Here is a 72,089-nt window from a genome sequence, read left to right on the forward strand (position 1 = left end):
CAGAGAGGACGACCACGTTTGGTGGACGTGGCCTGTGGAAGGGTTCGGGGTGTGGCCTGGATGATTCCTGTGATGATTCTTTCTCAGTAACAAGTCACAATGGGGGGCATACTTTTACTTCTTGCCTCCTGCAGTTTGACTTGCATTTGCTGAAATAACCTCTGAAATGTACTCTGGCAGTTTTTCAGCCTGGTCCCTGAATTAGATCTCTGATGAAATCTTATCTTTACCCTCTGGCTTCTTTCATTACTCTGCATCTATAAATGACCACTTGGCTTCCCCCATGAACCTCTCCTCTCTTCCAAGTCTTTCCCTCAGTGGTTCCACCTACTCTCACGGACTTGACCATCTCCTATATCATTATATCCAGCCTAATCTCTTTCTTGAGTTGTTACTCCTTATCAGACATATCAACTTGGGCATGAAACCATTACTTCAAACAACCTTTGCCGAATAGGAGACTAGACATCACTGTCTCTCTAAGCCAGTACTTTCTCCTGAAACATGGATGAGTAGACTGTTGGATGGATGGTTGGATGGATGGGTAGATGGATAGTTAGATGGATGGATGGATGGATGGATGGATGGATGGACAAACAACAGAATGATGGATGGATGATGGATAGATAGAGATATCATGCCTTCATCTTCTTTTCCACATATTACATTTAGCACTTAGGCTTGCTGGGGGTTTCTCTTCCTATGACTCCACAGGAAAGTGCTCTCCCTAGGCCAACAATGTTCTCCATGTTGCTAAATCCACTGTTCACTTCTCTGGAATTATTTTATTTAAACTTTCAGGAGCATTTGACACAGTTGACCATATATTTCCATTTTTATTTCCTAATTTTTCTACTACTTTATTGGCTACTTCTTCTAAGTCTATTTTGCTGGCTCTGCCTTATCTTCTCAAACGCCAAATGTCAGGAAGATAGATTCTTGATCCCCTTTTCTTCATCCTCATTCAGATGTACGGCTCTGAAAAGCATCATTCTGCAAGGAAATTGTTGTTTTTTGTAGTTAAGACTTCTCTCATGAGCTCCAGACTCCCGAATCTGCTGCATACTTGAAATCTTTGCTGGGTTAAGATACTGTGTAAGTTTAGTTTGGGCAAAAGAGAAACATTCAAGCAAATAAGTAAGTAAATAAACAGAAAAGCAGCACTCCTCTAGTGCTCTCTCCCCCAGTGAACAGCCCCACCATTGCTCTAGTGTTAAACTCCAGACTTACAACTATTCTTAATTCCTCACTTCCCTTTATTCTCCATGTCTGGTTGATTACCATTTCCTGTTGATTCTACCAAATCTTCCCACGTGGTCATGGAGGGTGATGGTTGTGAATAGTGGGATCAAATACACAAAAGAGGATGAAACGGCACACAGCACAGGATAAATCCACATCTCTGTTCTACTGACTTGTTTGTCCGGGACATTTTCTTCTCCTCTTGTCTGCCCATAATTCTTAGGCTTTTGCTGATGGATGTTTAAAGCCCATGGCAAACGTATGGAGTTTCCTGAGGCTCGTGGTCCCACCCCAGCTTCTTCCTACTATATAACCTGCCATTATCAGGCAGGTGTGGCTCAGAGAGGTTATAAGCTTTAGAATTAGTTTTCCTGAAGAAGTCAGGAAAATCAGCTGCTTGACCCAATCCTTTGAGCCTTCTGTTAATTGTCTTTGCTTGCATTCTATCTATGTTTGCTAAGCCAACCCCAAATCTTTTTTTGGAAGCAGACATGGTACAGATGTCTGTACCATGTAATAAGAAGATATTTGAGGCCATATAAGTACAACCATGTCACTGTAAACTCTTTTTATTAGGCTTTAATTGTAATTTTTTTCTACCTAAAACAATGTTCTACCTAAAGTAACGTTCCACACAAAATGTCCTCCTGAAAATTTGCAAGTACTTTCCAGTGACCATCATAGCCCAAGATGTACTTTCAAAAAGAAATGAAAAGTGAGGAGAGATTCTTTAGCAATTTTACATAGATGTGTTTTGCAATGAGCAGTGGCCTGCCCTTCATCATGCATCTTTCAGGGAAGTGGTTTTGTTAAAGTCATCTCAGAAAAAAAAACACAAAACAAAAAAACCCCAAAACTCTTGCTTTAAATAATTACCAGCATTTTTGTGGTAGAAAATGGAAACTCGAAATATTTTAATGACTGTCTTTGGGTAATATTATCATTTTCTTTGTGCTATGAATTTATATCAAACATCCAGGATAGCTTGTGCTATTATGGGAAACATGAATTATTTATATTTAGCTTAAAATGGAGACTCCTCTCCCCAGACCATAGTCACCATTTACGATACACATTTTTTTCTGTACAAAGCTCATTTTAATAGGGGGATTATAAGGCTATAAACACTGGTTTTCTTTAATTACTATCCTATATTTTGAATGAGTTCCTATTAAGAAGAAAACCTCTTTTCTGTCTGTTAAAATATTTACAACCATTGATTAAACTGAGACCACTAAGTGGGGGGAAATAATAATAGTTTGAATTTTAGTCTCAAGAAAAAAGAACAAAAGATGCACCTACTGTGGCTAGTTGTGGTCCAGGTGGGTTTTAGAATTCCATTTCCTTTCAGCTTTCCTAATTCCAGTTTTTTATTTTTGTTTAAGTGAACATTAGGCAGCCGATCATGCTGAGATGTTTAGTTTGGATGGTGGATTTCGAGCCTTCTGTATGGGGATGATGTCCTTTTCTAATCTAGTTAACGGCAGGGAGAGAACCTGGGGAAGTGCTCTGGCTGCAGGGGTCCTGGGTTGAGTGCATCTCTGCCACGCAAGCCTTGTGGTCAGCACCAGAGAACAACAGGAGGGGGGCCAGGAACTGGTGGACGTACACATGGAGGTAAGTTTAATGTTTCAAGGAAATTCTGCCTAGGAAACCAGAAGCAGCTAAATTAATCCTCAAGAACCACAGCAGTTAGAAACTGTTCTTGCCTGGTTGCAGAGTTGGTTTACTTCTCCCTCAGCTTCCAAGGTTTAGAAAAGAGTCAACGGCTGGCAGAAGCCTCTTGTCAACTTGTCCATGAACTGACCAGTGATGGACAGGAAGGTGCTAGGCAGGGAGCAGTGGTGACTGAAAAACAGCTACTGCAACATGTTGTTGTCTTTATGTCCCAGAACCTGGAGTTGGGAGGAACTGATGTTGCAAGAGGTGGACGGTCAGCAGGCTGGAGGTCCACCTGGATAGGAACTTGGGGTGGGCCTCCTGCCTTGGACCACCAGCCTCTCTTCTAGTGCCACCAGCTGACCTCCTTCAGATGATTTAGAAAAGGAAATATCTGTTCTTTTTCTTTATATATTTACCTTAATGATCTGTTCTAGCTGTCTGAGATTCTGATATTAATACATTTGCTCCTCTTGACAATGGCTTTCGAGTTAGTATTTTTAGGGACAAAATCTCTCTAATACAAATAAAAACTAACCAGGTTTCTATCAAAGCACTCCCTGATGTTGGAAGTCTAATGCGTTGCTAGGGAACCTCTGTCCCGTCTCTGGGATCTGGCCATGAAGCAAATCCGAAAGAGCCTCTAATTCATGGGGGATGAACCACAGAGCCTGCTTTCCCTTTTTCTTTCCTTTTTAAAAATTTTTTCTTTTTTGACCCAGAGGAAGAAGAATCACTTTCTATATACCTCAGTTATACATTTTTTTTTTTTCTGAATCAGTATTTCTTTAAGTTTTACTTATGGGATTTTAGTGAGGTTGGTTGGTGAGAACAGTTTAAGGGTTACTTACAAACACTGTAAAAATGTGTAGAATTTAGTTCATAGCCATCGATAAGAATGCTCTGATATAGACACAGCCACAGGACATGAGCAGATCATTCAAAAGCAAGGAAATACAACTAGTCAGCCAACATGCAGAAACTGTTCAGAGTTGTTGACTTAGGGTTCTCCAGAGAAACAGAACCAAGGTGTGTGTGGGTGTGTGTATGTGTGTGTTTGTGTGTGTGTGTTTGCATATTTATATTAGATAAACAGGTATATAGACAGATAGATGATTGATAGATTTATTATAAGGAATCAGTTCATGTGATTATGGAGGCTGGCAAATCCTACGATCTACAGGGTGAGTCTAAGCTGCTGACCCAGGAGGGCTGATGGTGTAGTTCCTGTTCAAAGGCCCTCAGGCTCCAGACCCAAGAAGAGTTGAGGTTTCAGTTCAAGTCTGAAGGCAGGAAGCAGCCAATGTCCCAGTTCAAAGGCTGTCAGGCAGGAGGAATTCCCTCTCACTCAGAGGAGGGTCAGCTTTTTGTTCTGTTCAACTGATCAGATGAGGCCCACCCACATTAGGAAGGGCAATCTGCTTGGCTCTGTCTACTGATTCACACATTAAAATTATCCAAAAACACCTTCACAGAAACACCTGGAATCATGCCTGACCTAATATCCAGGCACCCTGTGGCCCAGTCAAGTTGACACATCAAATTAACCATAATGATTGCTCAAAAGACTCATATTAAAAAGTAATGGTAGGGCTTCCCTGGTGGCGCAGTGGTTGAGAGTCCGCCTGCCGATGCAGGGGACACGGGTTCGTGCCCCGGTCCGGGAGGATCCCACATGCCGCGGAGCGGCTGGGCCCGTGAGCCATGGCCGCTGGGCTTGTGCGTCTGGAGCCTGTGCTCCACAACGGGAGAGGCCACAACAGTGAGAGGCCCGCGCACAGCAAAAAAAAAAAAAAAAAAAAAAAGTAATGGTAGCTTTTTTAACCTTTAAACTGTACAATTTGAAAATGAGTGCTCAGATATATTGCTGGTGGGAGCCTTATTTACTTGAGAAAACAAATTGGTAAGGATCTTAAATCTTCATAGCCTTTGATTCAGTATTCTTATGTTGGGGAATCTTTCTAAGATAATACTCTCAACCCATGTAGAAAAATTAGATGTATACCAAAATCTTTATCATGCTGTATTTATAATAGTAATGAAAATAAAGGGAATGATCTAAATTGTCAACTATATAAAAATGAATGATTACAGCTTGACACATCTAGACAATAAAATAGCAAAGTTCCATTAAAACATGAAGTCTCAAACAATGTGAAATGTGCTCATGTAGGTAAAAAAGCACAGTATTTTAATTGCTATGTAGAATATGTATAAAAAAGACTAAAAAGAAATATGCCCCAAATATTAGCAAGCAGTTATTTGGTGCTAGTAAACCTATAGATGTCCACTCTTTTGTCTTTCATACGTTTTTATTAAAAACAAAGAACTTAATTTGATGAGTCAGCTCAGTTCAACTTCTTGTTTCTTGTTTTACTACTTAAGTAATATACACAGTGTAAATCATCCTTTAAATTTAGAGAATGCTACATTGATGGGATTTTAAAAATCCTTTACAGAATTTAGTTTAACTGGACCAAAACTGTTATTTTCTGATTATTTCATTTGGCAATGTTTTTGGACCATTTTTGTAAATGAGGTACTGTACTAGGGAACTTGTACACCAAAGATGAAACAGTTCTATAGATCTTTGCTTTGTATTGGGCCTTTACACATAAACGTATGCCAGAATATAACGCTTTTATTAGGAGCACAGGGTAACAAACACACATTATTCAAAATGTTTACTTGTCCAAATAAGGAATATAACAATAGATTTTGCAAACTAAAAAAATTATGTTGCAAATGTTAAATCAATTTTTTCTTGTTCTTAGCTTAGCTTTAATATTCTCCTGGCCATAATCTTATTAAAATAGCAATACTTGGTAACACAAGTTACTTCTTTCTAACTCTTGCGGACTATCCTCCAGAGGAGATAGAGCAATGAATCTGTAATGAATGAAAAGGCTCTGACAAGGCAAAAGTCCATCTACTTGGGAGAGAAAAAAGAATTAGAAAAGCTAGTCCTGGAATCAAAGTTATTCTCCTTCACAAATATATACTGAATTTAGTTCTATGATTTTTTAGACCCAGTTCTCCACACTGCTGCCTTTGACAAATACTGGATCAATGCTGGGCCCCCATCTGGGTGGTGTCCATCTGTGGTCACGGCTGCCATGATACAGACCCACTGTTGGGGTGTTTCCATCTTCTCTCCACTTAAAGCATCATCCACAAAGTGACAAGATCAGCCTGTGGAGGCAAGTGAGATATGAGAAGACTAGAACATAGAATAATAACAGTAATGATAACAGTTACTCCACATAACTCATTCTGAGCCCAAGATTAACACATGAACCCCAAGCCTGGACCACATTCATGTTGGAAGCTGTTATCTTAAGCAGCTCTACCCACTTCCTTTTCTGTCTTCTTTTAGACACAGCTGCCCTTTCTTTTCTTTTTTTCCCCTAGTCATGCAGTATTTATTCACATTTCAAGCTTGATACCTACTGACTTGTGGTCACATAATAAGCCTCAGTAAGTTAATAAAGTCAAAGTCACTTCCTTATTCTGAGTTTCACATGACGCGCATTTCCACGAGAACGTCTTCAATGCCTCAGAATCCATCTCTGTGCGTGTGTGTGTGTGTGTGTGTGTGTGTGTGTGTGTGTGTGTTGTGGGTATGGGGTTTCACTTTGGGGAGATGAGGGATTTCTGGAGATGAATGGTGGTGATGGTTCCACAACATGTGAATGTATTTAACACTATTGAAATGAACACTTAAAAATCGTTAAAATGGTAAATTTTACGATGCATATTTTACCAAAACAAAAATGTAAAAAAAAAAGTAGTGTATTTTAACTTTCAATAACCTTTTGAAACCTAGAAATCTGTAGCACATACATATATATTTCTATAAATTTGTATATATGTCTTCAGCAGTTTTTTTACAAAACGGCATTCATGCTTTCATTCTGCCTTGAACAACCGTCTGTGCTTTATTATAAGCTCCAGCAGATGGAACATTGTAAAGGGTACAGGTGAGACTGTCCCTACCTCTCGCTAAGGATATTTTTAGACACGATTTCTTTTTAGACACGGAGGCTGCCTGAGTTCCAGAGATTCCTGTGACCCATTCTGGGCTCTCAGAGATCCTGGGCAGAAACCATGGAAGTCTGAACGTCCATGGCAGCCTCTTCAAGCTCAAAAGTTATATTAAACACTCCTGCAAACACTGACTGCTCCATGATATAGCATGTTGATTACAGGATAAAACTAATGTTTTCATTTAACAATTGAATTAAAGCCAAGCTCCCTAAATATACACCAACTTTCTGCCTTTGGTTTCATATGTCTTGAGCATGTTCCAAGAACCTCTGAGGCCAGTGTGTCTCAGTTCATGAAGGGGTGTCCTACATGGATTTTGAGGGTCTAGATTCTAGAACATCCTCTTTCATTTGTGGGAAACAGTAACATCAGTGACAAAAATCTCCTTGGGGCAGGTCTCCTGCTGCAGCTATCTTCATATGAATACCTTTAAGGGAATTTTAAAACTGTGACAGAAAAGAGGAGCAAAACAGTGATTATGCCTTCTAAAATCGGATTTGTATTTCCAGACCTTTGTTACTATGGCAACAAAAGCAGCATCCTTGCAGCACATCAAGAAATGTATTTCATTCATAGAGTACTGTTAGTGGAGATTAAATGAATTTGAACATGTAAAACACTTAGCACGGGGCCCAGCACAAAGAAAATATATAAGAAATGCTAATACTATTAACATGAAAATCTTGTTAATTCACCCAGGATTTACGGAACACTTCTATATGCTGTGGGTGTTTTAGACAATGTGGAAATAAAGGACCAAACTATAAAATATATACATTGGAACTTGCTATCTTTGGTTAGATATCAGATTCATAGTGTGAAAAGTAGGACAGTGAAAAAAGATAGGATAACATAAAATAAGGAAATTGCCATATGGTGACAGATATTTTAATGACCATATAGTTACTATATCCTGAGGACTTACTGTGTTTCTGACGCTGTGTTGAGCGTGCATATGTTACCTTGTTCACCCTCTGGGAAGCTCCTTCATCCAGCGGGAGACCGAGGGTTGGAGAGACTTGGCTGCACCACTAACAAGAAGGTAAACATCCTGGCCTGTGTTTCCCACTACCTGCACTCCCTCACTTTCATTCTGGTACTGGGCGAGCACTGGACAGGTACTCTTCTCACCACGGCTCAAAGCCTTTGACTGACAATGCTGTGATATTATGATCCATAGTAAGAAATATACATTTGGTCCTCCTCCCATTTCTGGCACAGAGCCCCTAAAACCTTTGGAATTTCCTAAGTGATGGGAGGAGCAAAGGTGTCTTTTGTTCCTCAGGTGATTTTTGGGAAGCTGGTCACCAGGGGTACCAACCACGTGACTAGAGGGCTGGAACTTTCAGGTCAACCCCTGACCTTCATCTAGGGAGGGGAGAGGGGCTGGAGATTGAGTTCACTCCTCTATGGCCAGTGATTTAATCAATCACGCCTGTGTAATGATGCCTCCATGAAACCCCAAGAGGAGGGGGTTTGGAGAGCTTCCAGGATGGTGAACACGTGGAGATTTGGGGAGAATGGTGCACCTGGAGAGCGCGGAAGCTCCAACTCTTTCCCCACACCTTGCCCTAAGCATCTCTTCCCTCTACCTGCTCCTGAGTTATATTCTTTTATGATAAACGGTTAATCTAGCACATAAACTGTCTCCCTGAGTTCTGTGAGTCACTCTCGCAAATTAATCTAAACAAGGAGAGGGTCCTGGGAACTTCCGATCTATGGCCGGTGGGTCAGAAGCACAGGTGACAACCTGGATTTGGGGTTGGCACCTGAAGTGCAGGGGAGATGGAGCCCTTGACCTGTGGGATCTGATGCTGTCTCCAGCAGATGGGGTCAGAATGGAGTTGAATCGTAGGACACTGAAATGGTGTTGGAGATTAAAACTCACACACACACACACACACACACACACACACACTCACACACACTCGGACACTGGCGTCCGAATGGCAGATGTAGACACTTTTCCAGGACTTGTTCATTTGGGATATACCTCGTGCATTAGCAGTCGTCTGCCTTGAGCGCCAATCTGCTGAGCAGGGTTTTCTGTATCCTGGCAGCCCCCCTGCTTGAGCGGGAGGCGCTGGTGCTGAGGTCACGTGAGTCCACTGAAGTAAGTCATGCTCGGTCTCCCTGTGTTCCACACTCATAATGTTAAGTCCATGTAAGTGTGTAATTGATGTTCTTCTCCTGCTACTGAAATTAATATGAACCAGGTGCCCAGACTTAGACTATTCGCGTTTCCCCTCACTGGATCTTTTTTTCAATGTATTCACTTGAGAATTTTAGTAGAATAGGTAGATTGCTTTAACACCCCCTTCAACATTTAAATTCCTATTTAACAATATTTACCTTCTGGTAGCTGCAGAGAAAGCTACAGAATAATTAAAATTCAAGGTTCACATGGACATTTTAAGTCTTCACCCCTTTACCCTTGCTCTATGCATCACAGTTCTTCTGACAAAAAAGGGTTCTCATGGCAACTGTGATCAGAATTTCATTGTGGTTTGTTTGTGTATATGATTATGCCAGAGTTTCTTAAGGATGCCCTGGTTTCATGATTTCCCTCCTTGGATAAGAATCAATTTTCAATTTCCATCTAAAAATATTAAAGTCAGCTTCAAATTCTATTTTATCCATTTGTTGGATGACAACTTTTCTGAGTCTCTGTTGGCAGAAATGAGTAGACAATAGTACCTGATTTTCAAGCTCTAGTGAGTATTAGAAGATGTAAGGTATAAACTTCCTATCTCAGTGTCTGACATCATAAGTGGTCTGCCTTATAAATAATAACTCTGCCACATGTGACTGTGGTTACAACGTCACCCCACTGATAAGAGCACGTTAACCCCAGCCTCTTTCACCTACACGGCAGAGATGGCTTATTCGCTGAGACGCATTTCTTGAGTGTGCGCGTGTATTCTAAGCACTTTTTATCGACTATCTCATTTAATCCCCAGCATAAACAACGACAGCCCTGGGATAGGTACTATTATCTCCCTTCTTACATGAAGGTCCCGCAGTTAGTAGGAATCCAGGAGCAGACATGAAGATAAGGGCAGTCCTGCTCCAGGGTATATGGTTTCAATCATTTTCTTGGTGCTGCCTCTGAGAGAATTGTATGTTTATTTTTACGTAACTGTTCCTGTTTTATTTGATCCCAATGTATAGGTCTCTCGTGATACATTTAAATTCTAACTCAACTCATCTATTTGTGTACCTAATATCTCTACTTTCCTTAAATCATTAGCAAAATCGAATCCACATGCCGTTCAACTTTTATAGTAATTGCTAATTAAAGGTTGTAATAAAACTTATTATGATAAAATGACCAACCTTTTATTTCCCACATTTGACATATCAGGTGATTATATAATAATTCTTTAAAAATAAAAATTCACTGATATTCTCTAGAATCTGTTCAATTCCACAAGATAAACTTAAAAAATGAATGCAGTGAAATCATCAGAAAATGAAATCCCAGTCTCAGCTCCAGGCCCTGTTTACAGTCCGTGCCCAGGACTCTTCTCCTGGGGTCCCCCCTACCCTCCCCTACCCCAGGGGGCTGTAGGGCAGGGAGCTGAGTTCTTTGAAATTCTCTTTCCTGAGGCCAGACATGGAAGCCCAACACCTGCCCTCTGGGTGGGGCTACTCAAGGCTGACTTATACCCCTGAGTCCTTGGGGGCAGGTTGTAGGGTGTCCTCTGCCCACTCCTCCCCCTGTCCCTCCCATCCCCCCTCCCTCGCCTCCTCCCTTCTGCTGTAGGTCTTCAATGACTTGTTATTTGGTATGTACCAAATGCATTCAGTATTGTCAGGTTCTGGTCATTCTAATAAGTGCATGATATAAATTTTAATATAATCCAAATGACCGTCAATTTCCCAGACTGTGATGTCATTCTTATTTGACATCCTAGTAAGATTGCCCTTGACTCCATCTCAGAAACTGTGAGAAATTCATCGTCTTCACTAACTAAAATTAAATTCGGGCATCTGTGTGTTTTAAAGTACCGTTGCCCTCCCTGGTGGGTGCTGGCTTTTTCTCTTGCTGTCTCTCTCTCTCTCTCTTTCTTCCACCTCTTCTCTCCTCTAACCTTCAGAACCCCCCGCACACAGGCCAGCAAAGAAACCACCCACAGACAGCCTACCACCCAGCTTCTCTTTCATCACCCTCTGTTAGGCAGCAATCAGTCTCTATTCCCCGGAGGACTGGGCTTTGCCCAGGGCGTCCTGTGAGGGAGTGGGTAAATCCACAGGTTACCAGAATGGGGCAGGAGTGCTCAGCCAGGGGTCATGGGGACACCCTGGAGACCAAGTCACAGTGGGATGCCCTCACTGAGAATGTGCCCGCAGGCCCTGGCGGAAGCTGTGACCCCAGTCTTCCCGCTGCCAGGACGAAGCCCCCAAGGCCTCCCTCCCCTCCGTCCTCGTTCCCCTGCAGGTGGGTGTTTTCATGGTTTGAACCCTGCCTGCGGGTCTCCTGCGCTTGCAGTCCTGCAGTGGATCAGTCTGACCCCAGAGAGAGAAAAAGGTGAGCACGTTTCTGGAAATAAGAGGCCAGTCACAGGGGTGATGGACTAGAAGGACAGGGCTGAGCCTCCAAGGCCCCAGCCGGCCTCTCAGGTGGTCCCCGTCCTTGCTTCCTCTCTAGGTTGTCAGGGGGACCCCTGTTCCTGAGACCCCTGGCTGTGCTGGCTTCACACCTCTTGTCTCTTTCTCTCATGAGGGGCCTTCCCAGGGCTCCCTTTCAGGCCCTGTGTGTCACGTGGCCTTTCGTAAGCTGTTGTGTCCCCACAAAATTCAAATGTTGGATCCTAACCCCCAATGTGATGGTGTCAGGAGGTGAGGTTTTGTGAGCTCACGAGGGTGGAGCCCCCATGGTGGGATCAGTGTCCTTATAGAAAAGACCCCAGAGAGCCCCCTGACCCTTCCTCCAGGTGAGGACATAGCGAGAGGACCCTGTCTATGAAGCAGGAAGAGGGTTCTCACCAGACACTGCATCTGCTGGGGACTTGATCTTGGACTTTGAGACTCTAGAGCTGTGAGGAATATATGTCTGTTGTTCAACTGCCCTGTCTGTGGTATTTTGTTATAACAGTCCAGATGGGCTAAGGCAGGCCCCCCCGGCAGTAAAGGTGCTGGTCATGATGTGCGTCTTTACCTGCCCTGTGCATTTGCCAGAGGAAGACATGAAATCCCAGCCAATGGCTCTCAAGCTGCCCCCTTAGCACTAGGAATTGTTCAAACTACCTCTGTGTTTATGCTATTGAGGGGACAGTGGAATAAAGAATCCTCAAACGTCATTCAACGCTGCAAGGTGACTTTGATGGGTGCTGAAAAGGCATCGCACAATAAACTAACAGCTGTGAACCCCCAGCTTGGAGCTGGACCCAGAGTTGCTGGGAAGCCGCGTGCCCCTGCTGGGAATTCATCCTGCTCTGAGCCTCCTCGATGCTCACACGCCCCTCACCTCTAGCAAAGCTGCCCTCGAGCTCGCTTGCCTCCCAAGTTTATTCTGCCCCTTTTCCAAGGGATGGAGGAGTAATCATGAATTTCAGCTTATAAAATCTCCCCTTCCCTGTTGGCTGTAGGAGCTAGAAAAGTAAGAGAACATGCAGAGTAAAATGAAGGAAAATAAACAATTTTTTTATCTCTACTTCTTAGTTATTTTTAGGAAGTATTGGAAGATAATACCTCTGCGGATAATCAAGAGCCAATTTATAATCATAACACCTGCTTAAGCAAATTAAAATAAGTGCATAAGGGGGCTTCCCTGGTGGCGCAGTGGTTGAGAGTCCGCCTGCTGATGCAGGGGACATGGGTTCATGCCCTGGTCCGGGAAGATCCCACATGCCGTGGAGCGACTGGGCCCGTGAGCCTTGGCCGCTGGGCCTCCGCGTCCGGAGCCTGTGCTCCGCAACGGGAAAGGCCACAACAGTGAGAGGCCCGCGTACCGCAAAAAAAAAAGTGCATAAGTTATGGCAATCAGGAAAAAAAAAGTCTCTAGGGAACAATCATTGATGGATGCTTTTAAAAGAAACATCAATATGACAGAAGTATTTCTGAATCCTGGTGGGTGTCCATCATCACAGTGTTTGATGGTCAGATGAGTTTGTCTTTGGAACTATAGTGGAGGAAAGGCTTTCCCTCCACCCTCTTAGGTTCTGTGGCTGGGCCTGAAAATTAAACCGAAAAAAGACAGATTGATAGGAGAAGAACATTCACGTTTTATTCAATGTTAATTTTCTGTGTGTACAAGGGGGCCTTCATATATAAGAAATAAAAACCCAGAGAAGCAGATAGGCCTGACAAATTATATACCATTTTAACAAAGAATGAGAAATTTTGGAGACTGAAGAGACAAAGGAAAAAGAAGTTTGGGCTGGGGGTGGTAAATTGTGGGACAGTAACTAGGAGATGTAGGGTGGGGGGCGGGTGGTGGTGACGAATGGAAGATTAGGGCTATTTTAGTAAGTTGTTTGTACAGGTCCATTCCGGCATCGGTAAGAATGTCCTGCTCCTCCTGGCCCAGGGAGGGCCCCCTTCTCATGGGAATTTGATGACTTGCTTTTAGGTAGAACATGGGAGGTCAGAGAGCCCTTCTTGCATCTGCAAATACCCTCAGTCCAAAATAATCAGTGTGCCAATCCCACATATTTTGGGATGGAATCCCTTCACCCCTGAATTATCACCCCATAGTTATAAATCAGTAGGGAGCATCGACCTGATCAGGGTAGTGCAGTTTTCAGACCATGGCTCATTGCCAATCAGGGGTGTCCAGCTCAGCTTCCTGGCTCTGCCTCCATAAAAAGCCTCTGTAAAAACCCAGAAGAATGGAGTTTTAAGAGCTTTGAGACTGGTGAACATGTGGAGATTTGGGAAGAGTGGGGGCTGGAGAGAGTGTGGAAGCTCGCACCCTTTCCCAGCACCTTGCCCTGTGCACCTCTTCTATCTGGTTGTTCCTGAGTTGTAACTTTTTAGAATAAACTGGTGATCTAGGGAGTGAACTGTTTCCCCGAGTTCTGTGATCCTTCTAGTACATTATCTAACCTGAGGAGGGGGTTATGGGAACCCCCGATCTCTAGATGGTAAGGTCGGTCAGAAGCGCAGGTGACGTGTGACTGATGTCAGCAGTGGCAGGAGAGAGAGGGCAGCCTTGTGGGCCTGAGCCTGTAACCCATGGGGTCAGACGTTACCTCCAGGTAGATAGAGTCAGAGATGAGTTAGTTGAGGACCCCCAGCTGGTGTTACAGAATTGCTTCACCTATAATACTCACCCTGGTGTCAGAAGTGATGGGTGTTGTGGAAGACACCCCACAGAGGAATGTGCTTCTTCCCTTACATCAGCCACTCCCCTGATTCCCAAAACAAATACCTCTAACGAAGCATGACCCAGATGCCATAACACAAGTGCCAAAAAGGACCCAGGTGTGTGTGTTATACCCTCGAAAATAGAAATTTTGCTTTTCCAGAGCTGCCATTCAGAACATTTCCTTGTTTCTTTTATTCCCGGTTATACATTCTCTTTGGTCTTGAGGCCCTGCAATAGTTCGCTGTGACTACTACCAGTGCATTTGCATCAAAATTTTATTACAAACAAAGTGGAATATCCCCTGCCATTTGCTTCAATAGAATCTGATCAATCTTTTATTCTAAAATCAAACATTTACAGTTTTTGTGGCATTTTCACCACCCATTCAACTCTATTACACTGAAAAAGTCTTTTCTGAGCTCCCAGTTGGGGTGGGACATTGTTCTTGGCATCCGTGTCATCAGCCTTCAAGCAGCCTACAGTCCTAGGAATCACTAACACCTGCTGAGAGTGGCTGGGTACCGGGTGAAGTGATGTATGTGTATCAACCCATTTAACGCTCAGAACAATTCTAAGATGTGTATTAACAGAGAATGAAGGAGTAAATTCACAGTCCTGGGTACAGGTGAGCATTGTCTCTTGTCTGGTTGTCCATCTTAGCATTTTCCCCACCGCCAGCCCCCACTCTGTTCTTGTGGGGCATCTATGGACACAGAGTTGAGTCTCAGACTCAGGGGGAAAGATGCGCAGTGTCCTCCCTGCCCTCCTTGGACTACGGCTGTTGGTAAGAGCAGATGTGTACACGCATTTGAAGATATGCATGCAGTTCCCTGCCACAGTCAAGGCTAAGTCCTTCATGAGGAAGTCAGGAGCAAGGACACGAGTGTCATCACAGCTCAGAGGAGCGTGGACCAGTGGTGGAGAGGAGGGACCTCGGGACTAGGCCCTTGGGGGAAGGTGGGTGCAAAACTGCCCTGGAAAGGAAGGGAAGATGCAGGAACTCTGAGGTCAGGCCTGTTTCAAACCACCACTGAGCCTGTGGACACATTCAGAATCTCGTCGCTGTTGCACTCTCATCTCCTTCAACGTCCCCCAAGGACATCACCCAGCCCCCATCCATGAATTTGGGGATTACAGGACAACATACTTATGAGAAAAAAATTATTTTAAACTCTCTTTCTTATTTTATTGATCCTAATTTCATAGCAATGAATTAAATCATGGCAATGGCTGGTCATCTTAAATCAAAAGCACAAGGAAAGTTCAGTTATTTACAAAGCACAAGGAGGTTGGAGGGGACACCTTGGAACACAAACGGTAAATTTGCTTAGTTATTGATGAAGGTCATTGCACCTTAAACCAATGAATGCCATTCCATTGGGAAAAAGTAAAAGTATTTAGAGTATCATGTGATACCCTTAGGAAAACTGGAAAGAACTGTCAAGCCTGTGAAGTAAAGTGGTTGTGATGTGAGTGTGTGTTTTCTTTCCAGAGAGCTTAACACTGAAAGCGAGGCTGTTAGGATGGACACGGTGAGATTGGCGTGGGGATTTCAAAGGCTTTGCAGAGGATGAGGGGCGGTGATTGTGAAGGCGTGTGACAGAACGGCTTCCTGGAGTCTGCAGAGTGGTTTGCACAGAGCAGTCTGAGAAATCAGAGAATTATGGAATTTTAGGAGTGGCAAAGAGCAGAAACCCTCCCAAGATAAGATCCGAGGCTAGTGGGGCGTGCCAACTGAGAACTCGGTTTCCTTGTTCATTGCTGGATCCTGAACCCAAAAGGCAGGGAGCTTGAAGGATGCCTTCGCCTCAGCGGCATGCTTGGCGGGTTCCTCTGGGGACAGAACAAATGAGTACAGGGTGAAGATGTCGCATGAAGGATGTGAGTTAGCAATAAAAATACATTTCGAGGAACTAAGTGAGTCATTAGGGAGCTGTATCCCCTCATCTATACTGGCGTCCCCCCATTTTCTGAAACCTTCTGGTACTTTCTGTATGTATCGCTCTTTTGAGCATTTAATCATATATTAGATTTTGTCTGTCACATAAATGTTTTAGTGTCTTTCTTCTACCACCATATAAAATCGGTCTGTGTCCTGGGAGATTCGTTTAATTTTTTGGACGTAATCATCCATTCCTTCCTTGCTAAACCTCTGTAAAGTAAGCAGAGCAGGTATTTTGATTCCAACTTTCAGATAAAAGTATACATATTGAATGGAAGCAGGTGGGAAGCAAACAGAGAGGGGGTTCCCAGCAGGTCCTGCCCATCCGAATCCAACACTGAATCCAGATGAACTTGCAGTAAACACTCACAAGGAAATAAATGGGTCAATAAAGTAAGGTTCTTCCTTAAGACAGATTTTATGAATGAAGGTAGTTTTTGGTTAACTTTATTGGTCTTTAATATTTCATTTGTCATGTAAGAACCAAAATTTCTAAAATCATGTATATTTTCTCAAGGATATCTACCACTTCTTTCCCAGTTTTTAGCTCTCTTTAAAGTTCAGAAGATGGTAGTTAAATACATACACAGACACACACACACATAACATAGAGAATAAAAATAAGAACTTCATCCGGCCCTATGAAATTAGAACTGGAAACATTTTGTCGAGTTGATATCATTGCCAATAAATTATAGCTCCCAGTGGAATTTTTAAAAATCGCTTATCCAGCACAATTCTAAATGTCTTAGTAAATGTGCTTGTCCCTCTTCCCAGGGGAGATTATTATTTAAGGTAATGGAGCACACTCCTCATGACATTCTTGGGCAGAGGATATGAATGTGCCTTTTAAATGTAACTGTTGTACTTTCAGACACTTACTCCTCCAGACCCATCCTTCAGTTGTTTCTTCCCTCATAGGTATTTGTGTCCCTGTCATTTTTACTTCTTTACCTCTCTTTTCCCATAATCACCTTTGATGTTCCCTTCTTCATTCTCGACTCTTGTCTCACGCAGCTTTGGTACCAAAGATCGATGTACTGATGTTTGCGGTCGCCCCATGCCGAGGGCTCGGCTGCAGAAGCAGAAGCCGTGGCTCCATCCTTAGGGGGATTCGGTCCAGGGGGGAGAAGCACAGCTCAGGAGGCTTCCACGCTGCAGTGCTAGTTACTGATCAGATTGCTGTGGTGGCTCAGAGGAGGGCCTCTCATTCAGGGAGGGGTGATGGATCTGGGGGGTAAACTTCAGGGAAGTTCTCTGTCTCAATGAATAAGGTACATGGGCCCACCTAGAAGGTCTGTGGGGTGGGATGGGAGGCGGAAGCCCAAGATTCATCCCAAAGGAGGGGAAGAGCGATCCTGCTGTGTACCCAGAACAAGGCACTTGAGTATGGGCATGAAAGGTGACATCTACCTGTGTCAGGTGTGCAGCTGGTGCCCCTCAGCTTCAAGCTGTCTACTGCTCAGTGATGTGGGCTTGGGCTCTGTGAACCCCATCCTGCTTGGCTAGCTGGCTGCACCGTGAGGTCTGCCTGCAGGGGGTGTGGAAGGGGACGGGTTGAAAGGGGCTCCTTCATCCTTTGCCTCCTGGGGGTTTCTGTCAGCTTCTTCCCAGATTGCCACCCAGCGCTGCTTCTTCCCCTGGGCAGGGGCAGTTCCTTTCTGCAGGAACAGCGGGACTCAGTTTGCTGCTTTGCCAACACTTGCAGGATAGGCTGCACTGGGCTTTCCCAGATCACGTGCCCCGTGTTGAGAGGCAGAGATATTGACTAATATCCAACCGAACTGAGAAGGTATTTAGAGACCAAAACACAAAGTGGGCAATTCCATAAAGTGCGATCATGAAGCTTATTGTGGGAAACTTACACACAGGCAGGAAGGACCTGAGGATGGATGATCCAGAGACTTTCACAGCTGCCCTAGGCACCAGGCATGGCTGAGAAGTGGACTTCAAGGGGCCAAAGCTAAAAATACAATCTGACTTCCAAGTGAGAAGCACCTCTGCACGGATGGGAAGGGGGTTTCCCTCCCCACATGGGTCTCATGACCACCAACCATCTGCATCAGCAAAGACGCTTTTCCAGGTTTCATATCAGATGAAGGCCAGGGTGAAGGCTGATAGGAATTATCTGGCTTGGGCACATTCCTTGTGAGCGGACCAAAGTTCAGTCATGCAGAGAGGGGAGGGGGTAGGACTAGGGACCTGAGATGAAGCTGACAGAATGGAGTCAATGTGGTCCAGCCTCACACCCTGACTTCAGACTATCCCACAAAACTACAGTCATTACAACAGCATGGTACTGGCACAAAAACAGACACAGAGATCAATGGAACAGGATAGAAAGCCTGGAAATAAACCCACACACTTGTGGTCAATTAATCTATGACAAAGGAGGCAAGACAGCCTCTTCAATAAGTGGTACTGGGAAAACTGGACAGCTACATGCAAAAGAATGAAATTAGAACATTCTCTAACACCATACACAAATAGAAACTCAAAATGAATTAAAGACATAAATGTAAGCCTGGAAACCATGAAACTCCTAGAAGAAAACATAGGTGGAACACTCTAACATAAATTGCAGCAATTTTTTTTTGTATCTGTCTCCTCAGGCAAAGGAAACAAAAGCTAAAATAAACAAACGGAACCTAATTAAATTTAAAAGTATTTGCACAGCAAAGGAAACCATTGACAAAATGAAAAGACAACCTACTGAATGGGAGAAAATATTTTCAAATGATACAACTGATAAGGGGTTAATATCCAAAATATATAAACAGCTCATACAACTCAACATCAAAAAAGCAAACAACCTAAACAAAAAACAAGCAGAAGACCTGAATAGATATTTTTCTAAAGAAGACCCACAGATGGCCAACAGGCACATGAAAAGATGCTCAACATCGCTAATCATCAGAGAAATGCAAATCAAACCACAATGAGATATCACCTTACACCTGTCAGAATGGACCACAAAATCAAAAGGACCACAAATAACAAATGTTGGTGAGGATGTGGAGAAAAGGGGACCCTCCCACACTGTTGGTGGGAATGTAAATTGGTGCAGCCACTATGGAGAGCAGTGGAAAATAGTACTGACGTTCCTTTAAAAAAAACAAAAATAGAGTTGCCATATGATCCAGCAATTCCACTCTGGGGTATATATTCAAAGAAAAGAAAAATACTAATTTGAAAAGATACATGTACCCCAATGTTCACAGCAGCATTATTGACAACAGCAAAGATCTGGAAGCAACCTAAGGGTCCCTCAATAGATGAATGGATAAAGACGATGTATATATATATAATGGAATACTACTCAGCCATGAAAAAATGAAATCCTGCCATTTGGAACAACATGGATGGACATGAGGTATACTATGCTTAGTGAAATAATTTCAGACAGAGAAAGACAAACACTGTATGTTATTGCTTATATATGGAATCTAAAAAATAAAATAAAGGAATGAATATAACAAAACAGAAATAGACACACAGATATAGAGAACACACCAGTGGTTACCAGTGGGGAGAGGGAAGAGGGGAGGGGTGAACATAGGGGTAGGGGATTAAGAGGTACAAACTACCAGATATAAATAAGCTACAAGGATATAGTGTGCAACACAGGGAATATAGCCAATATTTTATAATGACTCTAAAGGGAGTATAAACTACAAAGCTATCGAATCACTATGTGGTACCCCTGAAACTAATATCGTATTGTAAATCAGTGATACTCCCATAAAAAAAGAAACTATTACAACAAAAACAACAACAGAAAGAAACATCAGGCCTTCCCTGGTGGCACAGTGGTTGAGAGTCCGCCTGCCGATGCAGGGGACACGGGTTCGTGCCCCGGTCCGGGAAGATCCCACATGCCGCGGAGCGGCTGGGCCCGTGAGCCATGGCCGCTGAGCCTGCGCGTCCGGAGCCTGTGCTCCGCAACGGGAGAGGCCACAACAGTGAGGACCGCGTACTGCAAAAAAAAAAAAAAGGAAACCAGCACCAGCCACCTGGGGTCTTTTTTTCAGGATCAGGGTCTTGTCCCCACTGGGAGCCCCCGTCGAATCTCAGGGACGCTAGCAGTGTTTCAACAGTGCCGCCCACCCCTCAGGGCCCCTCCACCAAGCGTTGGAGATTTAATAATTCCCTCTGCCTTTCCCTGAAGCCGAGGCAGTGGCGGCTGCCGCTGTACTTGCTACCTCCGTGAGCCTGTGGTGGATTCTTTCCTTTCCAGTGACTTACTTAACATCCTGATGCCTGGTAGACAGTCATTTACATTCATTTTTCTGTGTTCAGTTAACTGCGGTGTATCTGCCTCTTTTTGATACACACATATACAAATACGTTATCGATGGTAATATTCTGAAAATTTCCCCATGCATTACTTACCGTTGTCTGTTTTTTAACCAGACAGTGGTTTTTTAATGGTTTTTTAACCATTTAACCACTCTCCATGTGGCAATCCTGAGTAGATTAGTTGCAGTCAGTGGCTACACTGACTTATTTCTGAGTGGACTTTAGGGGATTGGTGTATACTCTCCAGGTTTGGCTAAATTAGGAATGATTATTCTTACGCTTTCACAGAACACTCCTTTAAATCTAAATTATGTGTGCAAGGAATTGTTTTGGTGACTAATTTGTAACTAGCCAAGAATATAGGTCATGAAGAAAAAAAGAGGATTAATTGATAGATTTTTAATGTTTCTAGTTTCCAGTTTTGAGCCCATGCATTACCTGAAGTAGAGTGTTATTTTGTTTCATGATTGTTTTCCTCATCAGAAGTTATTTGTCAGCACTTTGCTTCAACATGAGAGAGAGTGGTGGTGTGGGTAATTCATAGTGTGTAGAAAATGACTGCTTATTAATTTGCTAAAATAACGTGTCCCACTTAACTCAATTTCACTTAATCCATTATTTCACTTACATCCACTTAAATCCATTCTTTCCATTATTCTATTCCATTTCATTTATTTCCATAAATCCATTCCCTTTCCATTATTTCAAACAGACTATTTATTATATGAGAATTAAAAAAAAAATACATTGTCTTGAATTCCAAATTTATGCCTCATTTAATATTATAATCTGAAATGAGTTAGATGTTACTGATTTCACCATCCTGCTAAATGAAATAACAATTAATATATGAGTAGGGATTGCTAAAATATCTTAGATTATGAAAAGTAGATAAAAATTAGCCTCTAAAAACTTAATATAGTAACAATATAGACTCTAAGTTGAATAGATTAAATGAAAAATAAATGTGGTCTATTATACTCAGCACCTCCTGCTGTATTCTATGATGAGTGCTCATAAAAAGAAAATATTGCAATTTCTTCTTCTGGAATTTTTTTCTCCAATCACTTTCTCAGTTACATTCTAAAAGTTGAGGAGAAAAAAAAAGTTAAGAAGGAAAAGGACAAAGGAATTTGATAAAGTGTAAATACTTGTGTAAGAATTCCAAAATCAGAAGTTGTCTTTATTGTTTGGAATAATCAGCTCAATTCTTCACTCTTCTCTGTATCTAAACCCTGTGGTGTGTGACCCTGAAGTTCCTACAACAAAAGCTCCCTCTTCACATTGAACTGGATTAAGTAACTTGCTTTGTTCAGTGGGCTCTCACTTGATAGATAACAAGCAGGGACTTGAAATGTGAGTACACAGTGGGGCTTGCTCTCTTGAACCTCTGTCATCACCATAAGGACATGCTCTGACCATCCTGTGTGTCCAGCAAACATGAGAGAATTGCAGTGAGGACCCAAATCATACACCCACAGGCTGCAGGAGAGCCACTCAGATCTGTAGAGACTAAATGAGTTTTGGGGTCATTTTTACACATTATTGTGCCAATACATACATACAAACACGATATATCACAAGCAAACTCATAGTTAGGCATATGTAGATTAGGAAAAAGAGTGTGGGATTGAGGTGCGGAAGAGCAGACTCAGGAAGAATGAAGGTATTGGTGACAGTCCAATATTATCCAACAACTTTATTGATTGAAGACTGGAATTCAGTCTAATTCTTTCTCCAAAAAGAGAGGTAAATAACAGCAGGCATCTAATCTATCTTTCTCTTTCTTCTCTCTCTTTCTCTCCTTCAGATGACCTTACCCACAAGGACTTCTGTGTTTTATGAAAAGATATTACAAAGGCATATTATGTGGAATAAAAACATGCCATACATTTATTCATTGGGAGAATGAGTTGATTTATTCAAACACAACATATGCTTCATTTTATACTCAACCAAAAAGAAAACGGCTTTCTCCCCAAACCCCTCTCATGATGACCAAAACACAGAGGAAAGTGTGGACCTTGCCACCTGATTGGGGCCTCTCTGACTCAGATTACCTTTTCCAAATGAGAACTGACCAAATATTAGGAATGTTCTTTCATTAAGTTCTATGTTTAGGAAACCTATTATATACATATTTCAATCCTCATTGTTTTGGAGTAGCCAAAACAGTAACACTTGCTTTGCTTTCAGGTTGCTTATGGTCCTAGTAGGTCAGGATTATGAAAAAAAAAGCCTAATTTTATGAAAAAAAGGTACACGACAACACCAGGATGAATATGCTATAACTTCAAATAGTTTTGTGTGTTTCTTACAAAAATGAAATAAACAAACAACAACAACAACACCTGACACTTGGACAACATCATAAGACAGTGAACGAGAAAATCTCTTGATTTTCCTTTGTAAAGATTTGTTTCTCTGCTAAGGTGTAACAACAACACAAAATGCACACTTCCATTAGTGGCACCTGCAAACCTCTTCATTTTGCTCAAGCTGCTTGCTCCCCCTGCCTTGTTCCCTGTTGTCTCATCACCCCGATATTTCCAAGATGTTAACTCAATTCCTTCTGTTCCCAGAGTCAAGCATAATCTTGAGCGTTGCTGACTGTTCATCTCGATTTCAGATTTTCTGTTTTCCTGTCTGCTCACCCTCCCCACTTCCTTGCCTCCTGTCTTATGGGAAAGAAGGCTTCTCTTTTCCACCTATACTCTCTCTAGGAATTTTCCTTCACCTTCAGAATCTTTATCCATCAACTATCTCCCCTTTCCTACTTTATTTTTTCTCCGTATGTCTCCTCTCTCCTAAAAAAGGAAAATAAACCTTCTTTTCACCTTACTAATAATTCAATATAACAAACTTTCTTCAGAGTCATACTCCCTAACAGGATTGGTTATTCTTTTCTTACTGTGTCCCTTAATATCTAATGTTTTCCCCCGTGGTGCTGCTAACATCACTTATCAAAGCTCACCTTCCCTTCACCAAAGCCAGTGAATCCCATTGTCTTTGAACTTCTGCAGTATTTGACATTATTAGACATAATTTGATTCCCGCATCCTTCTGGGTATCATTCCTTCCTAAGGCTTCTATCAAAATACACTTTTTTCTGGTTTTCCTCCCTTTTTATGACTTCCTAAGCTTTTCTTTCTCTACACCGTTAATATAAGGTTTTGTGAAATTCTGCTTTAACTGCCCTTTGCTCTCTCTCTTTCAACTCTTTGCCTTGACCTTGGGATAGCTTTCAGGCAAAAAAGCTATCTGCAGTAGAAATTTCCAGCTTTGGAGTCCTTGAGCTCACACTGCATACACTTCCAATGGTCTTTTTTGCATCAACTCTGGCCTGACCTTGTACCCAAACCAAACTTTTCCTCCAGAACCTTCTCCTCATGCCCCTGACTTTCCCGTGGAAGATACAGACTTAATCATTTTATTCATCTTTGAATTTGTCCTTCACAGTCAGTTGTCATGTTGGACTGAGTCTAACTTCCCATCGATCGTCAAGCTAACTGCTATTCCTCTCTGCCCTGGGAAACTTCATAACCTTGGGATTCCAGTCTGTATTATTTTTTCAGCAGTTTTGAAAGAGAAATGTCCACTCCTATGTTATAAGCTACTCCAATGAGTGCACAGACTCTTAATTTTTTCTTATCAATGCAGTGTTCATCACAGTAAGCATATGGTAGATACTCAAATAATATTTGCTAAATTAAATGGAATTGAACCTCCTTTGATTTTTTTAGTCATTCCTCCTTTGTAATTGGAGTCTCATATTAAAAGATAGCAAAATTCTTGGCTTTTATCTGATTTCACAGTTTTAATTTTCTCTCTAAATCTTAATTAAGTGATGTATAATGTCTTGTAATCAGTTAGGAAATTAGCAAAAGTTGGCAACTTACCACTAAATGTGGCATTTTGATTTAGATGGTAAAAATTTAAAAAAACCCCAGCCCTATCATTATTGAAGTGAAACCATGTGTTCTAGATGTAATCATTTGTGTATTAAAATGCTGCTGGTGGAGGAGGCATTTTCTTTTCTTTTTTAAAATAAGTTTATTTATTTATTTATTTTTAGCTGCATTGGGTCTTCGTTGCTGCGCGTGGGCTTTCTCTAGTTGTGGCGAGCAGGGGCTACTTTTCGTTGTGGTGCACGGGCTTCTCATTGCGGTGGCTTCTCTTGTTGCGGAGCACGGGCTCTAGGCATGTGGGCTTCAGTAGCCGTGGCACGTAGGCTCAGTAGTTGTGGTGCACGGGTTTAGTTGCTCCGCGGCATGTGGGATCTTCCCGGACCAGGGATCAAACCCATGTCCCCTGACTTGGCAGGTGCATTCTTAACCACTGCGCCACCAGGGAAGCCCAAGGAGGCATTTTCACTTAACTTTTCCTATTTTAGTTTTCTCTGATTCTGAGAAAATACCCTCAGGGCTGAACTTTCTCATGCCTGTTCTCAGTGCAGTTTGTTCACTGTTGAGGTAATTAGATGTGAATAAGTAATGTGTTTTAATAATTATGGCATCTAAAAACATTGTTGGTCTATTTTGTTTTATTGTTGGATAATGTAAAAAGATTTACAGAAATGTAGGCATGGCCTAGTTTCATGCCAATGCATTTACAGTGATGCAGGCTATGGCTTAAGCTGCTCTGGAGGGAAGTGGGTCCACCTCTGTGGATGCTGTCAGCTTGGATCTGGGCTGCAAGCTCCTTTCCTCTGACCAAGTGAAGCTAAGCGTTGTGAATGCAGCTGACCATCTCTGGCTCCTGAGGAGCTGGCCAACTGCCCAGGGAGTGAGCCTGGGAGATAATGTTTTATAAACATAAGGTATTAGTGGGGAGAACCCCAGAGTTCCCATGTCCTAGTCACATGAGCCTAGTCAGACCAGGCTCAGCAGCATTTTTTGGACTCATGTTGTTGGCCCAAACAGAGATTTTGTTTTTGTTTTTGTTTTTGAATTTTTATTTTATATTGAAGCATAGTTGATTAACAATGTTGGGTTAGCATCAGGTGTACAGCAGAGTGATTCAGTTATACATATAAATGTATCTATTCTTTTTCAAATTCTTTTCCCATTTAGGTTATTACAGAATATTGAGCAGCATTCCCTGTGCTATATAGTAGGTCCTTGTTGGTTATCTATTTTAAATAGAGCAGTGTGTATATCATATAATCTTGCTTATACACAGAATCTAAAGAAACCAAAAATGATACAAATGAACTTGTTAACAAAACAGAAACAGACTCACAGATTTAGAGAACGAACTTATGGTTACCACTATTCAGCCCTTTTGTGTCGAGCTGTCTCTTTGACAATCACAACCAACCGTCTCACTGAGCCCACCCAATCACCCTGCGTGGTGCCCACCCAAGTAGCCCACCGGGTCTGCAGGGCTCCTGCCGGCATGGAGGTTGTGACCCTGGTTTACGTCAGACCCAGGAACCACTTGGGAGTCACCACAATGTCTCAAGTAGTCTTCTTTATCAGAAAGAATGGGTTTATTTTCAGGGTGAGAAAAATATTTTTTGAATGGAGTAATAACCAAGTATGGCTAACCTGGAAGGAGTGACTGCTTACTCTGACCTGAGAATCAAGGAAGCTTTTTTATGCTACAATATATGCCTACTACCACGTAGCCTTGGTTTCATATTCCTTATATCACAAAAACTTCAAACAAACACTGTATGTCATCCCTGGGATATAAAGATGAATTAAGTGGAGTTTCTGCCTTTAATTTTATCAGATTCACAGGCAAAGAAGAAAGTACATGAAAATGCAAAAAAATGCTTTGGCACTTTCCCCAGTTTTATTATTTGATTTATTCACTCTAAATATCCACTTGAATTTACTCTTAGTACCAAGATCATCTTCTATATGACCAGTATTATCTATAGTGGATTTTTTTTCAATTATTTTGGACCATTTGCTTTTAAAGAGCTCTTACAAATACAGAATAAAATGCTCTTAAAAATCATGTAACATTGATGTTTTTCTGACATTCAATAGCAAACATTTATTCTAAAGACTGAATTAGGGACTTTCCTGGTGGCGCAGTGCGTTAAGAATCTGCCTGCCAATGCAGAGGACATGGGTTCGATCCCTGTTTCCAGAAGATCCCACGTGCCGCGGGGCACCTAAGCCCGTGCGCCACAACTACTGAAGCCCGCGTGCCTACAGCCCGTGCTCTGCAACAAGTGAAGCCACCGCAATGAGAAGCCCATGTGCCTCAACAAAGAGTAACCCCTGCTCGCCAGAACTAGAGAAAGCTCATGCACAGCAACGAAGACCCAATGCAGCCAAAAATAGATTAAAAAAAAAATTAAAAACAAATAAGAAAATAAACACTAATTCTTTAAAAAAATGCTGAATTAGAACATGAGGCCAATTTAGTGTTTCTCTAAGCAGTTTTTGAGTAGAACACTGGTGCTATGGTCTTTTTTCTTAAAAACAAAAAACAGCTTTATTGAGGTATAATTAATATACAAAACCTGCACATATTTAATGCATATCATTTGATGAGTTTGAACGTGTGCATAGACTTACAAAGCCATAGCCTGCATGATCCCACTTACATGTGGAGCCTAAAATAGACACATAGAAGCTGAGAGTAGATGGTGGTTGCCAGGGGTTGGGGGGGATGGGAAATGAGGATAAATTTGTTCAGTGGGTATAAAGTCTCAGATGTGCAAGATGAGAACATTCTAGAGAACTGCTGGATAACAACACTGTATTGTGCATTTAAAAATTTAAGAGATCTCATGTTGTTATTTTGTTTCCTCATCGGCAAAACGGGAATAGTTCTTCCTGTCTTACCAAGTTGTAGTAAAGGTTAAAAATCATGTGAGTATCATGATTCACATAGAGTAGGCGCCCAGGAAAAAATTCAGTTCTGCCCTCGTGATTATTACTGTCAATATCATCATTGAAAAGCAGGGAAGGGAACTTGATGGGATGGGACACTAAGAAATGAATGTGGATCTCCTCAAACTCTTTTGGGATCTAGACAAAAAGTGAGTAAAAGCACACACCTATATAAACAAATACATTTTAAAAATACATGGATACCGGTGGTGGGGGGACAGGGGGGTCTGAGGGAGGGATGGATTGCAAGTTTGGGATTAGCAGATGCACACTGTTATATATAGAATGGATAAACCAAAAGGTCCTATTGTATAGCACCGGGAGCTATATCCAATATCCTGTGATAAACCATAGGGGAAAGGAATATGAAAAAGAACATATATATATATATATATATATGTATGTATAACTGAATCACTTTCCTGTACAGCAAAAATTAACATAACATTATAAATCAACTGTAGTTCAGTAAAATAAATTAAAAGGATAAAAATACCTGGATAAATACAGTTTCACAGGGGACTGGCTTTAGAAAGAGGTGGTCCAAAGGGGAGAACCAAGTGGGGTGTAAAGGCCAGTGTCAGGCGGGGAGGGAAGGCAGGTCTGGCCCTGGGGTCCCTCACGGGCAGAGCGAGGTTCCCTTCCCAGAGTTTGGTTCTCCGAAGAGGTCGGTGAAATGCCTGAGTAGCTGGGCAGTGGAGGACAGAGAAAGAAGGAACGGGAAGATCCCAGAGTGTCTGTCTTCATAATTTTCTTAAGATGGACTTTATCTTGTAGAAAGATCATCTAAAATCTCAGGATGGGAAGCTATGAGAGTCTCCTTATGTTGGTTGCTGAGCTCTTACAAATATCCTCGGAAGTAACACTTTCTATATATTAGCTCCCTCTACATCCTGATTTATGAAAGGGGACAGTGATGGACCGAGGACCTGAGTGGCCGCAAGGGGCTCCAGTCTCACTGTCTAATAGAGGGTAGCAAGGGCTGGTGTCATTGCAAGTTCCCCCCACCCCACCCCTTTCTTCTGCACGACAGAGGCCGCACGTGCAAAACTCAATTAGAGAATCTTTGGTACTTCCTCTCTGTGAGTTCCACATTGTAGGTGAAGGAAATCTACTTTTCGAATATTTTACAGTTTGCTCTTTGAAAGCCGGCTGTAGGAAGTAGGACTTAATGCAATCATCTCTTTTTGAGCCCTGCTTCATAAGCGCGAAGGTTATGGGCTTAGATTATGTACCTCCTTCTCAAACTGCTTTAAAGAATTGAAATCAAAGGCCACTTGCTTTAGGGTCTTGAAGACACAGTCCGGAGCTGTGAGGGCTGTGAGTTAGGGCCTGGGTCAAGGTCACAGAAATGCAGCAACGTGAGAAGAAAGGGCATGGGCTTTGGGGACAGCCTGGCTGGGATTCATATTCTGGGTTTGCAGCTTTTGATAATTTGGGGTATTTTAACTCTTTTGTGAACACTTAACTTTCTTTCTAGAAAGTGAATCCCTCAAAGGAAGAGGCCTAGTTTAATTTATTCTTAAATCTTTAGATGTTCAGTAAACACGTGATGGATGAATGACCAGTTCCTTCTCCTTGTCCAGGCCCAAGAGGAAGCTCTTCAAGTGTCACACACAGTGGGCAGGGCTTTGACGTAAGGTCCTACCTCACGACATCTGCCCATGTAAAGGAAGCGATATTCAAACCTGTTCATATCTTAGGAGGGGTTGGTGTCAGTGCTATGCACTGAATGTCTGTGTCCCCCCCCCAATTCACGTGTTGAATCCTAACCCCCAAAGGTAATGGTGTCAGGAGGTGGGGTTTTTGAGAGGTGATGAGGTCATGAGGGTGGACCCCTATGATGGGATTAGTGTCCTTATAAAGGAGATGCCAGAGAACTCCCTTGCCCCTTCCTCCAGGTGAGGACACAGCAGGAAGACCCCATCCATGAACCAGCAGGTGGGTTCTCACCAGAAACAGAATCTGCTGGTACCTTGATCTTGGACTCTCAGCCTCCAGAACTTTAGAAACAAATATATGTTGATTATAAGCTCCCCAGTCTATGTGTTTTGTTGTAGGAGCCCCAACAGACTAAGACACTACTGTATGGAAGTCCTTACGAGTTTCAATATTAGAATGTGGTAAAACCTGAACAGATCCCTGGGTTCTTGGAGGAGAGTGAAGATGCTCAACAGCTTGGCCTGGATTGAAGCCTACAGATTGAGGTAAATTGAGGCACTTGGCCCAAGTAGGTGCCTTGAATGGGAAGATGCTGACTGGCAGATCAGGGCACTATTAATTCACACCTCCCCCTCCCCCCAAAAAAGTGGCATGAGACTTCAAGGTCTCATCCACAGAGGAATCGTGTAGCTTTTCCTTTATTTTGTTATACTTTCTCTTACCTTGTCATGTAGCAGGAATAACATGTATAGATCTACAGTACATTTGCAATCAATAGCTTGTATCGCTTTCAAATGTCTCGGCACCTCTATGGCATCAAATCACCTGCAAACGGCATTAAGTGCTTTACTGAGTCCACAGTCATGCACCTCATTCTACGCTTGAAAATATTCACTAAAGACTTCTGCTTTCTCTCCTGGGTTGGAAATGTTGATTTCACTTCCCAAAAATGGCCATGGAAGACCTGGCTCATGACCTTATCTTAAAACTGCTCACCATGTGTCCTCTGAGGGTTGGTTCCCACCAAACCAGCTCCACACAGCTCCTCTTTGCTGTTTATACCAAGGAGGGCACGTGTGTTTCAGAACCAAACCTTATTACTAGGTTTGCTTTGCTCTTATGGCAAATTTCAAACTGAATTCTTTACGTGGCATGTACTTAAAAAGGTACTTATTGTGACAGGGAATGCACCGTTAAAGAAAGATTTTCATATGGTACATCTTGTAATCAACAGTGCAATTCAAATAGTCATCTGATTATGAAACAAAAACCCCAAAGATAAAAATTAAAGCATGACTACCTGGACACAACCTTATTAGTGAAATTATATTGTAGAACACACTTACCCCAAATACATGTAATCATGTAATTATAACTTGAACCAATGCAGTCATGACATGTATCGATGTGTAGTGATCACGGATGATAAGACAGTTATTCTTTGCATCAGAATCATAAACATTCTCCTGAAGCTTTCTGAGTGGGTAAACTGCTTGCCTTCAGTGGGTCACAGGAGAATTTGTTCATGTCATCGTGAACTGTGTATTAACAGTGTAACTTCTCCCTTCTTGGGAACAAGAGGCTTAGATGGCAGCATGAGGGGTGGACAGTTTAGGTGTCCGCCCCCCTCCTCAAATTGCCTCCTTAGGGAAGCAGGAGTGGTCTGACCAGTGGGGACCCCACCACAGGAAGCGTGATGTGATTTCCCCCCAAAACATCTCCTCAGAGACCTGCTGAATATTTCCTGAAAGCCAATTATCTCATTGCCTGGGTATGGAAGATGGTCTCTGTTCTCCGGCTTGTATTTGGGTCCATTATTGTCTTGTTCTGGACTCCTTCTCCTCTTGACAAGCACAGCATCTCTTCACTCTGTTCTTTCACCTTCCTGCTCAGCCTGTTCATGACAGAACGCCTGTGTTCCACCATATAATGGTACGGCCGGGCAGGGAATCGCATCCTTGGCTTGTGCGAAAGGGATCAAGGGGGCTGCATGCGTCACGTGTGGCGGAAAAAAATAATTCAGAGATATTCTGTGCTTTCCTCAATGGGTGACTCATGGGCTGGAAATTGAGGGAAAATTCTGGAAAAAAATAAAAAAGAAAGGGTCCTGCTGAAAACATGGGGTCTCCCAGATATTAAAACACAACAGTATGGAGTGATTCAGATCAGAGCGGCCAATATTGGCTTTTACCTGCAAATTGTTGAAACAGTTGCTAGTAGGGAATTAGTTTATTCAGGTGACCTTTTTTTTTTTTTGCGGGCCTCTCACTGTTGTGGCCTCTCCCGTTGCAGAGCACAGGCTCTGGACGCGCAGCCTCAGCGGCCATGGCTCACGGGCCCAGCCGCTCTGCGGCATGTGGGATCTTCCCGGACCGGGGCACGAACCCGCGTCCCCTGCATTGGCAGGCAGATTCCCAACCACTGCGCCACCAGGGAAGCCCTCAGGTGACCTTTTGATTTGAGTCAATTAAGGGGCCCTTATATGGGGTGGGAACTATCAGTTAAGCTCTCTGCAGAATTACATACACGTACTCCTGTTTAATGCTTATAAGTGAGAATTATCCATAAGTACCCCTTATGGATGGGCACATGGAGAATTGTATCATTTGCCCAAGATAGCACAGCTAATATAATACATAGGAGAGCCAAGGGGTCAAATAAGCTCTGACTCTAAAGTTTGCTAATCTTGACCTTAGCACTTCATGTGGAGTAGCCGATGAGGAGGTTTGCGAATGGCGGGTATGTGATGAGAGAGAACACTCCTGAAAGTAGGCTTCAATGTAGCGTAATTACAAAACTTGAGTGTTCACTCACCAAATTCAACTGACTTTTTGAAATGCATTCTCTTGTTCTTCCCTACTTCATAGATAAGGAAATTCAGAGAAGCAACTTGATCAGAGCCCTGTGGGAGAGCTTCCTACACTGTCCAACATGGAAGTACCGGACACATGTGGATATTAAAGATTATTTAAAGTTAATTAATATTCCATAAGGACAAAGCCTCTGACCTCAGTTGCAGGGGACACTTCAAGGGTTCAAATAGCCACATGAAGCGAGAGGCAACGGGACTGATCCAGACAGTTTCCATCATCCCAGAACATCCTATTGGAAGATGTTGTTAGGTGATTGACAAACACTTTCCCTCTTTCTAGGCACATGGCTGTTTACCCAGAACCTCATGCGGTTGGATGTGCCGTGGGGCTGAGTCCCAGCCATGGGATGAAAGCAGAGGTAACAGACACCATTTCCAGGTCTGGACCATACAAACATCCAAGAGAGATGCTACCTATGGTTTCTGCTCAGTTCATGTGATGAAGTTGAGCTCGGAGCATTGACAGCCACACGGTGAAGTTGTGGGGACCAACCATGGGAGGAGTGGGTCCCTGAATCACTGCCCCAACGGACGTGACCTGCCACTTAGGACCTCTTGTTTTGGACGTGATGCGAACAAGACACAGATTTCAACTGTGTGGATCCGCTGAGAGTTTGGAGTCTGTCAGTCAACACATTTTGGAGCTGTGATTTGAGCTTCAGGAATCTGGATGCAGGACTATATTCCCAATCCCCTCAATCCCTGAAATCAGCCAAATAGAACAAGCAGCCTACACAGGAGTAACACCAAGAAAATACAGTGCAACTAGCAAACTATTACAAACAGAACCTTCTTTTCCTTCAGGTTTAGAAAACTTGCCACTAAATAATCATAAGTGTGACAGTAACAATCACTCACATTTTAAATTCTATGTGCTGGGGAGCTGCCTTATTGCATTTAGTCCCCAAGACAACCCTGCATACTAAGTACCATTTTATCCCCATTTTACAGATAAGCAAACTGACATTCATCAAGATGAAGTCACTTATCCACGATAATAAAACTAGTGGGAGAAAGAGCCATTATTCAGACTCTGGTGTCTTGCCTGCAGGCCAATGGCAAACACACAGAATTTGCGGGGCCTTTCTGACAATGGCTGTTACCAGCATGGGTTCCTGTAAAATAGGTCAGGACAGAGCTGTGAGGAAGCAGGATTCATTCTAGGCCTGTGGCTCAAAAGGTAGTCTCCTGTGAGGCCCGAGCCCTGCTCATAAACCGTCATATGCATGAGTGTGTGTACACGGGTGTACGTGTGTGTACGTGTGCCTATGGTGTTGCATTTATTGGCTAAATCAGTATAAACTCTGTCTACAGTGCTTTTTACATTCTTTTCAACTATTTATATTTCTAAAGCTTTCATTAAAAAAATCCTTCCTCCTATATTGAAAGCCATATGTTTGTTCCCAAACAAAATTTACGGAAATTACTAGATTATATTATTAGAGGCTGCTCCATGACTGTCATTTTGATAGAAGTAGGAACTAAAATAAGAACTGAAGAAGAAACTTTCTTGCTTTGGATATTTCAAAAGCAAACATATAATTATTGTTGAGGGTGAGAGCCATAAGTGCTGGGAATTCGGTGAACTTAATGAAAAGGGTCTTTGTCTGCACAGTGCCCCTGGATCAGCAAGGCACAGCCTTTCTACAGAGATCACACAGCAAAGTGAGGAAAGGATGCCGTGCCTGCAAACTTCTCCCTCAAATACTCCTGTCAAGATGCCTCCGTGAATGCGTCACCACTTTTATAACATAATAAATATTTTTAGGAATGAAAGCAAACAGAAATATATTGTTAAATCAGCTTTTCTTATGGGTGAGAAAATGGAGGAAGACCTCAAGACCAATTAAGTTCATTTTACCCTGCAAAGCCATGAATGAAAGCTGAAGTACATACACACCAACAGACACACACACTCACCACTCAATTAATCCTAATAAAAGAAGGAAACAAAACCCCTCTAACCCAGCAGCACCAGATGAGATGTAAATTGAGGCTATTAGAAGAATAAACAAGGTATCATGAAGTCAAGATCGGCATCAATTCCTCCATCCAGTCACACTAATAATTCTTTGTGATAATAATTCCTCACACTGATTCAGTGAATGGAAGTGATGGATAAAAACACCAGCGAAGCAGAAAAAAGGTCTGCTCAGGGCTCAGCAAATTACAGCTTTTGAAGGCAATAACCAGAGCAGAGCCTGTCCCAGATCTTCAGGAAAAGGCTTTGAATAATGGATGCGACACAGCTTTGAAAGTTAAAAATAAGTGTGTTGCAGGCAAGAGAAGGTGGGTCTTAAAATACATTCTCTAGCGGGACTGACAGAAAGGTCAGAAGGAATCCCTTACTTCACAGGAGTGACAATCATGTAAAATAAAGATCTCAAATAACGTGAATGCTGATCTAAGGAAATTATTTAAATTGTAGTAAAAGGTGGAGTCACAACAGATTCAGCCCAATCTCAGAGATACCAGAATCTTCGGTGCAACTTTTGTGACCTGGAACTTACCCTTAGGATCTCAGAAAATATTAGCTCTAAAAAGCAAGCAAGCAAGCGAACCCCAAACTCCAACAGATCAATAAACTAATTAAAAATGAGGAGTCTAGGGTGAGGGGTGGCTGTGGGTGGGGGAGTCAGGACCTTCTGGGACAGGAACCTACCCAGATGTTCTGCCCTGTTCCCAGGGGAGGGAAGCTCTGATTGCATCTTGATACCTCTCGCCAGGCTGCTTTTTTACTTATCCTAAAACAGCAGACTTGAAAGGGAGATGAGTCATAAAAAATATGACCCTCTGCAAGAAGAGAGAGTGCAAAGCCAGACAGCACCGTGGTGGCCCTGCGGGCACGGAGGACCTGGAGGGTCAGCATCAGGACCCGTGCTGTCCCACAGGAACTTGGGGATGATGGGAACTTCCTCTGCCCAGCCTGATGAGGCATCCAGGAGCCACGTGCAGCCCTTGACTGTGGCTAGTTGAGGAACTAAATGTTGACTTTCCTTTAATTTTCTAAATGTAAATAGCTACATAGAGCTGGCGGCTGCTACCTTGGACAGCTCAGATACAGAGGAGTCTATTATTAACAGTTTTAAACATGAATGTCCTAAACATTCACTTACCATCGATCACGAGCCTGTGCCATGTCCAGTGCTCCGCAGAGCCCCTCGCCTCCCAGGTCCTCAGGGCTGGTGCCATGCAGACCTGATGTCACACAAGCCTCCGCTCTGCCCAGTGAGAAAACGTGAGCACGAGGGGGCCACACGTTCCTCAAGTTTCTCCTGTAGCTTCTGCCTGTCATGATCAGAGTGTCTAGAACGTCCAGCTGCTGGGTGATACACACTTGGTGTGGTGCTGGATTACCTCTGCACAGATTGGCAGGGAATAGAAAGGATGTTTGGAGAGCTGTCTTGACCGAAATTTAAGAAGAATGTGGAGTGAGCCGAATAGTGTGCATACAGGGGTTAAGAAATTGTGAACTATTTGCACACTTTAGAATGAGCCAAGGCAACGGGGTGTTATACCTCATGCGTTTCCTTAGTCGTTTTTACATTTTCTATTCATATAGTGCCATTTATTTTTTTATCTTTCTTTGTTCTTCTCTTTTTCCCTTCCCCCGTTCCTTCCTTCCCTCCCTCCCTTTTTCCTTCCCTCCGTCCCATCCCTCCCTCCTTCCTTCCTTCCCCCCCTCCTCTCCTGTGTTGGCAGGAGGGGTGGGCGTGTGTCCGTCTGGCATCACATTCAGGTATCACACTGGGTTATGTGTTGAAGTCATGCCTGTGGTCACTGCTTAACATCTTTGGCTGCACCAGAGCATCTATTTTTGTTTTCAGGAAACAATCATGGAAACTGGCTCCCAGAGGCAGCCTGAAGCAGTAGCTCTAGGTCCTGCTCTCTGTGCACTTTGCTCTGCTCTTGGAAATGTCACACTGCAGGGAGAGCGAGGAGCATCTGATGGGGCAACAGGAACCCGCTCTGTGGAGCCAACACTGGTGGGGTTTCCCCTCACTTTCCCCTGCAGCTTCTGTTCATCCTGTCTCTAGCCTGCGGAGTCAGAAGCCACTTGGCGAAGAGCACGTATTACGGTGTATGTGAGGCTGGAGATCAGGCATGACTCCTGCACTTTCTGCGGACGGTGGAGCATCGCCAGGTCCACACTGTTGGCTTGTTCCCAGCTCAGGTCATAGCAGGAAGGGCTGTTCCGGGGCTGCTTTTGGGAGCCCCTGCTCCCCCCACCCCCAACTCACCTTGTAGCTGTTTTCAGCCACCAGAGCTGGATTTATAACTATGTGTGGATTTAGCAAATGTAGAAACAAAAGCTTTCTTACAGGTGGGCAAGTGAGCCAGAGAAGTGATGGGGAACACGGTTCAATGAGGCAGTCAGTCTGGTCTAGGAGCAGCGTTAGAGTCAGTTCTGAGTCAGCTCAGGAGGAAGATGGGGAGAGACCACAACACAGTGCACGGCTGGCTCAGTGATTTTATTTTCAGTGGTTTCGAAGAGAGGAAACTTCTGTAGAGCAGACACTTGTTGAAACCAGTATCAAAACTGTCAGAAATGGGACTTCTCTCATTCAGAAAAAATGCACTCATCTAAAATAACAAAAAAAGAAAAGAAAGGAAAAATTCCCTTAGATTTCTTAGAAATTTTGACAAAGGTGGGTCTGTGCTGACTACTTAAAGATCTGTGTGGCATAGAAAATAATGCTATACATTAAAATCAACGACTTCTTTAATGTGATGAAATATGATATATACAAATAATCCATTAACAGGTGTACTCTATGTATATTTATCTTTTACGTATAAATGAATATAGGTCTTGTGGTTTTGTGTGGTTCAGGGCCCAGCCCAAAGTGAGCACAAAGATATCAGTTAAATGATTAAATGTTCTAATTTATTATAATTATTACTCCCAAACAAACCGTTGACCTCAGTCACTGGCTCTCATAGGCACATGCCTCTTTCTTTGGAGCTTTGTTTCTTAATTCATAAAAATATAGTTTCTCTGATGTTTCGACACCTTCAAGGGTAAGAAACCAAAATAGGATTCAGTGAAGACCAACGAGTTCAAGATTTCTAATATCACTGACATCTTTCCCACAACAATTATGGGAGATACAGGAATCAGGCATGATGCCCATTGGCTGGGGAAGGCAGAAAGCGGTTCAGTGATTTCCTAAAGTCACGTAACTTATTTGTGGCGAAAGAATGGATCCCCGTGATCCATGTCTCCAGGTCGCTAGCCCAGGACTGATGCACATAAATAGTCGAGACGCGTCTGTCCCTGCAGACCTCCGCAGCTCAGACAGAAAGGTCAATGCCACATCTTAACCACTACCTGTTGTCCCAGAGGAAAACACAGCACGGACCACATCCCGAAGGCTCAGATCTCCCCAGGAGCATAGAATCATCCTACCTGTTCCAAATTATTCTCCTTAAAAATCATAATTCTGTATTTAGAGTTGCCTGAAGGCCTGGGTTGAATGGTTGTGATCAGATTTTCTAAAACTTATGAAATGGCTCTGTCATTCCCAGGGCTGGAGAACACCGGATTGTTACTTGAAAGCTGCACTTTTTACTTTTTATCTACCTGGGCTGACAAGTGCCTTTAATCTCATCAGCCAGTGACAGGAATCGTGACTCATTTCAATTCTGAACATTAAGCATTTTGGTCTTAGGTGAAAGCGGGCAATGCATTTCCCGTTACTATTACAGACAGAGTGAAATTTACATTTTCATGGCATATAGTACTTTCACAATATTATTTTTTTTCTGAAAAAAAAGTTTGCTCTTTTAATAGGGCAGGATCTGACCCTGGTGCCATTGTCTCTGTGTTCATATAGCATGCATTGCCTCAGCTCAGTGTTGATATGTGGACTTTTATACTCTGAACTGTCACATAGGCATTGTAAATACTGCACACACACACGTGCAGGACCTTTTTAGTTGAAGCAGAATGTGGTCTCTAGTGAGGAAGCAAGGGGTGTGTATGCGTGTGTGTGTGTGTGTGTGTGTGTGAAACTAGAGAGTAAGAATGAAATAAAGACAGACACGGTAGTTGGACTTCTGTAATGCACATTTTCAAAATTCTAAGGAAGTGAAGCTATTCAGGAGAGGCTTCCTGGAGAAACGGATATGCAGGTTTTGAAGACCTCACGGACTTTACGGCAAATAAAAGGCTCCTCAAAGAGCAAAGCTTTGCCTCCTTGTAGGAGGTGATGGGTTAGACCCAATGACAGTTCAGGAGACTCTCAATTCACCACCTGAGGACACAGTGGAAAGAGTCCCACACTTGGACCCAAAGGAAACAGGGTCTGACGGGCAGCCTTCGAGGCAGCTGGAGTGATGTCCAGCCCCCCTCCCCTGGCTTCTCCTGTGTCACCTGAGGAGAGGACTCAGAGGGCTCGCTCCATTGGACTAAGGGCCACATTCACCCACAGACATGTTTTCCTTGGAGAGGGGTAAAGAATTCTGAGTTAATGGCTAGACATGGAGAAATCCCATTTGGGCTTCTTTGGAGGAGGTGGCAGAGGGAAACTCTGGGGGCGTTGAATAGGTTTGGCTTTTTACCTGAGACTGCTACACTCATCACAAACCCCACCACCTCCAGAGGCCAGCCTGACCCTGAGCCTCCCCTTCCCACGGCCACCGGACTGCGCGGCTGAGTGATGGCTGCCTTGTGGGAAGGGCCGGCCTCTCCAGATCCCATGTGGCAGCCACGCTGAAGTCCCACATGGGTTACCATCGCCTATCAGCTGCCGTGTCCATTTTTGTTATCATGGAACCATTTTCCTGGATGTCTGTCTATCCAAACTGGTAAAACGAAATCTAGATTAAGAGAAACATTTGAGTTTTCTCATACTGACTTACATTGTCAGGCTGGCCTCTGAAGACATTTGGCTTTGTGATAAAGCATAGCAGTCTCCCAGGGGAAAAGCCAGATCTAGTACAATTCTCCCAAAGTTCCCCTCGGCTGCCTCATGGCCTTCACCTTGCGCTCCCTGGGCTCTGAGCACAAGGGTCTCCAGTCTCCTTGCGGCTTCGCAGGCCCTTAGGGGACGCCCTACCTGTTGGGCCTTGACACCAGCTACATCATCTGACAGTAGGATGACCTTCCTCCCACCTTGCGTCACGGAGTTTAACTGCCTGAACCTATTTTGTTAGCCACACCCTGCCTATTTTCAGAATAAACTCAGTGTTTTGTTTCTACTCACTCTTGGCAAACATTACCTCTCAGAGCTTTGGACGTTATTGATAAATAGCCCAGGATGTTGTGCTTGGTCGTTTTTCGTTTATTTATTTTTAGACATTAGAATATCTTGTTTGGCAGCCCTGAAAATCACAGCCCTTGAATAGTACTTGGGATGAAAGTACTATTGGTTGGAATGAAACCTTGGCTTTGGGGGAATTTGATGGTGTAAAAGTCCAAAGCCAACTTGGCTGAGATTCTTCATGGCAAGGCTGGACCCTGATTGTTTCTCCACCACTTAGGTGGACACCAGGCGGGGCGGGAATCATTTATGAGACCATTTCATTGACTGACTGACCTCAGGGGGAGAATGTACCCAGGCAGTGACCGAGCCTTAGGGGAGGCGAAGAAATGGCCAGTGGTGTCCACGGTGGCCTAGGGAGATGGGTGCCTGCCGTGGTCAATCTCCCCTGGGAACCAGCGCCACCTGCGGGCACCCTCGACCTCACAGGCCCCACACAGGGGCTTAGTCAACGCTGGCAGCACCAGGTCAGCCAACTGCAGGGATGGCAACCACGCGGGGTTGTGATATTTTAAAAATCAGTCACAAGTCTCTTGATTGAAGTGATGCTGTCTATCATAGTCTCCAGACAGAAGTGGTCCACTAATAAATAGAGTCACAAGGCAGTCATGTTTACTCGGTGAAGGTCCAAAAATAGTTGGAAGGAAATCTGAAGATAAACAGTAGAACAATATTCCTTTTTTCTATTTGGGGCTCTTCATTTTATTGAAATATGGATCAAACGGTGATTTCAGAATTGGGAAGATCTGGTCAAAATGCCAACCATGGTGTGATGTGGTCTGTACAAAATGGGATGACAAAGTGGTTTTCACATCTGCTATTATTTCTTTGTTATTCTGTAAGCGCTGATTCAGTGATAGAAATCAAAGAAAGTTTACATTTATTTTTAGGAAACAAAACATTTTTTACATTTTATGTATAGTTCTTGAAAAAATTGTGTATATATCAGTAGTTCTCAATCAATCGGGGAGGGTTTTGCCCCCCTCCCCCCACCCCAGGACATATTGACAATGTCGAGGGATGCTTTTCATTGTCAGAACTGGGAGGGAGGGTGCTCTGGGCACCTAGTGGGCAGAGGCCAGGGATGCTGCTAAACATCCTACAGTGTTCAGGACAGTCCCCACAGCAGAGAGTCATCTGGCCCCAAATGACCTTAGAAGGGCTGAGGTTGAAAAGCCCTGAGATGTGTGTGTGTACTGTTACATGTATGTATGTATGTGTGTATGTATACACAGATATATATGTATATATATAGATGGAGGGAGAGATTTTGTAGCTCCATTTGCTTGTCTGTGGATCCACAAGCAAGGGCTGAATTTTATTTCCTGCATAACCAGCACACCCTGATGTTCCAAAAAAGCAGGAATTACGACTAGAAGAAATACAAGATTGGGTTTTTTTTTAGCTGAATGAAGACTCACAAAAAGATCCTAAAAAAGTACTCTCCTGACAAATACTTGACTGAGATTCTCAGAATTTCCTCCACTTCTTCACCTGCCTGCTGTTTGGGGAACTGTCACCTTTGAGCCTTGGATGCTTCGCTTTTAAAATGGGGAAAATAATGAGCATTTAACTGAAAAAAAAATATGGGAAGTCCCTTTCTGAACCCAGACGTGCTCTATAAACAAAGTGTTAGGATAGTCAAGGAAAGAGGAAGGTCAGGGAAAAAGGTTTAACAGGGAATTAAAAGACTAACAATACAACCACAGTAAAACAATCTCAGATAGGTTTTGTGTCGCTGTTTTTTGTTTTTGTTTGTTTGTTTGTTTTTTCCCCAGAGCTGTTTCCAAAGTGAACTTCGCTGGAAGACTTTTCAAGTTCCTCTCCATTTTTCAGCAACAGTTTCAGAAAAGCAAACTTATTTCTAGCAATAAAAAAAACAAAACAAAACACCTTACCTTCACTACTGTGTTTCCATGATAATTTCAGTCAGATGCCCTTCAATCCAGCCGGTGCTGGAGCTGCTTCTGTGAGGGGCACCCAGAGGCGTCCCCACCTCCAAATGATGTCCATTCATGGATTCAAAACAAATAGGGTGATTTCAAGATGAGTTGGCAATTGAAAAGAATGTGGTTAGGAAACTTGACGACTATGATTAAAATGGCCCACTCGCCTCCTTCTGTCACAAAACAAACATATATTCAAGAACGTTGTGGTACATTTAATAAATACAGTTGGAGATTACATCCTAAGACAATGCAGATTCTCTCGTTACCAGAATCACTTGATTTTACATATGGGGTTGGAGCCATCTCTCTGAACACATTCCTAACACTAGGCCCCAAGCCAGGGGAGGAGGCTGAGGAACAGAAGCCTCCCCACCACCAACATCCCCACCAGATGGTCCATTTGTTACAATTGATGAACCTACAAGGACACGTCATCCTCGCCCAGAGTCCACAGTTGACATTAGGGATCACTCTTGGTGTCGTTCGTACGTTCTATGGGTTTGGACAAATGTCTGACATGTAGCCATCACTATACATTTCACTGCCCTATAAATCCTTTGTGCTCCACCTATGCATCCCTCTCTCTACTTTAACCCCTGGCAACTACTGATCTTTTCGCTGCCTCTGTAGTTTTGCCTTTTCCACAATGTCTTATATATGGAATCATACAGTACGTAGATTTTTCAGACTGGCTTCTTTCTCTCAATAATATACATTTAAGTTTCTCCATGCCTTGTCATGGCTTGACAGCTCATTTCTTTTTAGCTCTGAACAACATTCCATTGGATGAATCAGTTTACTTATCCATTCACCTGCTGAAAGACATCTTGCTTGATTCCAAGTTTTGACAATTATGAATAAACTAGCATTTTTAATGAGTAAGTCAAACTGTACCGCTAGGGTTTTTCTATCAAAATGGCTTTACTGACTAAAGAGAACAGAAATCTTGGGGTGGTCATGAAGTAGTTTGGGGCCATCATCACAAGAGAAAACTTCTGGGAATTTCCTATTTTATCCTAATATTTCTGGCAAAATTGCATCCTAATCTATTTTTTGTCATTAAAACAATATTTACACCTTTTGTTATGACAAATTTTATCTTCCCCGAAGCCTCAACTGAATTTGATTCTCAGAGGGAAAAAGATATTTCTTTCTTCCCCAGAGTTATAGTTTTTCAGATGGAATCCTGTTTCACCTTGACATTCCAAAATTATTACAATTAAATCAAAGCATAAATGTACACAGATGACAGGTAAATATATACATGCTACCCCCAACCAACAAAACAAAATCCCTAAATTATTCAAGTAAGCAAAATGGGCTCAATTTCCTACATGTTCTGTTCTAAAAGGAAAGCTTCAGAACACCGATTTTATTATGAATTTTAGTTGACTTTAATGGGCATTTTTCTTCTGAATAAAGACTTTGGCAAACGATGAGGCATCGTTTCATACAATTTACCAAATGCCATTAGCAGAATAACAATGTGTGGCAATCAATGTGCTAATCCAAACTCAAAACCATTCCAGAGCAGGAGTCACAGGAGTAGCAACCCCCCCATCCCCTGCCGCCTAATCACACCATAATTAGATCAGGGAGAATTACCTTGACTTCTATTGTTATTGCTTAGGATACCTTAGAATCCTAGAATCATAATGTGATCAGGGAATTTAGAGCTCATCACTTTTAACTTCCTAATCGCGAGGAGCGAGAGAAAGCAGGGATAGTAAGGGACCCCTACCAGATGAGATCACACAGCTAGCTAGCTATTCGCACGATGGATTCATTGCATCATTCAATAATTGATATGCTTCATCAGGGAGCCGTATCTGGAGTGTGGACTGTCCACATGTAGCTACATTTCGAGGAAGAATGGGGCGTTTTTGGTTTCCCGGCCTGCCGTGTTCTTGCTGTTCCTTCCAGTCATTACTTGTGCACTTTGCTTGCTCTGCCTTCTGGTCTACAATCATGTAGTTGGCGTCTCCATTTCTTTCTTTTTCTTTTAGTTTTTATTGGAGTATAGCTGATTTACAGTGCTGTGTTAGTTTCAGGTATACAATAAAGTGAATAGTTATACATATATATCCACCCTTTTTTACATTCTTTTCCCATATAGGCCATTACAGAGTATTGAATAGAGTTCCTGTGCTATACAGTAGGTCCTTATTACTTATCTATTTTATATATTGTGGTGTGTATATGTCAATCCCCATCTCCCAATTTATCCCTCCCCCTCCCCGCTCCTTATCCCCTGGTAACCATAAGTTTGTTTTCTACGTCTGTGGCTTTAACTCTGTTTTGTAAATAAGTTCATCCCTGAAGCCCCTGCTGTAACTGATGAGAACTCAAGAAATAGGAGCCAATGGATATTAACAGCCCGTGTTTCTGGAATGAGTTGTGTCCAGAGCTCAGTCAGGCCCTCTCTGCTCTCCTCTTCACACGAGGCCCATTGAACTGGCTGGTCCCTGACCATCCCCTGTGCTCACTCGGGCGCACGGATGGATTTACACCCTGTGGGTCAGAGTCCACGGTTGGTCGGAGGTGGCGGTGCAGTCATTCTGGGCATTGTTCTGGTCACGGTCACATCAGGAGTCCATGGCCGCCCCTCCCCTTCTCTATCCAAGGTTAAAGGTTGCAGAGCCCAGAAACAGGGCATCCAGGAGCTGTGCTTTCTCCTTCCTCCTACTTCAGAAAAGGTGCCTAAAATTGTCAGAACACTTTCCCCCAGAGTAGGGCGGGGATGGCAGGAATTCTCAAGACCGGCTAGGAAGGCAGCAAGATCAAGCTGCTGAGGGAAGCGCAGAAATCAGGGATCAGGAGAAGAAACTGGATGACTCAGATGCAGGGAGAGAAACACAATAGTTTGATGTCGAGGTGAGAGGCCCCCATGGCGCTGGCAGCCTGGGAACCCCCGTACCCTGGGTGTCCTGGAGTCTCTGGGCGACAGGAAATTGCACTTCCCCGCAGGGAATCGGGGTTCCTGGGGTGCAGGGCGTCTTCCTGCTTTGGGTCTGAGGCTTTATTTCAAAGGCAGCCCACATGCTGTTTCTCAGGCAGGGCCTCCCCCAGGGCTGAGAAATATAGTAATTTTTACAAATGTGTCAGTCTCTTCGATGGAATTTTAACAGCCTGTGAGTGAGGTTTAAATGAAGAGGGAAAGTCTAGCTGCTATTTTTAGAGCTGCCTTCTTCCCGGGCTCTGCTCCCTGCCTGTAGAGTTAGCCTAAACCCCTCTCCCCAGCCCATTTCCCAGCAAAAACGTTTGGAGAAGCATTTTTTTTCACTACTGGTCCTATTGCTCAAATAAGTTCAATATCAAGGGTAAGATTTTTTGGACACATTTATGAGAAGAATAAGACATTTGTATTATAAGCTTAGACTCTTTAGGTAAGATTCTCCATCCCTTTTAGCAGAGGAGAGGCTCCCCGAATGTGGTATTTTAGGTGAAACCCTTTTGCAGGGGCAGAAGGGCAGTATTGCCCTGAAGTCTGTCTTCCTAGGAAAGAGGCGCAGTGGCTTCTGTGAGGGGTCGTCTAGGCTGAACAGTGAGGACCGGCAGGTGCACAGACTTGTGCTCAGGGCACACATGGCTCCAGAGCTTTCCTCTGAGCCAGTTTTCACGCTCATGAGTTCAATCTCCTATTTCACATCTAATTAGTTTTACTGAGACATTCATGTCCGCCTTATCCAGTAGGCAAACAGGATTGGGTACAGTTTAGATCTTGATTATTGAAAGCATATTAATTTTTCTAATGTTGAGCTCTTCGTGGTTCTTAGGACTTGACTCATGAAGCTGGCGTCAGCTGGACAGTCTTTCTGGATTTATTGGTTGAAGGGTGACCGCTGGTAACGGGGTAGGAAGACTGGAGATGCGGGACCCAGGTGGGCAGCTGGTATCAGGATATTAGTCTAACACATTCAGCCACATTTTCATCCTTAGTTGAACCTGCCCTGTGATGAGGCAAAAGCTATTCTGAGGCTGTGAAATAAATCAGACCCCAGGACTCCAAGCCGGCTGGGAGGGACGGGGTGAGGCAATGCATCTGGGGGTGTGGGGAAGGGACTTGAACAGCAGGTAGAGAAACCAGTAACCCTTGCAAGGAAGAGATGGGCTCCCGGTGCAGGGACCGGAGACCATCAGCTTCGTAGGGATGATCCGTGATGTATACATAATACGTTGTATTATAATAGTGAACAATTATATATATAATATACTGTATAATGTAACATAATATACTGTCTAAGCTATATTGTAATAGATATATAGTGTATATTATTGTAGACATATAGTATATTTTAACACACATCATACATATATTATAAATTATTATATAGCATGTTATATAGTATTTGTATTATAAAGATATTATCATAATAAACAGAATATATAATTATATATCATAATAATGTATATACTACATAGAAATACACAATAATGTGCAATATACTGATACTTTATACCTGTTATAATATATAACATATTACATATAATCATACTATTATATTATAAATTATAATCTATATTTTATATAACTAACTATACTTATATATTATATAATTAGTTATAGTTTATTAGTTATAGTTATTATTAATTAGTTATAATTATATGAGTATATATTATGAATATTATCTACCTATCTACATATTGCAAAGATACCCAAAGAGGAAGTCAATTTAAGTAATTGGAGACGTTCTTGAGGAGAAAATAAGAATTGAACATGTGTTTTATCTTTACAGACTGTGTAATTTCTTTTAAACTAACGTCATCAGTAATTTAAGAAACCGAGTTTCTTAAGGGCAGGCCATGTATGTTATGGCAAGCGCGGCTGCCACCGAAGGATTTGGGGTGACACATCGTGTACTGAGCCATCGACCCCATCGTTTCTTTTCTGTGCAGCCCTCGCTCTGAGTTGACTCCCGCTGTCCCTGTTCTCAGGGGACTCCAACTGGCCTTCCCCCTTCCCAGTTTCCTAGAGAGGGCAGGACCCATGATACAGCCCAGCCGAAGCCCAGGGCGGCTGTGCTGTCACCATGTCTCCAGGATTTGCACCAGTTCTCTGTTCACGCAAGCATACTGGACAGGCAGCTGATGACAGGAATGGGGCTGGGCTGCCGACCTCCCGGGCCCTGGGGGCTGTGGTGAGAAGGATGGCCCTTCCTGAGGACCGGGAGGAGTTGGAAGGAAGAGGGGTCCAAAGGGACAATGAGGGAGTGACCTGCCCTCCTTGTTGTTGTTTAAAAATCATCGCTGCATCTCCAGAAGCTCCTTTGTTGGCGTCACCCCTTGTGTTTCCCAACCTGGGATCCGTGTTGAGCTCTCAGGCTTCATGCAAGGGAAAGCTGGGCACCGGCTGACACCCTGGGGGACCGCGCCAACCTGTCAGAGGTCGAACAGGGATGGAAAGGAACCCAGGTGGAATCTGGGTGGGGGTCCCAGCATCCTCCCCAGTGCTGGGTCACTTGTTTCAGCCTCTTCTTCAAGCCCAGAACCTGACCCCAGGAGCATATGAACAGATCCTCGCCCAGAAACCCCTCTGTGACAGGCCTGCTGTCCCAGGTGCTCTGCGGAGATATCCCAGACTCCTGGGGGTCAGCTCAGGCAACCCACCCATCCCCCGGGACTCTCCCCCAACTGCTGGCTGTGGGTCAACCCTCATCCTGGCAAGAAATTACGTACAGTATATTAAACAATGACCAAGCTGCCCGGGCCCATCCATTTGTAAGAAAGATGCGTGGGGTTGTATGGAAATGAGTTATAGCTCTGAGCTCCTGGCACAAGCACAAATATCTTAGTGCAAAACACTGGCTTTCTGCATCCCTCTGTCCTGAAAAGGCAGCGTGTGTGCCTCATGCCTCAGTGATGCGCTTTCATCCTGGCTCCTAGAGATCAGCCAACTGACAGCATCAGTAACACCGTTTTCAGTTTTCACCAAAGTGTGCAGTGCACAGAGAAAAGGTGACGTGAGAGTCGCCGGCAGCTCATCACGAGGATTCACGTGACAAAAAGTAAAACCTTCCGATCCTCAACGTCACTGCACATGAAGATCCCGCAGCCTGACACCAATTTTCACCGAATGAAACATAAATCTCTTTGAGTGCCCCATCCCAGCGGATATGTACAGTGGTGGTTGTTTGGGGGGAAATCATTTAATCCGAAGTGTTTTGCAGCTTGCCGGCTGGATGCCATTGGGCAAACTACTTAATCTTCGAAGCTCACAAGGTGCTGATAATGATGGAATAAAGTAATGTAAATAATAGGGCTTTTCAAACACAAAGTGCCAAATAAGCATGAGCTGGGCGTTATTTCCCTTCACATTATCACACAGTATCCAGTGTCTCATATATTGCTCGCTGTAAAGGAAGTTTAATATCTGTTGAGCTGGATACTCGGCATTGAGTAATTCATCTTGTACAGTATCTCTATGCGTCAAAGTAGAAAATTATCACCGGAAAGCCTTCAGCCATGTTGATATTGGGGACTAAAAATATATATACCTCTGTATCAAATTAGGGCTTATTATTGAAGAATTGCTTTTTTTCTTTTTAGAGAGAGAAGTACAGTTTTTTGTTCTCATTTTTTTTTTCAACGTAAAAAAAATCCAGGTGGTATTCCACTGCATCACTTTGAAGATGCAAGCTGTGCACAGTCAGTAACTTCAGATAAATTCTTATGCACTTTAAAACGAGCAGTTTAGTCAGCACCAAATGCAAAGAAAAGCCAACCAAAAATGCCTTATCAGCCCCACAGACTGAGTCTTACCTCTGCTGATTTTTCCATGTGGGAAACTAATGAACTGACAGATATTTTCTCCACAAATATTTATGGAGGTTCTGCCATGTACTTGGCTGGATTGACAGGGTTCTAAACATGGGTCTTCGAAGGCTTATTCACGTCGTGATTTAGATGTCAGAGGAGAGGCTTTTCCCAGGAAAGTTCCCCGCCCACCCCTGTCCACCACTGAGCCCTGGGGTTGCCCCCTGTTGGAAATAGAAGCTTTAGGAATATGCAGGGGAGAAGGACTCTTCTGAAGGAGCGTTAATGCAGTGCTGTGTGTTTGCAAGGTGAGCTCATAGAAGAGGACACGTTCCCTTCTACGCTCTTAGCTTCGAGGCTGGCCTTGAGATTACACTGACACAGACAGATGAGCAGGGACAAGCATAGAGCTTGTACTGAATATTTTTATGTACACAGTGGAGTCTTCAGAAGGAAAATGAAGATCTGAAGAAGCCGTTAGGCCCCAAAGCTTAAATGTCTTTTACACAAAGAATGAGAACTTGTGGGGATGTGACAAGGCAAAGGGGCTTGGGATGGGGGCAATAAATTGTGGGGCAGGGATGAGGCGATATGGGGGGGAAGGAATGGAAGATTAGGGCTATTTTGGTAGGTTATCTGTACAGATCCATTCTGGCATCGCTAAGAATGTTCTGATCATCCTGGCCCAGGGAGAGCCCCCTTCTCCTGGGAAATTTGAGGACCTGCTTTTGGGTAGAACATGGGAGTCAGAGAGCCCTTCCTGCATCTGCTGATTCTACAGAACCTCCAGGTCAAAATGATTGGTATGCCAAAGAGGCATACGGGGTGGCGTGTTCTGAAGCCCTTCAACCTTTGGGACCTCGAACATCCGTAATAACCGTAAAAGGACCCGTAGGAACTGAGAACGTCACACATAACTTACTGAGGTTGATAAACACGGGGGAGGGGCCTCTCTTGTCCATCAGCCATATTTGCTGCTCTCTGACGGCCGAAAGCAGAGAACAGTGTCTGGCGTGAGTAACAAGGGCAAGAATGTTGTTGGAGAAAGCTACACCCAGTGCGTCAGGCTCATGGGATTTATGGCCCCAGAACAGACCGACATCCAGATTCTTGTAGGAGAGCTGCTGCCTATTTCTAGCAAAGCCCAAGCTTAATTTTGCAGGCCTCAGAGTTTTAGATAACCAGTTATTTATTTAAAGTTGTATCCCCACGTCTGTACTCTGATCTGCTCTACAAATATTTGGCCAGACAATGAAATACGATGTGAAGTTGTATCTCAGCACGCTGGAAACCTTATATATTTTAGTTGATTCCTTCATTCTGTACATGCGGTGGTGCAGTAGAGAGATTCCTTCTTAAAGGGAAAATTAAAAAGCTTGGAACTAATTTTTTCATAACTTTAAGTTCACTTTAATCTGGTAAGAAGCAATGTGTTATCAAAGCCGTAAACTTATTTTTTATGTAGTCCAGTTACAAAATATTCCTCTCTTTATTGTCAAGCAAATGATATTAGGTATGAGGAGATTCCTTTTCAAAGTTTAATTCCAAGAACCGAGCTGTATTGTTATTCAGTTTATGTCAGTTATTTGTTATGTGCTTCTAACCCTAAATCATAATTGCTGTCAGCAGGTAAGGGGAATTAACAAAAAATAAGCAATAAACGTTGCAATTTAACTGTTTAATTTTACTTATCTATTGGAAGTTAACAACACAGACTTCCTATTTTGAGGGAAAACTCTAATTTAATGCTAGTAGCCATTGGGGACAGCATTCTGAAATAGAGAACAAACAAGAATATCAGAATCATTGAAAGTAAATTATTCTTAGTTGCTTCAGAAAGGACACCATTTATACTGAATTCCAGTTTTGTGGGCATGTAAATACAGACTTTCTTATGTCAATTGATAATCTCTTCAGAAAAGTTTAAGACATTCAGTCATATATTTCCAACGGTGACTTCTTACCTTGTTTTATATAGTCTGATATATTTTACCCCACATTAATTAAAGCATCCACAACTTATTATGTCAGATATGAATATATCAGAAGTTAGTATATAACTTCTTTGGCTTCCTTTCTCTTCTACATGAAGAGAAATACCTGTTTTTTGTATTTCCTTGTATATTCCGAGCAAAATCACTATTTTGTCCCAATCACCTTCGTTCCTGGAGGGTTACACGTGGTGAAGTCTGACGCCACCCCCATCTAGACGGCTGCACAGTGAGTCCAGAGAGGAGTGCAGAGAATCAAGTTGGAGGTATTATTCGTGTTTGGGGAATTACTGCCCAATGAGGGCGAAACACTGCCACATTCCCCGCCCCCCCCCGCCCCCCCCCCCCCCCCCCCCCCCGCACCTTGAAGACTTCAGGCAAATTGCTAAAATCCAGCTATTGCCAGAATTGTGCTGCAGTTGACTCCCTACCAGAAACTGGTGAAATTAATTAGATGAGGGTGCAGAGGGTGTCTCTATGCTCACTGGTTCCTGCTTTGAACTGGGGGCTCGGGATCAGGGAATCCCATTCCTAAACTTCCAGGAACCTGAGCTAAACATGTTTAGGGAATCTTACTGATCTGTTGCGGAGAAGGGTTTCATATCCACGCAACACTAAAATCACGATGAGAAGAGGTTCTGCTACAAATGCAGGTGGGGCAGGTGGACAACAGTCAGGGCCCAAAGGCACCTGCTGAGGGACGAAGGCACAACTGCACGGGAATACAACTCTCTCGAGCCTTTTATGCGTGTCATAATAGAGATTTTCACGTCATGCGATACAGCCCACAGGGATGGCGGCTGTCAAATTACACATTTTCAGAAACAGATTTAGGGTTTCTGTGTCTGTCTTGAAATAGAGTAATATTACTCATATTAGCAGGAATAGTATTAGGCCAGGAGTGGGCAGCTGGGGTGTGTTACTCAGGCCTCTCTGTTTGCACGTGACTCACACCAGGTAAGGAATGAAGGAGTGGGGTGGAGGTTGGGGGGGGGGGACATGGGACATGGGATGGACATGCTGTGGGGACCTGGGGGAAGGTGGAGGGCGATGACCACCGCCCCATCCCCCCCTCAGGGAGGCAAGTGGTCCTGAATGGAGGGGTCAGGCCAGCTCTCTTCCTAGTGGTACCTGGTGTAGGTCCCTGAGTTCTTGGCTGTGACCCTTGTAATGAGATACAGATTATCCAGAGAAACACGCACAGAGCTGTATTCATGTGTCCACCTCGTGTCCACGTGGGAGATGCCCCAGAAAGTGAGGGACTCTTGGGGTGGCTCAGAATTCAGGCTTAAATACCGTCCTGGCAGGGGGAGGGGAGGGGGTGCAGGCCTCTCCGGGGAGAGAACATGGTTTCCAGGGAAGATGAGTGGTCCATAGAGGACGGATGGGAGGGTGGTAGTTGGTGACGGTCTGTCTGGGGGTGGGGTCCACTTCTCAGCTCCTCTCCTGGGACAAGAGTCAGTCTTCCTGGTGGTGAAGCTCCCGGGAGGGGACCTGTGACCCCGAGTTCCTGTGGAGGCTCTGTGTTCAGGCAGGTGAGGGAAACTCCCCCTGCCTTTCAAGTACCTTCAGATCAATGTAATCAGTACATCAAAGTGGTACATTTGGGGATGGCAGGTGCTGAATGCCTAGTCATGTTTTGGGGTGGCGTGTCCTGTTGCCCTTCTGTGGACTTCCGCTGTCACTGTCCCAAGGACTTGGGGACATTTTCCCCTAAAGACCCGCCCCCGGGGGCGGGGCATGCAGAGCTCTAGGAAGTGCCCTGTGGAGCAGCGTGAGGCCTGGCCTGGACCAGTGCAGGGAGAAGGCTGTGGGCACTGGTGAGAGTGGGAAGCGCAAAGCCCACTTTCCCAAGCTGGCCCCTCCCCACCCCCTGGCCTCTTGTCCCCGCCCTGTCCCTGTCCTTCCCCACATCAAGGCTGGGCCCTGTTCTAAGAATATGGCTCATGGGGAAACACACACACACACACACACACACACACACACACACACACACACACGGGTGTCTTGGGTTGGGCTCCAATGTCATCAGCACAGCTCCCCACTTTTCCACTGAACACTCCTTTCCCTCCAAGTGTGCCTTCAATGAATCGTCAGTTCTTTTAGAAAATGATGCCTTTTAAACCATGCGGCCAATATTCTTTCCAGTATGCTATCAACCTCCTTCAGAGCTTCATCTGCATCTTCCCAGCCAACTCCCTTCTGCCCCTACAGGAACTCAGAGAGCTCGGGAAGTGTGAACCTAACAGAGCAGCAAGAAGCCTGAACTCCTTAACCTTGGAGAAATCATTTAAAATTTGTGAGCCTCTGTATGAGTGAAGCCAGTCAACTTAATTAGGCTCTAAAACCCCTTTAACTCAAAAATGTTGAACTTGCATTTCCTTTTCTCCAGATTCCCAGGCTTTTCTTACACGGGGTTTTCTAATCTGCCCTCCCAGACTCCTCCCCCTTCAGCAGCCGCACCCACCCCTTTCCGGCCTCAGCCTGGGGGCCACCACTCCAGAGGGAAATTTGTGCTTCCTTTATTTCATTTACTTCATTCCTGTAGGGAGCAAGCCCCAACAAAACACACATAAAACAAATGTAAATCTTTACTTGTGATCATTTTTCTTCCCTTTCTTTTTTCCCCATCTTATGGATTCCTCTCTGATTTTTGCTTTTACATAATTGGGGGTAGCACTTACAGACAGGATGTTGGATGGTAGTCACACTTGAAGAGGGAGGGAGTTGGTCAGTGCAGGTTAAACAGCAGGACGATGACATTTAAATGGCAGGATCACTTACCAATTCACGGGCATGACCAGAACGGAATGCATACAAAAACACATACATAACACATAAACACACACACAAATAACCATCCTTTTGCCTCGCTTCCAGGGTTTGGACATTTTTTCTTAACACGATTGTGAGTGTGGCTGCATTTATACGTATTTATTGGGCACATATCACATGTTCTAAAGGGTGTATTATGACCCACTCCCCTTATAAAACGCTTCTGACTTTCGGTCTTGATGCTTTTATTAGTTTTAGTGAATAGTCATTTGTTGCTGATAATTTTAATGTTGCCCCTGGAACTGGTTTGTTATTTTCAGAGATTCATATCCTCCATGTGGGTTCGGAAACATCTGTTCAGACCAGAACATACCAGTTAAAGCTATATTCTGCTCCCCTCCACATGCATCCAGATGGTTACGTCTATGGACTATATACTATAAAGTTTCACCACCTACTGTAATTTAATTCATTTTCTTTTGTATGTTTACTGAAACTATTTAAGACAATAAGAAGTCCTAATAAATTCTAATGTCCTAAAAGTTAAAACCTCTAAGTACGTGCATATGTGTGTTTCTATTAAAATGGTATATGTTTCTGTTAAAACGTGTATAAATCACATTATTTAAAAAAAATATTAAACATTTACCCTGAGGGGATTTTTAAAATCCAAACAAAATAAACTTCATTAGAGGTAGAGCGTCAAGAAAGAAAATCATTGGAAATTATGATGCAATTATTACTTAATTCAACAATACATACTTCATCATAGAATCATAAAAGATATTTTTCATTGATCACTATTTTGAGAAAAATGACAAAGCTATTCAAATAACTAAAAAAAGGTCAATTTTCAGATAATTTTGCTTTGGAAAGGATGTTTCATGATGCTTTATTGATCAATTATCTTCATGTGTTTTTCACTGTTATACCCTGTTATTTTGCAAACTGCAACCTCACAATCCTTATTAAACTGACATATAGGTTTAAATAGTTGCAAGTGACACAAGTTTCAGCATACTGTAATATGGACAGATAAAAATGAAACGATCAAATTACTCTTTTCTATGTGGTCAGTAATTTGGTACTGACCATCATCTATTAAAAGAAAATATAAAATCAATTAACTGTAGGAATTGGACATTATTCCTATAGTATGGATTGAGTAGGACCCTGGCTCTAATTCTTTGTGTTTCTCTGGGGTTTGCTTAACCAACCCCATGGCTCATCTTTGTCGTGTTGTTTTCCCTCATGGTGATGAAATGGCTGCAAAATTCCCAAGAGTTGTGTTTGCATCCCATACTACTTCCAGAGGAATAGAAAGAACTTCTCTCCTAGGGGTCCTAAACAGGACTGGAGAAAACAGAACTTGCCCAGGGGATGGAATGATGCCTGACCGTTACTAGTTAAGCTACATATACCACTCCTTGAGTGAGAAATATACATTCTGTTCACTCTATTGTCATTTAGGGCTTCTTATGAGGTCAAAACGTAACTCAAATCTTAATTTTAACCTAAAGATGTAGGAAGTCTGGTTATAATATCCCATTTCATAAAGCGGCATAGCTTCAATGTGCTAATAGCAGATTGCAGGGACAGATATTTTTGTCTTTTTAGCTCGTGGCTACAATTCCAGAGTCTATCACAGTGCCTGACATGCAGTAGATTCTGTATGATGAGTTGTTAAAACAAGCAATAAAGAACATCAACCATGTGATATGAAACAGGTGAAACAGAAGCAGCATCTCTGGTGCAAGCTGTTGATTGTTGATGGCAATCAGCTTGTTGGGAGCTGTAACCCAAGACACACTAAGTATTAGTCACTCCGGTCTTGTCATCTATGTTGATTCTATGGACCCCTCTTCCCATTACTCCACTCCCACCTCCTCCCCCACAAAGGCCTCTGTACATCTTATTTCTCTGGAGCGATGTGAATCGGCACTTCCCCTTCTGCAATGGAAGGCAGTGATTGTATGTGTTGGGACATGCCACCTACTACCAAGAAACTCTATTTATGTCCCCTTCATTCATCAGGACGAAACACCAACGGCTCTAGCACCTTGTCAGCATTTTCTGGACATCACAACAAATTAGTGTCTGTTAACAAGGTCATGTTGATTTACTTCTACTTCGTAAATAAATTCTTGAAATATTTATGCTGATAGAAATACAATGATTGAGAGTATATCAGTGCTCGAGAAATATCTGGGATTCTTTGCGCCGTAAACATTTCTTTCCCTTCTTTTTTTTTTTTTTTTTTTTCGCGGTAAGCAGGCCTCTCACTGTTGTGGCCTCTCCCATTGCAGAACACAGGCTTTGTGGCCATGGCTCACGGGCCCAGCTGCTCCGTGGCATGTGGGATCTTCCTGGACCGGGGCACGAACCCATGTCCCCTGCATCGGCAGGTGGACTCTCAACCACTGCGCCACCAGGGAAGCCCTCTTTTCCTTCTTGATCTTAAAATGTGAAGCCTTCGGTTTTTAAGAAATAGTATTTTGTTTTTAAAAATAGTATTTCTTACTAGTTTAAAACGAAATAAATAGGTCTGTAGAGTCCCTAAGATATTTGGACTGATTCATGCAAACACTTATGTAAGAATTCACCAAATGGAGAATTTATAGGGAGAGCTGACAGATTAGAAGCCTCCAGCATTTAAATTTACCAAATGAGAATAGCCAGAGAACAAGAATTACAAGTAAAACTACTTTAGTTTTTTGGTCCTGGTCTCTACCTTTGTTTTCATTCCTCCATTTTCATTAAGGGAGGTGCAGCAGTGGATAATTTATATTTGGTATCATGTACTCTATTTACTGTCTTTTCATTCCTTAAAAGGCCCTAAGACAATATTCCAGCGTTTGGTTTTTGGGCGTAACTGCCTGTTTCCAGGATTCAGCCATCAGAGGCAGTAACATGTCCTTTCTAGAAACTCTGCCATCCTGAGCATGACTCAGCCAGGTGAATACATTTAAGGCCCCAAACTTTGCCAAATTTAAAAGGCCTCCAACCACAAACAAAGATTGATTTATTATTGTTTTCATTAGAATGGCATTTTATATATATGAGTGAACAAGGTTATAAGTACTATGCTGCTCTATAAAAAGTAATTTAAAAAAAGTTGTTTTCAGTAGTTGGGAGAACATTTTGAAAAGAAACCTTTTAAATGTGCTTTTAAATGTGTTTTGCTATAAAGGGCTATTTTGGATTCTGTGCTCCGTCAGAATAATACCGGGTCTGCTTTGTTAAGCGTTGTAACCCAACCCGTGAGAGACGTGCTGACGGAGGGCGTTGAAGGCGTCGTGATGGAGAGACTGGTGCTGTGTCCACATCCAGGCCATTGGTCATTCTGGCCTGACAAGAGGTATGGGGTCGGCAGCTCTGGGAACGAGTATGCAGAGAAAGGGGGGTCATTCCAGCGGCATCTGTCGTGTGGTTGAAGCTCACGGAATGATAAGGAAGTATATTTTATTTAAACATGGAATAGCGGGGATGTGGGTAAGGAGCTTTCTGTAAAGGAACTGTGTTAGTCCTTTAGGAAGTCTGTGCAGGGCCTCCTTCTAAAGCCTCTGCTTCCTTCAGTCTTTAAGTGCAGTGGCCAAAGCCAACTCAAATTCATTGGTTCTCTGGAAAACACCGAGAACCATATATTCCAAGTCCCCAAAGATATCTTTACTATTACTCAGATCACCAAGTCCTGTTATTTTCCCTCAATTTTTTTCTAGATGTCTTTTTAGTAGAGGTTGTGACTGTCATTCCAGAATCATTGCCTCAGCCTCGCAGATAAATGGCCAAAACAGATTCTCCCAAGTTCCCCCCATTCTGTTCACTACATCCAGCTTAATCTTCCTTAAAAGTTACTTTAGGGACTTCCCTGGTGGCACAGTGGTTAAGAATCCACCTGCCAGGGCAGGGGACACGGGTTCGAGCCCTGGGCCAGGAAGATCCCACATGCGGCAGAGCAACTAAGCCCACGTGCCACAACTACTGGGCCTGTGCTCTGGAGCCCGTGAGCCACAACTACTGAGCCTGCGTCCTGCAACTACTGAAGCCTGTGCACCTAGAGCCCGTGCTCCGCAAGAGAAGCCACTGCAGTGAGAAGCCCATGTACCGCAACTAAGAGTGGCCCCCCCTCGCTGCAACTAGAGAAAGCCTGCGCCCAGCAATGAATACCCAGCACAGCCAAAATGAATAAGTAAATTTATTAAAAAGAAGTTACTTTCATCTGTCTCCTGGCTCAAACATTTTCAATCACCCCGTGTATCACGATGCACCAGATTCCCAGCTTCACCTGCCTCTCGGGGTCCTCCAGGGATGGACCCTGGCACTCACCTGACTTTGCCCATGGTCATCCTGTCAGCAGTTCACTGTCCATCTTCTCTTCTCATCCAGGGGGTGTCTGGCCGGTGGGAACACCTCCCCAAGAAGCTCTCCCTGATCACGCCAGCTCTTAGGGATGTTCTTCATCCCGAAACCCACCATCACGCAGCCCTGCATTGTCTCCCCTGCTCCAATTGTTCCAGAATGTTGATACCACTATGCTCATTCAATGAGAAGCTCTTGGAAGACAGACACCACGGTATTTCGTTTCTTCAGTTTCACTATAGATGTGGAAGACAAATGACCAAACCAACAAAAAAGAGGTATTCCTTAAGCATTTGGTGTGACACTTAGAAATGATACCTAATCATTCTTTGCCTGATATTCTTAGTAACCTGAAACCTTCCAAATACAATAACTGGGAGAGAAAAAAAGAAACATCAGTTATACAGACTTGTTTAGGATTTTCGTGGCTATGCCAGTAATAGGATATGGCATCATGATAGCAGGGCATTTAGGGATAGAGATGAGCTACCAAGTTAGGTGGAAAGATGAGCTTTATCCCATCATGTGATTTATTAAACAGCTGTTAGTCAATCAGAGGGACAGCTCGTGGCTTGCCATTCACAGCAAAGAGGAAAAAATATTCTCTCTTCTCTTATTTTCAGATGCCAGGATCTAATGATTAGAACAATGACATTTAACGTGACAGAAATCTTACTTTATTTTCGAGTGATTAGTACCATTCGAAGTGGTATCAACAGAGTAACATTAACTAAAATCCTGTTTTCACAGGGTCAGAGCATCTTTGATGGGGCCAGGTAAGAGCTGTGTGTTCACTATGCCCTCATCTATCGTCTGCTATTTTTTAAAGTTTTACTGAAAAGCATGAGGGCGGCTTTAGAAGCAAACAGCCCATGCATTCAAGCTGGAAGTGCATCCTCAGAGGTTTTCCCAGGTGATTCAGAATAGGAAAGACAGAGAAAGGGGGCCTGGAAGGGGAGGCCTGTGAATGAGGAAAGATGGGCTGTATCCTTTAACTTGATCAAGTGTTCTCAGGGGTCGTTCGTCAGGGTGGGTAGATTTTAGGCACCAGATGGGACTTCCCTGCCCAATCAGATGAGCTGGCTGGTGAGTCCGGCAAATGATGGAGGCAGTTGACGAAGTCAGCAGGTTTAGTTCTGCCACTCCGTCCGTGCTAATCCTCCATTTGGTGGTGAGGACTTTGTTTTGGGCCTGAATCTGTGATGGGGAAAATCCATTACCGTGGTCCTAATCCTTAGATGCTGGACACACGTGGTTCATCGGCTGCCAGGCAGAGGCACGTGTGTTCCCAGGATCCCATGTCTTTAGGAAGGTGAAAGGGTTTTGTTGTGAGTCGTGTGTGCGCTGGATTTGTATTTGTTACTTGCTTCTGTTTAACAAAACTTGTGACATGGGAAGCAGTGCAGATCGGTCGTCACACGGCAATTTTGGCCTCATCACCAATGAGCACTTGTAAAAGCACAAAGTGCAACACTGTGAAAAGTTAAGGCAGGTGGCCCTTGTGATGTAACTCACAAACTCACACCTTATTTTTCTGTGGTGACGATCCTTGGTGGGGAACTTTATTATTCAAGTAACACTTTGCCTTTGAACAGTCTTGATGATGCTTCGAGCCTTTGCATAGTCCCACCTGGTCATGGTCATCCTTTGAAGGTGGGCTGTGATCATAATTCTCATGTCACAGATGAGGAAGCTGAGGTTGGCAGCTGTTTATGAACATAAAACAGCTAACACTTCCCGAGTACTCATTATATTCCAGGTTCTGTCCTGCTTACTCGTATGTATCAACTAATTTCATCCTCAGTCAGACCTGGGAGGTAGGGTCTATTATTATCTCCATTTTATAGATGAAGCAGTGAAGCACAGAGAACTTAAGCAACTTGCCCAAAGTCACACAGCTAATAACTGGAACCTGGTTATTCTTCAGCACCTCTGATCTTAACCACTCTGCTGAACTGTCTTTGTCATTACACGCTTCTATCTGATGCTGAATTACACTTTTCTGTTTATACATCTGCATCCCTTTACAGAGCTCTGGCTGCTTCTTGAAGGAGATCGTTTGTTTCATTCACATCTTTAAAAATACTGGTGCCCTCATTACATCCTGGCACAAAGCTTGTGTTCAGTGCATGTTTGCTCGGCCCTGCAAGAGGCTCAAGGGTGCTCAAGGCTTCTGATCAGTAAGTATTCATGCTGCCATTTGAAATCAGACTTTTGACTCTTCTTTGAAATGTGGTTTCAAGGTTTACTTTTTGTCAAAAATAGGTAAACTTGTTTTCTGAATGATACAGTCCTTGCTGTCTCAATTCCAACTATGAGTATGGATCAGATTGCTAGAATATTCAACAATAGCCAAGAAATGGAAGCAACCTAAGGGTTTATCAACAGATGAATAGATAAAGAAGATGTGGTGTATATATACAATGGAATATTACTCAGCCATAAAAAAGAATGAATTTTTGCCATTTGTAGCAACATGGATGGACTTGGAGGGCATTATGCTCAGTGAAATACGTCAGACAGAGAAAGACAAATACTGTATGGTATCACTTACATGTGGAATCTAAAAAGTACAACAAACTAGTGAATATAACAAAACAGAAGTAGACTCACAGATACAGAGAAAAAACTAGTAGTTACTAGTGGGGAGAGGGAAGGGGGAGGGGCAACATAGGGGTGGGGGAGTAAGAGGTACAAACTACTATGTATAAAATAAATAAACTACAAGGTTATTTTGTACAGCACAGGTAATGCAGCCAATATTTGATAGTTACTATACATGGAGTACAGTCTTTAAAAATTGTGAATCACTATGTTGTACACCTGAAACTTATATGATATGGTACATCAGCTACATTTCAATAAAAAAAGAATAATCTGACCACAGGCATTCTCCTTGCTCAGAAGCCCTTCATTTGCTGGGTCTCCTGTGGAACAACTGAGTCTTCTTGCCCTGTCCGTCCCACCAACTTCCAGCTTACATTCTGGAGCTTCTAAACCCAAAATAAGTTGGGGGTTTCTAGGCTCCCTTAGAGATCTATTAATGCTTTAAAAGATTTCTAAACATGTTATCATGTTTTTATCGTTTAATTGATTTAAAAATGTATTGGTGAGAATGGAAGTAAACAAAAAAGTCTTAAAAACCAGAAGTTGCTTCACTTTGCATTTCCATTTCCCTCCTTCTAGTTCTTTCCCTTCACCGATGTTTCCAATATTCACGCCAACAGTTAACATCAGCAACGTATAAACAGCTCTTTCCCGTCTCGAGAACCAGAGAAACAGCCCAGGAAAAATGGATGGAGGCTATAAATAGGACATTCTCAAAGCAAGAATTCCACAAGGCCAGTAATCATGTGAAATTTTCTTTCAATGACACTAGTTATGTTTTACCAGCTTGGTTTTTCTTTCTTTCCCAGCAAATTGACGACAATGTCGACATGCCCTCATGCACATAGTCTATGGCACAGGATTGCCACCCTTTTGAGACATCCTTTCAATTATCCAGAGATCCTGGGGCTTACATGGTCCAAAGGGCATCCGTCCTGCTTCCAAACATGAGGCAAAGAGAAGGAGAACGGCGTTGACGGGTGAGTCAGGTTGTGCTCTGTTGATAGATTTGTTTGTGGGGTGGGAGTTCCTTTCCTGGTCTGGGCGCTGGACCACTGCCCTCACGTGTGTAGCCCTCACGGTTCACAATCATTGCTCGACATTAAAGGGGAACTCTGTGGCGGCTGCCCCGAAGGCTGTTCCAGCTTCGCCCATACCCTCTGCGGGCACCAGCCCTCCCCGTGTCACAATCCACTCACCGCCCCACCCATGGCCTCTTCCACCGTAAGTGTATTGTCTTCCCTTTGAATCCTGGGTCCAAGGAGACTTCTCAGGGCTTGCCTCTTGCAGAAATGCTACTTGCGATCAGGGAACGTGGAGTCCACTTAGTATGTCACGGTAGTTTGCTGTCTCCCACTTTCTACAGCATCTGATGATACAATTCTATGAATGTAACCTCACTGGACCCTCTTATACTAGCAATAAAAACTAAATGAATTATCGCAATGAAAAGATAATTTTTGGCTAATAAATTGGCAAAGGTTGAAAATCTTTAGGGAAGTAGATGCCCTCATGAGTTGTTTGTGGAGGTGTAAATTGTCACAATAGATTTTGGAGGGGAATTCGGCAGCCCAGACACAAAATCTTAGCCAGGTGGACCCTTTGATTGCTCAGTTCAGCTTCCTGGAATTCGTCCTATAAGAGGTCAAGTCCACAAAAACTGAAAAGTAGGGATGGTCATTACAGAAAAGACAAAAAGGAAATAAAAGCCATTAAGGGCTGTCAGTAGGAGACTAGTCAGATAAATCCTGTTACCTGTATGCAGTAAGCTATCAGGCGCCCATAAATGACCAGCTAATCCAGATCTGTATTTATAGACATATAGCAACATACAGAGCACAGTGCTGCTTGATGAAAGGAAGCAATAAATCTCAGGTAGTCAGTCCCATTTCTGTAGCAGAACCACACACAAAGGGGACCAGAGAGGGAGGTGTGGGGATGGTGAGAAGCCAGGGGTGCAGTTAGACAGGAACTCTTCCCCACTGTGGAATTACCCATGGTTTCACGTGTTTATAGCTTTTTAAAAAAACAAGTTAATCTTTTTAACCAAAGATTTATTTTTTTTGTTGCCACTAGTGTGGCTGCGGTTCCTAAATGCCTGCCTCCAGAGAAAGTTTTATGGACATTTCCAATCGAATTTTCATGAAACCTCCTGAGGTGGGCATCACTGTGATCCCCCCTATAAATGAAGCAAAGCGAATTGGAACAATTTGCCAAGTTCATCAAACTAGTGACCCCTGCAGCCGGGATTTGATCTGGCCATCTGGTTTAACGACAAATTATCCTTTGTAATAAAAAAAATGGGATGATAACTACGGATAAATAAATAAATAAATATATATATATATTTAAAAAGAAGAAAAAATGTATTCTCTAACCTTCATGAGTATTGGACAGAACTTAACCTCTTTATTCGTAAACTGTCAAAAACAAATGCAAATGAAACAGGGGTTGCTGGGTTGTTTGCTTTTTTTTTTTTCCCTCCTATTGGCAGTTGAGGATGCGTCACAGTTAATTGTCTGGTTATTAAAGATACCTTCAAACTGAACAGTCTTTCCTTACGAGGAATGATTGACTGATTTCTCTGTTTTTCTGCTCCGTTGGAAACATGCTCACAGAAAGTGTCTTTCCAAATATACCCGTGAACATATTGAAAAGAAGAGGTGTTACCCTTACGACAGTGGGCACTGAGCAGGTGTAAGGCCACACATATCAGGGGAGGCAGGGGAGGCTGAGATGAGGGCTCTGTGGTCCCTGGGTCCCCTAGGCCATGCCGAGATGGAAGCATGGATCAGCTCCACAGCAGCTCCACACCAGCGCGTTTACGGTGAGAAACAGATATTTACTCTATCTCCAAGGACACGGAAAACATTGACAGATGCAGGAAAAAAAGTGCTTCCTGCTCTTCATGAGCTTTCCCCCACTCTTGAAAGAAATACTCCACGCACGTGTACACACACAAACACACACAGATGCACACAAATATGATCTCATCTTCCTCCCTGGAATCAGAAGGCCCACAGCTACACCCCCATTTACGGTGAGGCTGGAAATGCAGGACGTGTGGTTACCTAACGATGGAGCTGGGATTAAAAGTGAGGTCTACCTCCTGCCAACTCATCAAGGTGAACCCTTCATGAGAAGAGCACAAGATGACCCCCAAACGCAGAGTTAAAACAGGGGCAACATGAGCTGGACGTGCTCAGGAGGGAAGCTGTCCAGAAACCGTGGAGAGGATTGCACACGGACACAGCAGGTGGCAAGTCTGTGCAGGGCGCCCAGCAAGGATCAACAGACTACCGGAGGGAAGAGGCCACCTGGGGATCCCACCAGATGCCCCTTCTCAGCCTCAGATGTTCATGACATTACTGGGACCTCACAAGGCCCTATGGACACTTGCCCAGAGATTGGCCATTTGAAAATTTGGTGTGTCCTGTGGGAAAGAGCCTCAGATTTGTATTTGCTTCACACTCAATTGAAAGATTTGAATCACCAGACACTATAGCAAATCTAAACTAATCTAATCTAAATCTACGGAATTATATGTGTATAAATAAAAATTACATATATATTTAATATAGTTAAATATAGAAGGTGACTAAAAATGTAAGTGAATAATAAGGACCCTTAAAAATAGACTAGCACGTTAAGGAGAAAAAATAGAATGTTGAGAAATGATAAATAAAGAGCTAAAATTAAAAAAATCAGTTTAATTCAATCTTAACTGTGAATTGCACCGCTGAAGAGGCAATGTCAATGCCTGAAGACTGCAATAGTCAATGCAAATGGACCCAACATTCTGGGTAAAGTGTGTCAATGCCTGAAGATTGCAATAGTCAATGCAAATGGACCCAACATTCTGGGTAAAGTGTACGTATTTTAACTGCATTTAGAAACACCTAGCTAATTGCTATTTACCAGAGACACATCCAAATGATGAGAATTTAGAAACTTTGGGCATTGAAAAGTTTTCTTCTTGTAAACTGATGCATGTATATATAAACTTCTAAATATGTCTCTCTGTCTATATATATACACATATATATATGTATGCACTATATATGTGTGTATACTATTTTTTTGCATTTACTATAAGTCCACACACACACACACACACACACACACACACGCAAAAGACAGATACTTAATAAAAGAAAGCTGGTGTAATACTATTTTATCAAGCAGAAGAAACTTGAAGTCCGAAACCATTACTAAAGGTAAAGAGAGTCATTATACAACATAAATGTTTCAATTTCCCAAGGAAAATATAACTAAGCTTAGGTGCACCTAATAAAAAAGTATTAAGAGGAAACATTGTCAAAGCTACAGGGAGAAACTGACAGCTTTTAACATTATATTAGGAGGTTTTTAAGACAGGAGAGCTGGGTTCTACTTTCTAGATAATGCGATATTTGGCTGTTACTTTAGCTGCCTATGATTATTAATGGTAAAATGGTACAATAAAATAATAAAAGCTTCCTAACGTGGTACTAAATAAACAGCATGGATAATGTACTTAGCAAAGTATCTAGGGGGAAGGAAATGTGCCATAAAATTAAATACTATTATTGTTATTATTACAGTATTCTTGATGGAGGTGGCAACATGATAAAGCAATATTGGAGAAAAACAATTCTAACTGTATTGTGTAATAATAGACAGGAGATAGGAAACTCTGGAGGAAGGGTAACTGGAGCGGGGGCGGGTATCTGGAAGCTATTTCCAAATAAGAAATAGTAACCTTTTCATTTCAGGTTGTGGCCATGACTACAAAAAATAAATAAATAAACAGCGAAGGCAATGATGAAAAACAAATAAACAAAGAGCTATTTGACGGTAGAGCTTATTGCTCTATTTGCCTTGGAGGCGAAAGGTATTGCAAAAAAATGTATGTGTCCAGAGAAGAATAAGAATCCTCCAAATTCTTCCAATTTTGTCTTTAAATGTTTAAAAAGTTACTGCCCTGAAATCCTACTTTTTTTTTCCCTGCCTGAAGAATATTCTGGAAGGCAACTCGCCCCTTGGTCCTGACTCGTTACTGTGAAGATTTTTAGGCCTATGTGGAGATGTACCGAAAAGATGTGAAAACCTGAAGCATGGCATAATGTCAGCTAAAATAAAACTCATCCTCCCTGTCAGCGCTGCCCATGGGATCCAAAATATGTTCCCTGGTTTAGTGTGGAAACATTTACTCTGGTCATTGGCTTCTAAATGATCATGTAAACAGGTAATTCCACACTGATTCCTTCAGTTACAGCAGTGATGGTGCTGACTTTTCCGTTTGCTTTAAACGTCTGGGCGCGACAAGTGGGTTCAAAAGGAGCTCAGCCATCTTTGATTCAGTTACTTGCAATTGTCTGGCTAAGGAACTAGCATCATCAATGTCACTTAACTTCAGATTGTTTCTAAGTATCTTTGAAAACCTTGAGGCACACAGAAATACTACTTCACAGTAAGCTAATAGCCTTACTGCTTTACAAACAGAAGGTGGTTAAACAAGCATTTTTCGAAAAGACATATTTGGTGGCTCTAAACCAGAGCAATAAAAATTGCACAATCTGAAGGAAGGAACAGTTTGTTTTGCCCTGTTTATTGCCAGTTAAATGCCAGAAGACTTTTAAAGTAACAGCAACCAGTATAAAGGAGGGAAAAAATTCAAATAAAAATTTTATGACCTTAAGAGAAACCTATTGCTCTCTCCCCTTCCAGAGTTTTACAAAACTTTCTACACCTTTTGGTACTAGAAACTACATATAATGTTTTACTCTGCAAATGCCAGCAAGGCATCATATAAAATTATAGCTGTAGAATAGTGGTGCTGTAAAGCTGAACAGGAAAACTGAAAATTTCTGTGTAGAGTGAAACAGTTAATGCTACATTTGCTCCAATAAAGCAAAATTTATTCTAAGAGGAAAAGAGTGGAATTGAATGTATGCTTTATTTTCCCCTAGATAAAACGCTTTTAAAAGTAGCGTTATAGGTGGTTCTTGCATCCTGAGTCTGATGGGACACTTTCCGGTAGGTTTCAGCCATGGTTGCATCTATTCATCTCGGGGACCAATGGGTCTGGGGATTCTTCTTGGATTTTTCCTTCTAGAAGTTTCCAAATTTCTTCAGGTGATTCTGAAGGGCAGCCAAGGTTGAGAACCACAGCTTTAGAGCCAGGCCAACAGCAAAAAATGCCCTTGGACGAGAAGCGGAGGTCGTGAAGTGAGACATCCCCCAGAAGCAGCCAACAGCCTGCTTGTTCACGGCCAGCATTAGTCCTATGGCCCTGGTTTTAAAGTGCTCTAAAGCTGCCCCGGATCACTCGGCCGAGATTCCACTCTTCTGACCAGCCCCAAGAGAGCGGAGACCTGGTGATTTGGGAAGAGGGGAAATGAACATTCTGGTTGCCATCTTCACCCCCATCTGAAAAGCTGACCAACCCTCGAGATTCCGGACTAGTCTCTGGGTGCCAGCCAGTGGGATCTGTCTCACTTGCATTGTTTCGTATTTCTGTTCACTTCTGCTGTACAGCCATTGTATCTTCTCTCCCGGCACCACAATTTTGCTTTGTGATATGTAGGACTGACGGCAGAAAGGACAGACTGTGGGTTGGGGAGGTAGGGGAGAGAGGGGTGGTAGGATGGGATGCAGGGGCTCTGGGGTGATGTAAAGGCTCATCCTACCCAGGCCCAAGGCTGCAGTGCAGGCTAGCACAGAGTTGGAAGCTGATGCATATTTGTGACTTACTTTGAGCCTCATCTGAAACATGGTTCTTAGCATGCAGCAGAGCTGGGGATATCAAACTGACTAGAGATTGAAAGTATTCTTAGCTGAAACTTAACGGAATATAGAATGTGTCTGTCCTGCATCTATCTAGAAAACTGTCATGTACAAACCAGAAATTAACTTGGCACCAGGTGAACTGATCCCTTCAGTTGAGAAATGTCACAGATAAATAATAAGAGGTGCTGTTTGCTGTCTGATTCAGAGAATAGCATTTGTAAGTTATCAATAAAAACTGAGCCCCAGAATAGTGATGATAAAAGCTATGACAGCGATCATCACGACAGTATTTTCTAGGCTGTGCGGAATCATCTTGATTTACTCATTCACTCCCTCCTCACGAATTCTTCTAACATGTATTTGTTACCTGGCTTCTAGGTGTTAAGCACTGTGATGTGTGTTAGGTATATGACAAGAAAAACAGATACGGTCCCATCCTCAGGGAGTTTATGGACTAGCAGAGGACAGGCATTAGACAAGTAAAAACCCACAAGGATATATTATTGAAAGGTGTGTTAAACTCTGTGAAGGACAGGACGGGTGCAATGAGATCCTTTACCAAAAAGTCCACCTTTGATTTGAGTGTCCTGAGTACACTCGTTAAGGAAGGGACATTTAAACAGAGTCTTGAATGAAGGGTGGGAATGATTTTGGTTAGTGGTGGAAGGAGTTCATTTTGTGCAGAGAGAAGAATGTGCTGTGTGCGAGGTGATACAAATATTTGATAAAGGAGGCATATGGTGTGTTCACACAGGTGTCCGCTCACACAGACACTCCAGCCGCTGTCTTACACGGGCCCAGCAGGGGAGCTGGATGTCACCCTAATGGTGCTGCCCCCTCTCATCCAAGATGGGAAAAACCAGCTGGGTCACGGGCCATGAGTTTCAAGACCAAACAGTGAATCACAGAGCATCCAGGCAGATAGCCTACCCTGTCGAAGGGCAGGTGAGTTCATTCAGAACATTAACCTGGAGAGTCTCCCTGAGCATGCGTAAAGTAACCCTGCCTGCACCGAGATGGCCAAGTCTAGACGCCCCCCTAGCCTTCCAGGGAGGAGGCGACATGACGGAGGTGGGAGGGAAGGGCCGGATACAGGGGGAGGGGGGCGTCCCGAAGGACGGGCTCACCCAGGCGGCCACTGCTGCAGGCTGGGCTCTGTTCTCACCTGAGAGAGTGTCATGGCCTGAACTACAGGTTCGTACTGTGATTTTGGGTGCGTGTTTCCAGGGAGAGACAGGCTCCTGAAGATTTCGAGGAAGGTATGTGACTCTTTCTCTGCAAATAGCCATTCTGCTTCTAATGACAAAAGGAGAAATGTCTCTCTTTGGTCACTCAGGATTTTGTTGTAATTTTGTTTTTCTGAAGTGTTTTAAGAATCATGTGTATATTTTTCAAAAGATTTTGAGCTGTGCTGTTTTCCTACAAGGAAAAGTTCCTCTTATCCCCAGAACCCTGAAGTCTGTTATCTGGACATGAAAAAGGTCGTTCCTTTGACCAGGAGAGAGGGCTGGAGGTGATCGCTTATCGTTAAACTGAACTCCATGCTCCATGGGCCACTTCATCTACTTTGTTTTAGTTTTCCTGTTGGGAATACATGGCTGTCCTTTTCAAAAGATTTAGTCGTTGTCCAAATGCTAACTCATTCTCACCCCAAATCTACATTAATTCATTAGTTGTGACTGTCTCCCCCCACCTCATTTCCATTCTCATTTCCTCTCTTCCTTGAGCCCTTCCTGGTGAATGTATCCCTAAATTTACCTTTGTCTTTGCATCCATGGCAACCTTAGGTCACGTCTGGTTGGGGTTATTGGGATGGTTGCAAAATACGCAGGAGTTTCTACTTTTGCTGTGTCCACCCCAGGGTCGATTACATTCCTGGTTCTAATGCCAGAACAGATGCAGTCTCTAAAACTGCCTTCAGATCTGTCCGCCCCACAGACCTGCTTCCTCCCTGTCCCAGAGCCTAGGAACTCCTGAGCGCCAAGTGGCTGACTGGCACCCTTTTGTCTTGAGAATTAATAAGGTCCCTGGGCTAGTTCTCATTGGATGAGCCCTATGGTGAGATCACATTTTACTCGGGGAATAGAAAGTGGCTTGTACAGAAAAGAAACCGTAACTGTAATTGCTTTAGTGCAAACAAGTCTTAGGCTAAAGCTCTTTTTTACACATTAAATAATATTCCCAGCCTTTAGTTAACAAGTGAACATGCCTAAAAAAATTGGACACATAATTCGAGTTGAATGCCCTCCTACTTGTGTGGGCCATGGACCAGCAGCCCTGGCATTACCTGGGGGCTGATTAGAAATGCAGATGCTCAGACCCCACCCCTCCTACTAAATCAGAAATCTTTTTAACAAGATGGCTTAGTGATTTACACGCACGATAAAATTTGAGGCCCTCTGGCTTAATGCATGTTAAAGCGTCTTTATTTCTCTCTGAATCCCTAGCACCAAGCAGAGTGATTCTTCTTGCCTGTGGTCATGGCTGGGGCTGAGGCTGGGGGGATGGTTGACTCAGAGGCATGAATCCTTATGTGAAACATGTTTTTGTGTTTTCTGTATTTTCTGGTGTTTTGACATCTTGGGCATTGACCTGGGAGAGACTGCCCCTCCCAGGTTGGTGAATTCTTTCTTTTCTTAAAAAAATTTTGTTGGCATAGAGTTGATTTATAATGCTGTGTTGGCTTCTTCTGCACAGCAAAGTGTATCAGTTATACATATATCCACTCTTTTTTAGATTCTTTTCCCATATAGGTCATTACAGAGTATTGAGAAGAGGCGGTGAATTCCTAAAGGTAGCAAAAATCCCCCTTCCAGCAGAGGGTATCTTTCATATGCAAGCCAACCAATTGGGAGCCCCCTCCAATCCCCTCCTCTAGGGGGTGCTCACACTCATGGCTGCTGTCCGCCTACCTGGGTCACGTAGGGTGGGTACCAGGCACCCGGGGCGGCCCCTGTGCCCCAGAGCTGCTGGAGCTACTTAAACCAAACAATCCTACTAAGTCTGCCCAGCCGGCCTCCTGCAAAAACCGTAATAAAGCCTCCTGCCCAAGTACCCCCTCCCTCTCTCTTCTAACTGGCCCCGCTGTTTCCCCACCTGGTCCCACGTGCCCCCTCATCTTGAGAAGTCTGAGGGACAGGATATCTTCTCAAGGGCAGTTGTCTCCTGATCTGTTGGCCTCCGGTCCCTGAATAATAGTGAAACTTGCATTTAAAATCAGGTGTGCGCCTGGGATGCTCCCTTCTAGGACAGGAAGATTCTGACTGCGGCAGGGACGTGAATGGAGTGGAGAAGGGGCTCCTCCCACACCCCAAAGGGAGAGGCTCCCATAGGGTCACTAGGAGGGTGGCCTTGTTCCCCTCACGTGTTGGGAAAGAATTAAATCCGAGAACAGCTGACTAAGGGAATGCAAACTGTGAGGGATTTGCAAAGGAAGAGGTTGTGGTTGGGAAGTTATTTTGGAGGATGGGATGGTGGCAGAAGGCAGCTCAAGGGCCTGAGGACTGGAGGGCAGGTCTGCACCTGTAGGGTCTCCACCAGCTTCCCCGCCTGGAGCACAGAGGCTCTTTCTCCAGGGCTTGTCGTGTATGAGTTATCAGAAGGCAGGGACAGTTTTCATAGGTTTGAGGAACCTGTTCCTGGTACAAACCAAACACTTTCAATGGGCCTTTCATATATGTACATATAATTCTGGGTGTGTAAGACTTGAAGAAAAGAATGAAGAGTAAAGAATTTTTAAATAGAGACATTTTACTTGAAAGGGCTATCATCTGATCACAGGACACCGGTGGCTAAGAGCTACGGAATAATGTTTGTTTCTGTCTGGAGCATGTGCTAGCTGCCATCACATGATAAAACACGCCAGTAGCTGGGGGGCCCATCAGCTGTTTTTATCTATTTTCTTTGTCCTCCAGGGATTTGGCTGAAACTGGAAGGCAGACTGCAGACTGTGAATTCTTTTATCCCCTTATCATCTCTGGGAGCAATCATTACTTGTGAGTTAGGAAAAAGTGAGTCCTTTTCCTTAAAAATTTTAAATATGTAATACATATATTAATTTGAAAAGCTATTTTAAAAGACAAGTAGATATACCATTTTCAGATATTCCTTTTAATGGAACAGGGGTCTGAAGGGGACAAGAGGGTCATTCTTCTTGGGTATTCCATGCCTGTCTCCACTGGCTGCGTAGATTTCAGTCATGCTCCGTCCCAAAGTGTCTGCAAGGCTTCTGGGTGTAGTTATTAAGTTTGGGAGAAGAAACTTGAAAGGGAATCTCTTTCTGTCTCAGAAGCATCTCTCCTGGGTAAGTCCTCGGTGAAGGATAAACAAGAGCCTCTGCCTTCCGTAATGGCCCATTTTCTACGGGGAAATTGCTTTATTTTGACTTGCGAAGGACTCAGGGGGTGTGGCTATAAAAGCCTGGAAATTCATGACCTGGTTTTCTCCCGGCACCGATACTGGGTGATTTGAGCCCCTCACACCCTGTAAGATGATGACAAACGTGAGATGTGTGTTACACCTTCACAGGATAACTCTCCTCCTTCCTCTCTCTCCTCTCCTCTCATGGCAGCAGCTTTCGGTCCTGCGACATCCAGGGGCTCATGGAGCATCTTCTCTCCAGACGAGACGCGTCAGCCCTGTCCCCGCTCATGGTCACACCGTCTCCTGGAGGCCCAGCTCCTCTGCCTCCTTGAGGGTGAATCTGCTCCCTGCCGTCCACACACGTTTAGCAAATTCAGGGGGAGAGTGTAATGTGGCAGCCTGTGAGCAGGGCGCGTGATCTGTGTGCAGGAGGCCGAGGGCACCATGGGGACCGTGGACATCACAGTGGACCTGCCTCATGTTCATAGTTTTAGTTACGTATGAATATGCCTTAGCTTATTTCACAAAATTATAAGCAGGGAAACACAAGCACGCAGAGCCTGCATTTGCAGATCTTTAACTGAAATGCTTACATTCGAGTGTGATGCTTGGTTAAACATTAGACGTGAGAGTGACTTTGGCTGGTTCTGGTGGACTATAAATAAGAACAGTTTTCAGTTGAAAGAGCACAGGATGATCATTTTACTGTTTAACATCCCTGCTAATTTGACCTTTGGAGGCGTCAAAGGTTGCATCCTGTATTCCAGCTTGCAGGAACACAGGAACGGTTTTCCTCCTAATTCCTTTGATGGCTTGAGGTCTGTGTTCATATAACTGGATTGAGTTCTGGAACCTGGCTGAGACATACTGGACCGTGATTCATCAGAGGCAATATCGTTGGGTCAAAAGTCCACGGGCTTCGGATTGAGAAGGATCCAGGTTCAAGTTCAAATTCTGCAGTTTACTGTCTACGTGAACTTTATTGGACCGTTTCTCTTTCCTGGTCCCTGAACCCAGGACAAATGAAAAGACTCAGAACAGGTAGTTCAGGGGTTGATTGAGGAGGCAGAAGTACACCCACGGGGTAACAAGGAAGATGCCACAGTCAAGTGGTGACGCACGGGGCACACTGAGTCTGAGAGAGAGAACACCTCGGGATTGTGAGGAAGCTTACACACTGCTCCTGAGATGACACATCCACAGTGGTTTGTACCATCTTTTCATCACTGAGACAGAAATGGCCACAACGCAGAAGATTCTCATATGCTGGGGCGTTGCTAGCACTTTCCTGCGTTCAGTATTAAAGGCACTCGGTGTTTTAAGTAGACCAAGGACCCCTGAATATTCAGCTTCCTGCTTCTGGGATGC

The sequence above is a fragment of the Phocoena phocoena genome, chromosome 2 (genome assembly GCF_963924675.1).
Source record: "Phocoena phocoena chromosome 2, mPhoPho1.1, whole genome shotgun sequence".
NCBI classification, from domain to species: Eukaryota; Metazoa; Chordata; class Mammalia; order Artiodactyla; family Phocoenidae; genus Phocoena; species Phocoena phocoena.